The sequence below is a fragment of the Myotis daubentonii genome, chromosome 15 (assembly GCF_963259705.1).
Source record: "Myotis daubentonii chromosome 15, mMyoDau2.1, whole genome shotgun sequence".
Classification (NCBI taxonomy): domain Eukaryota; kingdom Metazoa; phylum Chordata; class Mammalia; order Chiroptera; family Vespertilionidae; genus Myotis; species Myotis daubentonii.
The window spans coordinates 35,056,737-35,117,684 of record NC_081854.1 but is presented as its reverse complement, the minus strand read 5'-3'; the positions used below and the strand labels follow the sequence as shown (position 1 = coordinate 35,117,684).

At 40.0% G+C, this 60,948-nt stretch overlaps 1 protein-coding gene across 1 annotated transcript; it reads right to left on the bottom strand.

The window, feature by feature from the left end:
• Nucleotides 1-3,708: 3,708 nt before the first annotated feature.
• Nucleotides 3,709-29,653, bottom strand: MPHOSPH6 (M-phase phosphoprotein 6). The gene is made up of 5 exons (XM_059667276.1): nucleotides 29,537-29,653; nucleotides 24,326-24,438; nucleotides 11,603-11,693; nucleotides 5,058-5,152; nucleotides 3,709-4,418 (listed from the first exon to the last, which is right to left on the bottom strand). The coding sequence occupies exons 1-5, from the start codon at nucleotides 29,585-29,587 to the stop codon at nucleotides 4,286-4,288; spliced, it is 483 nt and encodes a 160-aa protein (XP_059523259.1). The 5' UTR covers nucleotides 29,588-29,653; the 3' UTR covers nucleotides 3,709-4,285.
• Between the last annotated feature and the right edge of the window lie 31,295 nt (nucleotides 29,654-60,948).

Here is a 60,948-nt window from a genome sequence, read left to right as displayed (position 1 = left end):
AACAGGATACATTTATGGATTAATGATTTCATGATTATTAAAATTAAAATGAGAACTTACGTGTAGTGAGATGCTTATAGTTTACAAGCACTTACAGAACCACCAAATACTTTAGTAATAAAGTACTCATGTAAGGATATTCCTACAGGAAGAAGGCATGTCAGGCCAGACTCTTTTAGAAGCTCCAACATACCTTGGACTAAATGACATGGCACCTGTGTGTTCTCTGAGGCCGGGATTGGGAAAATGTGTTTCATTTGACAACACATTTCATTAGGCAACTGTTTCAGGGGAAATGGATATCTTCATAAAATACATATTACAAAGTGAAAGTTCTCTAGGGATTTTCTTGAGACTACTATTATAGCTACATCTTCTCTTTGATAAAGTTAATCAACTTATATGAATTCTAGCGAATCATTAAGTGAAATGATGATTATCTTTTGAATTGAATTCTATATCCATTAGTCAATGGTATTGGCTAAGTTTTCCTCCCCAAGGTCTGGAATAACAAAAAGTTTTCAGTTGCCTGATTTGGTGGCATTGTTCCTGGGGCACAAACTGCTGAAGTGTCTGCCTCCAGCATAGACAACTCTGCCAATGGCTAGAGCCACAAACATCCCTAATCCCACTGGTGGCACTTCTTAAATTGAGTGCTTATTTCCACAGAATCATGATCAAACAGTTGTATTTTATAGTATGATTAGAAATAAACTTAAGCACTGAGAGACTGAATATACAAATGGACAATGGCTAGGCTATCTATAAAAATAGAGCTTTGACCCATAACCTATAGCAACCTGCCCAAGAAACCAACCCCTTATCTAAACTCCAGCCTTGCAGAAAGCCAGATGGTGTATCTCTAGTGACAATCTACGATGCTAAACAATAACTTCTATAACAATCAGCTCCAAAAGATAAAGATTAATAACTGATAAGTTCCCTAATTTTTGTTCCCATTTCTAACTTAGGACCAGAAAGTCGAATATGCATATCTAACCAATCACTTAGCATATCCTGCTTCTATTAGCCACCTACAGCTTCGTCATGCCAACAGCTTCCAATCAAGGCAAACCTGAAGCCTTCCCTTTTCTTTCCCCCACAATAAGGCTTTCCCATTCCTCTGCCTGATTTTAAATCTGCCAATGATGGTGGCTGAGTCCCCTGCTCTGTAGCATGTACTGAATATTCTTTCTTTTTTTCATTTGGTTAGTCTTTATTTCCACAGTACTGTGTTTTTTATTTTTTTAATATATTTTTGATTTCAGAGAGGAAGGGAGAGGGAGAGATAGAAACATAAATGATAAGAATCATTGATTGCTGCCTCCTGCATGCCCTCTACCGGGAATTGAGCCCACAACCTGGACATGTGCCTTGACCAACTGTGACCTCCTGGTTCATAGATTGATGCTCAACAGCTGAGCCTCGCCTGTTGGGCAGCACTGTGGTTCAAATAGGCTTTGTAGGCTAGGTGATTTCCAAACCATCTATCATTCATTCATTCACTGAAGAAACATTTACTTAATCCCCAGTAGCACATTCCTTGCTAGGTACAGGAGCAAATAAAAAAGATACAGTCTCTACCTCAGAGAACAGTAGTAGCTTGACAACTAAGGAGATGAACATGAATGAAACAACAACCAAGTCAATGGATGTTATTGTGCTGGGGCAGTGTTTTCCAAATGTGGTAAACTAACTACAGGTCACATGAGAACACTTCCAGGCAGTTGTAAGTGGTTGAACATTTTTAATAGCTGTAAACTTGCATGCAGATTAAAAAAAGAAGTATTTCAAGACTATTAAAGCCATGATTTCACAGCTTTGGAAAAAATCTAGTCAGGAGATAAAAGCCACCCTTATTTCAACAAAGGAAATTCAATGTAAAGAATTGTTAAATGGGTATTAAAGATCTAAAAAAAAGGAAAAAGAGAACATTTAAGGTATCATGCAGGAAGCTGTCACTCTTAGGAAAGGAGCTGACATTGCTCAATTTTAGACACCCTAGAGACACCCTAGAGTTGAAGCTCAACACCACTGGTAAGATTAACACGTGTCTGAGTTGAATGGAGGTGTCCTATGGGCCAGAGTACTGGGCAGAAATCTAAGCGCTGAGTAGTTGGTATCAATGACTGTAACTGAAACACCAGCCTCCGCTGGAGGAAAGAGGTGTTTATGGGAAAGCAGAGGAAGAAGCAGACAGAAAGGATTATGCTCCTCCTTCCTCCTCTAGACTTGTCATCTCCCTCTGGGATTCCATTGGTCCATCCAATAAGAAGCCAGCCAGCTGGAAAAGGAGAAATGGGGTTTGCTGAGTCCCAAACCAGCACCAAAAGCTATATATGAGTCTGAGAAACAAGTTAATGTCTACTATAGTCTGTCTCCTTCGGCTTTTCTACATCCACATGCATGCACTTCTAAACATGATTAAACTTTCTACAAGAAAAACAACTCTTTATTAGCAAAGTTAACCCTCTAAATCCCATATATGATAAGTGAGAAAAAATTAGTACACACACAACAAGGAAGAAAATATGCATAACTGCTCAGTAACTTATAATTAATTCATCACAAGGCTGTAGTTAATAATCTTCATTCTCCCACTTCATATTCATTTTCCTCTCCCCTCAGCCAGGATCTGTTGGGTTTATACCTCATAAGGTAACCCAAGACTTCATTGTCTAAAGGGTCTACATCATTCCGGCCTCTGAGGTGGCTGTTTTCCATTCAAGTTTGTCAGTGAACATTGAAGTGCTACAAGATGCCGCTGGGTTCCACGTGTCATTCTCCGTCACCCACCATGTAGAAACATGTACCAGCCAGGAGAGGAAACGCCTTTGCCTACTGGTTTAGTGGCAAAATGACCAGATTGTTTCAATTTCTGTCTGAATACTCGTGTGCCCTGGTGGGAGTACTCCTCCCTTGCAAACTCAGACCTCCAGAACTCAACACTGAGGAGATAGGAAGCAAAACATTTGTGAATGTGTTCCTGGGAGGAACAGTGAGAGGCGCCTCTTTCTCTACCTCTGCTTAATTCCAGACCATTTATTCTAATGAGATCAACAGCCCCATTAAGTGGTCACTGATTCAAAGCATGGAATTTGTAACATGGAGTTTTGTGTCCCACTTTGGGCCATAACTGAGTCTTAAGTAGACCATTCCACCATTCTATTATACCTGCTTCTCCTGTATGTGGGGTATGGGCAAAGAGCAGTGAATTCCAGAGGCACAAACCCATTGCCCCGCTAATTTTTTATGAAATGGGTTCGGTTATCAAAAGTAATGCTGTGCAGAACAAGGGTGAATAAGACATTCCATAAATTAATGGATTGTGGTGCTGGCAAAGCAGCGAGAACTTCTGGCTTCTGCCCCAGGATGTAGAGAGCTGGAAGGTGTATTGCTAGGAACAAAATGAAATGAAGTCCTAGGTACATATCTCCAGGCAGACAGAGACACACACATACATACACTAAATTCCACGGGCTTTTCTACTTACTAGTGAGAATAAGGTTCAGACTAGGAGATAATCTGAGGGGTGGCAAATTCTACTGAGCTATACTATAAAAAATTGATGGTTTTGACTCATAGAAGTAAATTTCTATAGTTCAATCTAATTATACCACCATCTTCTAAATTAGTGGCTCTTTTTTTAAAGTTCCAGTACTTAATTTAATTACAATTATTATTTGAAAGTATAAGATAACAGAAAAATATATGAAAACAGATGTTTATTACAGAACATTATTTTTTCTTATTAATGAAAAGCTTTAAACAAAATCGCTTAATTCCACAAACTGACTGATTTGGTCGCATGCAAATATTTTAGGCTAGAGAGGCATGCTTGTTCTTGATGAATTTACGTAGAATAAATTCTCACAACATTTGATTCCAAAATGTATGAAATGACTTAACATTAATAATTGAAAGTAAAATGCAAACACAAGGACAATTTAAACACTATTATTAAGTTATGTGTCAATTTAAGGTCAGCAATTGAAAAGATGTATTTAAAAATAATCTGGGGTAAAAAAATTTTAGGAAGCAAACATTGCCTTTGTACATTTGAATATCAAGGGCTAAAAATCCACTCTTGATGAATACCATATTAAGCAAAGGATGTATAACATCCATCATACATCTGTTTCAAAAACAGCATGTTTCCAAAATTATACATTTCTTTACAAATAAACATTACAATATTAATAACTATAGAGAAACCAATGAAATCAGTTCCAAAATATGTTAACTGTCACAAGGCATCTCTGAGCCATACCTTAAGGCATACATTTTAATCTTGGGGCTTTAAGAACATCTTCTTTGCTTTAATTGGTTTTATGTCTCCATTTTCATCTTCTTCATAATTGGCACGGTCTCTTTTCTTGGCAAACTTTTTTCCAATTGTCCCCACCAAGGTCTCATATCTGTTAAGATGATAAATAGCACAAATTTAATTCCAAATAAAAAAGGCAGGAATCAAGTCTTATCAAGAATGCAACAAAGGCCTGGCAGGTGTGGCTCACAGTGGTTGAGTGTCGACCCTTGAACCAAGAGGCCATTGGATTGATTCCTGGTTAGGGCACAAGCATGGGCTGCAAGCTCTATCCCCAGTAGGGGGAGGGGTGTCGGAGGCAGCCAATCAGTGTTTTTCTGTCATTATTGATGTTTCTATTTCTCTATCTCTCTCCTTTCCTCTCTCTAAATATCAATAAAAAAAATAAAATAAAATGCAACAAAGAATAAGAAAAATCAAAACTATGATTAAAATAAGCCACCCGATTTAAAAACGTATAAACTTCTCTAAGAATGATTAAATTCTCCCCTATTTTTTCTTTTTGTATTATCCTAAGTAAATTGAGATGTATATTCAAATATGCATTGGAAACAGCACTGGAAATGAGCCCTCAACTGCCAGCCTGTGACAGTATGAATACACCTCAGGTCAGACAAAGTAGAAACAGTCATTTTCCTGCTGGGGTAGACCATGGGGTAAGAGAAGTACACATGTGAGAGCCAGTGCATGCTGGGCACAGGTCACAAAGTTGTCCCAAGGTAATGGTTACCTTCTAGCCATTTCTTCATCTGACACATCAAGCTCCACTGTTTCATCTTCAACTTCTTCTGCTTTGTTCTTAGCATTCATCTGAAGCATTAATTTCTGAAAAATACACCAACATGGCCAACAGGGCTGAAAAAGGCTTGTGAAAGGAACTGGTGTCCAATGTATTTGAAGGTAGAGAAGCAGAGGTCAGACTATACAGGACTAACAAAAATTCATAAGCAGTTTTCTGTACTACTTTATTCCACACAAGTCTGCTCTGAATTAAAAATAGTAAGAGAAAGCCCCACTAGATTAGACTTGTCAATTAAATTGTATTTTAGGTCATAAATCTTATTATTAGTTACTCATATCTATAGCAGACACACTGCTACACCAATGTGTGGTGGTTAAAAAAATTGGGAGAGATATCTCAGCTGCAGAGGTCCCACCTGATGAGCAAAGTGCCCCAGCCTCACACCAGTCCTGCCAGCCCCAGGGTTCCAGTGCTGGGAAAAGTAGTCCTCATAACTTCTGGCTGTAAAAACCAGGGGAAATTGTGGCTGATGACACAGAGGCCACTAGAGTTCCAGGTGTTCTTCTTAAAGGGCCCTCACATGGACTTACTCAGGCTCACTTGCCCTGAGCTCCAGCTCTGGGGCAGCAACTTGAAAAGTTCCAGGGACATACAGGGAGAAAATGAATGTCTGGCATCAGCGTAAGGGCTTTCTCCCAGACCGGAGTGCTGGCAGGGGCCACTGTTCCTTTGCTGAGCCCTCCCCTCAACAAAGCTGGCAAATGGGCACAGCATCTGAGTCTTCATCAACCTGGCTAAAACACTGTTCTCCTGGCCTCATCCAACTTGTGGGCTCACACAAGCCATTTCCAGCAGCTTTTCCATACAAATAGCCTATCTTGGCTCATGCTGTGGACTTTCCTAAAATCTCTCAAACAAGCAGCATCTGTATTTCTTGCTAAGCGGCCCCAGGCCCAGCACTAGTAGCAGCCAGCCTAGGTTCGAAGCTTGGCCCCTCCTGGGCTCCTCCAAGCCCACACATGTAGCAGCCATCTGCAAATTGTTCTGTAGTTCATGCTGTGGTCCAAGGCAAGGCACAGGCAGTTGCTAGCCTTGGTCTGTACTTCCTGAGAGACCCCAGAGCCAGCACACCCACCGGACAGCTTTCAGACCATGCCAGTTTACAACCCAACCACCTCCATGAGTAACACACTCAAGAGGCGAACTCAGTGGGCACCAGAGACCTGCTGAAGCAAGACCTGCTTTGTGGGGTCAATCCCTAAATAGTAGATCCTCCATGCTGGTCTCAGCCAGTCCTTGAAGATGACTGACCTGGGGGTAAATTCCTACCATTGACATGCCAATAGCAGTCAATGTTCAACTACAACAGGGTTCACATAGCCCACACAGGGGGCACAGTTGGAGTGCCCAGCTCAGGTGATTGGGGAGGCTACACCATTGGGCCCTAGAGGACACCCACTACATAAGGCTGTCAAGACTGGGAGATGTAGCAGATCTACCTAATACATAGAAACAAACACAGGGATACAGATACAATTAGGAGACAAAGAACCATGTCCCAAATAAAAGAACAGAACAAAACTCCAGAAACAGAACTACACAAAATGGAGTCAAGCAATTTACCAGATGCAGAGTTTAAAACACTGGTTATAAGGATAATCAATGAACTTTGGGGAAGAGTAGATGAACTTAGTGACAACTTCAACGAAGAGATAGGACACATAAAAATGGAGAAAGAAAACAAAAAATAACCATTCAGAAATGAAGAGTACAATAACTAAAATGAAGAATGCATTATAGGGAATCAACAGTAGAGTAGATAAAGTAGAGGATCAAATCAGCTATTTGGAAGGTAAGGAAGCAGAAAACAGACATCAGAACAGCAAAAAGAATACAAAAAAATGAGGATAGTATAAGGAGCCTTGGGGATAACTTGAAATGTACCAACATTCACATCATGGGGGTGCCAGAAGGAGAAGCAAGCAAGGAATTGAAAACCTATTTGAAAAAAATAATGACAGAAAACTTCCCTCACCTGGTGTCAGACATACAAGTCCAGGAAGCATGGGGAGTCCCAAAGAATATGAACCCAAAGAGGCCCAGACCAAGACACACCATAATTAAAATGTCAAAGGTTAAAGACAAAGAGAGAATCTTAAAAGCAGCAAGAGAAAAGCAGTTAGTTACCTACAAAAAAGCTCCCATAAGACTGTCAGCTGATTTCTCAACAGAAGCTGTGCAGGCCAGAAGGGACTGCCACAAACCATTCAAAGTGATGAAAACCAAGGACCTACAACCAAAACTACTCTACCCAGAAAAGCTATCATTTAGAATTAAAGGACAGGTAAAGAGCTTCCTAGACAAAAGCTAAAAAAGTTCATCACTACCAAAACAGTATTATAAGAAAAAGAAGACAAAAAGATAAAAATATAAATAAAATGGCAATAAATACTACGTATCTATCAATAATTACACTAAATGCAAATGGTTTAAATGCTCCAATCAAAAGATATAAGGTGGCTGAATGAATAAGAAAACAAGACTGTTACATATGCTGTCTATAAGAGATTAACTTCAGACCAAAAGACACACACAAACTAAAAGAGATAGAAAAAGATACTTTATGAAAATGGAAACAAACAAAAAATCTGGAGAAGCAATACTTATACCAGCAAAATAGACTTTAAAACAAAGGTTATAATAAGAGACAAAGGAAGACCCAACAATTCCACTTCTGGGTATTTATATGAAGAAACTGAAAACACTAAATTGAAAAGACATATATATCCATGTTCACTGCAGCATTATTTACGACTAGGGGCCCAGTGCAAAAATTTGTGCACCTTGAATGGAACTGTGGGCTGCGAGGCTGAGGTGGGCACAGGGGCGGGTCTCGGCCCATCCTTTGCGTCCCCACCCAGCCCCTTCCGTTGCAGCCCCCTGTCCCCTGGCAGTCCCGCTCCAGCTGCCACTGCTTTCACACACTGATGGTGCAAGCAGCGGTGCGAGTGGTGGCTGCCGGCCCTCGATTGCCCCTCAGGAGCAAGGGGAGATGGAGAAGCCCTGAAGGGTGATCAGGGCCGGCAGCTGCCACTCACACCCACTGATGGCGCCGAGCGATTGGGGCCAGCGCCAGCAGCGGTAGCAGGCGGTGGCTTCAGTGTCAGCAGTAGGTGTGAGAGGGGCCGGCACCGGCAGCAGGTGCAAGTGCTGGGAGGGACCGTGGCGTGTGGGAACAAAGAATTTTCAGTAACCAGCAGAGGCATGACCCAATGACAGCGACAGGAGTCCTGCCTTGGTCTGGCGCCCCTGCTCACCTGCTCTACCATCCCACCATAGCTGATGTCCACCATGTTCCACGCTCTGCTGCCTACTGCTGACACCCACCATGTTCCGCCCACACCCCCTGATGGTCAGCGCACATCATAATGACTGGCTGTTTGGTTGTTCTGCCATTTGGTCTATTTGCATATTAGGGTTTTATATATATAAAAAGCCAAGATATGGCAGCAACCTAAGTGTCCATCAATAGATGAATGGATAAAGAAGTGGTGCATATATATAATGGAATATGACTGAACCATAAAAAAAAGAATAAAACCTTGCCATCTATAAAAACATAGATGGACCTAGAGACAGAAAGACAAAAATAAAGTCAGATAGAAAAACAAATGTCAGATGACTTCACTTATATGTGGAATCTAAGACACAAAATAAACAAACAAGCATAACAGAAATAGATGCATAGATGTAGAAAACATTCTGACCACTGGCAGATGGGAGGGTGGTTGGGGAGATAGGTGAAAAAGGTGAAGAGATTAAGGACAAATTGGTAGTTACAGAATAATCATGGGGATGTAAAATACTGCATAGGGAATGTAGTCAATAATCCTATATAATAAAACCCTAATATGCAAATTGTCCCCTTGACCAGGAGTTCGACCGCTTGCTATGATGTGTGCTGACCATCATGTGGCAGCATGGAACATGGCAGACATCAGCGATGTGGCACTGGCAGCGGGTGGCAGTGGAGGCGCTGCTGGCCCCAATGGGCCCCAATGAGAGCGGGACCATGGCAGGATGGTAGAGCAGGTGAGTGGGTGATGCTAGGCCAAGGTGGGTGGGAGCAGGGCCCAATCGCCCCCCTGATCGTACTGCAAATGATGACCAGAGGTGGTGGCAGGGGTGGGGCCGCCACCTGGCTCCCAGGCACTGAGGAAGCTGGGTGGGGCCCGGGGGCAGGGGGTGGGGAAGCCAGGTGCTGCCCAGGGCCCAGAGGTCAGCTGGGATCTGCCCTTCCATGCCAGATGCTCACACTTTGATCACCAGCCAGGCCTAGGGAATCACACCTGTGCACAAATTTTGTGCACTGGGCCGCTAGCATTCTAATAACTATGTATGGTGTCAGATGGTTACTAGATTTATTGAGGTGATCACTTCATAGTTATATAAATATCTAATCATGGGGGTGGACACATGAAACTAATATAATATTGTATGTCAATTGTAATTAAAAAATTAAAATTAAAATTAAAACAGACACACTGCTAACACATTCTAGTGAGTAGGGGAAAGAAAAAGTAAACTTTCAGATTTCCTCCAAAATTCCCAAATGTAAGAAGTATTTATAGTCAAGAGTAATTTTAAATGCTTTTCTTTTAAAATGGTGGTGGTGGTTGTGGGGCAGCAAATCGCTGGATGGAAGAACTGGATAGTGGGCCTTGGTATAATGGGGAGGACCTGCCTCACCTCCAAATACGAGGATGGATAATGTATCCCCTATGATGTCCATGTGTCATGGGCCTCTCTCCATCTTTTTATCTCACATTAACCATTACTTGACAGTTACCCTCTGACAGATTTTATTTTTACTGTATAATACTTTCTTTATAGCAAAGGTAGAACAAGGAAGGGAAAGCAGACGAGAAACTAGTCTCAATTAGCTTTTCCAACATTTAAAGGACTAAACATAAAATAATTTTGGGAATACAAACTCTGTGAGGGCATACACTTGGGTTCCCTGCTGCATTTCCAGTGCTTCTAGAGGGCTGATGCACCACAGGCACAGAATAAATATGTACTGACAAAATAAACTCTATGCCAGGTGTTACTAGAAACACACACAATGTGTTAAACATGTGTCCTAAATACATCCTGCTTAAAATAAAGTGCTCTCAAGTTGGTATCATTCTTTTCATAAACAAGTATATCAAACTTTTCTCACATTTTATGACAGCTCAAATGTACAAACCAAACAGTTCAAAACTTTCCCCCAGAGAGAATGTACCCAATGGTACAGAGTCCCATTAAATTCTGAGGCCCGAATCAACTCCTTTTCCCACATACCAGACATACTTTGGAATGCCTGTCCACCCACAGCCCCAGTCTTTGAGTATAACACACACATTATCTGCTTTTCCCCCTCCTTTGTTCCACTGCCCATTTTCTTTTCCCAATCTAAAGCTGTAAGCAGGCCAAAGCAAGGAAAGCATAGAGTAAAAACAAATACTTTTAGTGTTGATTTTGTATAAAATAAATTTAACAGCTTAATTATCATACCCTTTAAAAAGGAAGAGGAGGGGGGAGAAAATGAAACTAGAATCTTTAAAAATAAACTTTGGCAATTAACTTGGTTAGCTGTGGTTGTCTACAGGCATCTTTAGGGAAGTGGTTTTCAACCAGGGAGACTCTGCTCACCAGGGGACCTCTAGCAATGTCTGGAGACATTTTTGGTTGTTACAACTGGTGTGTGTGTGTACACTACTGGCGTCTAGGGAGTAGAGAATACAGACGAGGGATGCTGTTAAACATCCTACAATGCACAGGACAGTCCCCACCACAAAGAACAATCTGGCTCAATACATCATACAGTGCCAGGGCTGAGAAACCCTGGCTTTAAGTGTCATAAAACTAAAGCTTTATATCACAGACCTCCATTTGGTTGGTCAAGTATCTGATAGGATGGCTTTTAATATACAACCAGAATTCTGATATTTGTTAAGTGAAGGCCTGTGCTTCTTTAAAAACCTGAGGCAGGAAAATTCAAATGAACAGAGCAGTTATAAGGCGACTATTTTACTTTTCAAACCAACTTACCAAAGGATTCTTTTAAAAATCTATTTATAAGTTTGGATCAAAACCTGTCCATTAAAAAGTCAATTTACTCAATTTTTAAGTAACACTTTTTTCCAGTAGCAAAGATTCATTTATAGATGCCAGAGAATAATTTTTAATAATAGCATCATATGAATAAAATCCTGATGTTACTATAAAAGACCCGAGCTGAAATTCTAGCACTTACAGTGGCACTGTTAAGAACTTATACTGCTATATTAAATTATCTACTCAATTCCACCATAAAACTAGACTGCAATGCTTGCAATTTCTTTAAATAGCTATGGCAGTATTTCAAGATTTGTTATTTTCCATATAATAAAGAGAAATGGTACCTGGTGGGGAAAAACCTAAACCCAATTACTAGCAGAAAGAATTCAATTGGAAAAATTTTAAATTTAAAGTAATTATATTAATACCTCAACCTCAGGATTAAATCCTCTGAATGACATTCTTCCATAGAGAAGATCTTCACATAACAAGAAACTCTGCTCTTCTATTATGAAACTCCTAAACGGGAAAATAAACCTGTATTAATAGCATGTCTACTTATAACAAAGCAAAGCAAATATAAGTCAAGATTTCAAGTGAAAAATCAGTCTTACAGTTCTCAGTAGAATCAAGTAAAAATACAATTAAGATTTCTAATCTAAGGTTAGAAATAAAAACTGATTAATGTGTCCGGCAAACACATTAGGAGGCAGGAACTGCTGGCTGGAGTCATAGCCTCTTTTGAACACTACATTTGATTTACATAAATGCACAAGGTAGAGACCTATTATAATAAACATGGATTTTCCATATTTAAAGCAAAATATCCTTGATGTTTACACCACTCACCTAGTTCTTATTAAATACTGTGAAATCAGAGTCCTGGGCAGTTTTAAAAGAGTTTATTAGTCAGAACTCTTAGCTACAAACATGACTAACGTTGGATGACTTAAGCATAGAAGGAATTTACTGTAACAATACTGGGTATCTCACAGAATCACTGGGAAAGCTGGATGAGAACTAGAAAATGGGCAGAAACAAGGGTAGATAGGTAGTCGATCTAAAACCAAAATCACGCTACAAAACTACCCTAATGAAAATGACGCTGTTGCTCAGAGGGCTAAATAGTACTGGACACTACAGAGGGCACCGGGCAGGCCACTGCCCTGGTAACAGGGTGCAGGTGTGGATGTTTCAGTCTCCAAAATGTATTCTCCTGAGTCACCAGTTCATGATCCCAATCCTAGGTGAGCATATCTGACTATAGTTCTGATGTCCACCATAAAGTATGCTAGTAAAACAAATACCTGGCCTTTATGGCTTCTTTGGTGGAAAGTCAGCCCTGCTTCTTGTCAACATTCATTCATTCATTCACTCAATCGGCAAACACTTATTACACCAAATTGTGTGTCAGGCAGTTCTAGAAGCTGGGGAGATAGCCATGAAGAAGAGAGCCTCTGCTCTCATGGATGTTACATTCTAGAGTGGTGCCAGATAATAAAGGATTAATATTATATACTGGATAAAAAGGGAGCAGGTTATTCCACTCCTGAACATAAGGGAGTAACTGGTACCTAACTAGCCCTCCTACTGCAGGCAACTTTAAAATGGGACAAAATAGGAAACAGTGAACAAGTCAAAGCACAGGGATGTGATGCATGAGAAAAGAAAACCAAATAAAATGAGCTCCACGAATGCCCATCTTCTGACTGGAGGAATCTCTAAGAGCACCCAGTCTCAATGCACTGAAGAGACAATTTAAAAGTTTGGGTTCCAGAGGTGGCTAAAATTCATGGGTCAAGACACCAAAGCAAGGGAGATACACAAAGGAATTCAGGACCTACATATTGGGTCACCTTGAATCTTTGGCTGAATACCAGGCTGCACATGTGCAGCGTGAGTCCACAGTGTCAAGGGAAAAATAACAATTTCCAGGAGAACAATTACCTGTGCATTAGTTTCCTAGGGCTGCTGTAACAAATTAATTGGTGGGTTAAAGCAACAGAATTTATGCTCTTATAATGCTGGAAGTCTGAAATCAATTTCATTGGACCAAAATCAAGGTGTCAGCAGGGCTGCCCTCCCCTCTAGAGCAGGGGTGGGGAACCTTTTTTCTGCCAAGGGCCATTTGGATATTTATAACATTACTAGAGGCCTGGTGCACAAATTCGTGCATGGGTGGCGTCTGGCCCGCCTGCCCCAATCAGGCTGGGCTGGGCCAGCTGCGGGGATGGACTGTGGGTGGTTGGTGGGCTGGCCCCAACCCCAATTGGGGTGGGGAGGGCGAGGCTGGCCAGGGGGAGGGGCTGCGGGCAGTAGGTCGGCTGGCCCTGCCCCCTGGTCAAACTTCCGGCCGAGGGGACAATTTGTATATTAGCCTTTTATTATATAGGATTCATGGGCCATACACAATTATCAACTTAAAAGTCAGCCTGCTACATTTGGTCAAACATTTAATTAACTCACTCCTAACGCCTTGGCAGGGCCAGACCAAATGATTTCGTGGGCCTTATACGGCCTTGGCTGGACATACCCCATCCCTGTTCTAAAGGGAGGGAGAAAAGAACTCATTCCTTGCCTCTCCAGCTTATGTTGGCATCCAGTATTCATTGACTTGTGATTACATCACTTCACTCTGTGCCTCCATGGTCACAATGTCTTCTCCTCTGTGTGTATGAAATCTCTCTGTCTCCCTTTTATAAGGATATAATTAATTGCATTTAGATCTCACCGAGATAATCCACAATAATCTCCCCATCTAAAGATCTTTAACTTAATCACATTAGTAAAGTCAATTTGGGGATATAAGGTAATACAGGTTCCAGGGATGAAGGCCTGGATATTATCTGAGGGACCATTTTTCAGTTTACCACACCTGGGAAAGAAAATTTACCCTGAAATTGTATGTTGAACAAATATGAGACTTTGCACAGAGGATGGAAATGTTTGACTTTTATACCAAAAATGAAGAGACCAAGTTGAATACCCTGTGACAATGAATAGAAAGGTCACACCTTAGAGTACTGCTAAGCTAGCCCTAGAGTAAAGGCTATAAAACCTACTCTAACAAAAACAGGGATCAAGCTGGTCAGTATGTAAATTAACTGCCTAATGTAACAAATTTCAACCCTTTATTAAGGATGGGTACTCAGCAATATAACATAATGTATTGCCCACAATTAAAAATTACTAGAGCCCTGGCTGGGTGGCTCATTTGGTTGGAGCATTGTCCCATACACCCAAATCAGCCCCAACTGGGAATCAGCTGTGGGTCTGATTCCCAGTTGGGGCTCATATGGGAGGCAACTTACTGATGTTTCTCTCTAACATCAATCAATCTCCCCTCCCCACCAGCCCTTCCTCTCTTTAAAAACGAATGAAAAAAAATATCGTCGAATGAGGATTTAAAAAAAAATGTAAGGAAGCAGAAAAATTTGACCCATTAACAGAAAACAAGTCAATAAAAAAAGAAAAATGATAGAATAGAAAATATTAAAATAGCTATTATAAATATGGTCAAGAATTTAAAGGGAAATATGAATGCAAGGAAGATACAAATAATGTGAATTAAAAAATGGAAATGAAAACTTACCAAATAGAAATTTTAGAGAAAAAAAACAAAACAACTAAAGTGAAAAATCAGGATAGTCCTATATCTACTAAAGAAAATGAATTCATATTAAAAAATATTCTCAAAGAGAAAACTCCAGGTCCAGATGGCTTCATTGGTGAATTTTATCAAACATTTAAGGGAGAAATAATACCAATTTTACACAAACTAAGAAATGAGAAGAGGAGGAACACTTCTGAAGTTATGCTACTGCCCAAGCTAGAGGCATTATAAGAAGTCTATATCCCAATACCCTCTATGAATATTGATACAAAAATCACTATTAAAATATTAGTAAATTAAAATAAATACTTATTATAAATAAATACCAAGTGGGATTTGTTTCATAAATATAAGGTTGCTTTGACATTCAAAAATCAATATAATCCCCACAGAAGAAAAATCATATAATTATCTCATCAAAAATGTTTTCATAAAATTTAACATTATTTATAAAAATCCTTAGTAAGCTAGGGAAGGAAAATATCTCACACTGATAAAGGGCATCTATGAGAACACACAGTACTTCATATTTAAAAGTAAACATATTAATGCTTTCCCCCTAGGAGCAGAAACAATGCAAGGATGTCCATTCTTGTAATTATTCTGGAGGTCCTAACCAATGTAATAAAGAAAATAAAAGGTATACTTTTCTTTTTCTTGGTCAGTGACAAAAATGCATATGCAAGTAATCTTAAGAAATCTTCAAAAAACACCTACTAGAGTTAGTGAGTCAATTTAGCATAGTTATAGAATACAAAGTCAACATATAACCATCAATTTCTACATACATAAAATAAATAATTTTTAGGAAAAGGCCATCATAGAATTTAAAAATTTGAAATATGCAGAGGTATACTTATACAGAATCCCTACACAAAAAAACTATAAGCCACTGTTGACAGAAATTAAATAATAGCTAAATATATGGATATATCATATTTATGGATTGGAAGACAATTCTGTTATGATATCAATTCTCCCCAAATTGATCTATAGGGTCAGTGCAATGCCATTCAATATCTTACTTTTTTGGGGTAAGGAGATGATGGGGGAAAAATTAATAAGGTGATTCTAATATTTATATAGGAAGGCAGAAGATGTAGGCTAGCAAAACAATCTTGAAAAAGAATAAAAGTGAAAATTTATACTATATGATATCAAGACTCACTGCGATCCATAGTAATCAAGCTAATATAATATATATCAACGCACAGGCTAAGGTCCAGAAATAGACCCATACTAACATAGCATATTGATTTTTGACTAGAGCATCAAAACAATGAAATGAGTAAAGTATTTTTAATAAATGGTACTGGGATCACTGGTTATCTAAAGAAAAAAAAAAAAAAAAGAACCTTGAATCCTACCTCACACCATATACATAAAATCAGAGACAGAGCATAGATAAAATTTACAAAAATTCTATGGGGAAAACACAGAGACTGAATATATTTGCAACCTTGGTACAGGCAAAGATTCACTACACAGGAGAAAGAATCCTATCTAATAAAAGAGAAACATGGTAATTGGCGTACGACCGCTACCCTTCCCATTGGCTGATCAGTGAGATATGCAAATTTACTGCCAGCCAAGATGGCGGCCGGCAGCCAGGCAGCTTGAAACTAACATGAGGCTTGCTTGCTTCAGTGACGGAGGAAACCAACGCTCCCCACCTGCTTTGCCGGCCTTTGAGCCTGCAGTTTAAGAAACATTGTAACGAATATAGAAGCTAAACAAAACCCCAGGAACCTGCTTTTAGCGAGGCCGGGATCTTAGAGCTGGAGTTATACAGTGTTTCGATTATAGAACCGAAACAAACCAGATACCTTCTTTCAGCAGCAGAAGCCTCAGAGCTGGAGCCAGAGCTAAAGCTGGCCCAGAATAAAAAAGAAAAAGAAAAAAAGGAGCAGTTGGGAGCTTCAGTCGGCCTGAAAACAGCCCTCAGCCCCTCACCCAGACTGGCCAGGCACCCCAGTGGGGACCCCCACCCTGAAGGGTGTGTGAGCAGCTGCAAACAGCCATCATCCCCTCATCCAGGCTGGCCAGACACCCCAGTGGGGACCCCCACCCTGAAGGGTGTGTGAGCAGCTGCAAACAGCCATCATCCCTTCACCCAGGCTGGCCAGGCACCCCAGTGGGGACCCCCACCCTGATCCAGGACACCCTTCAGGGCAAACCAGCCAGCCCCACCCATGCACCAGGCCTCTATCTTATACAGTAAAAGGGTACTATGTCTCCCAGCACCGGGATCAGCGGAGCCGAGAGGCCTCCCGGCACTGGGATCAGCATGACAGGGGGCAGCGCCCAAACCCCCTGATTGCCCTGAGGCTCTGTGTGTGACGGGGGCGGGGCCACAACCTCCCTATCCGCCCTGCTCTGTTCGTGACAGGGGAAGGCGCCCCAACCCCCTGATCAGCCCTGCTCTGTGCCTGATGGGGGGAGCTCCCCACCCCCCTGATCGCCCTGCGGCTCTGTGTGTGACAGGGTGCGGCGCCTCAACCCCCTGATCAGCCCTGCTCTGTGTGTGACAGGGTGCGGTACCCCAACCCCCCGCCCCCCATGGGCCCTGCTCTGTGTGTGACGGGGTAGAGCCATAACCTCCCATCGGCCCTGTCCTGAGTGTGAGAGTGGCGGCGCCCCAACCACCTGATCGGCCCTGCTCTGTGGGTGATAGAGGGCGGCTCCCCAACCCCCTGATCCACCCTGCCCTAAGTATGACAGGGGGCGGTGCCCCAACTCCCCTATCGGCCCTACTCTGTGAGTGACGGGGGGAGCTCCTCAACCCCCTGATCGGCCCTGCTCTGTGCATGACAGTGGGGAGCTCCCCAACCCCTTGATTGACCCTGCTCTGTGCATGACAGGGTATGGAGCCCCAACCCCCCTGATGGGCCCTGCTCTGTGCGTGACAGGGGGCAGCGCCCCAACCCCCTGATTGGCCCTGCTCTGTGCATGACAGGGTATGGAGCTCCAACCCCCCTGATGGGCCCTGCTCTGTGCGTGACAGGGGGCAGCGCCCCAACCCCGATTGGCCCTGCTCTGTGCATAACAGGGTACGGAGCTCCAACCCCCCTGATGGGCCCTGCTCTGTGCGTGACAGGGGGTGGCGCCACAACCTCCCCATCGGCCCTGCCTTGAGTGTGACAGGGGCCGGTGCCCCAACCCCCCAATCGGCACTACCCTGAGCGTGACTGAGGGTGGCATCGCAACCTCCCATTCTGCCCTGCTCTGTGCATGACAGGGGGCGGCGCCCCAACTCCCCAATCGGCTCTGCTCTGAGCCTGACCAGGGGCTGCACTTAAGGATTGGGCCTGCCCTCTGCCACCCGGGAGCAGGCCTAAGCCAGCAGGTCGTTATCTCCCGAGGGGTCCCAGACTGCGAAAGGGCACAGGCCAGGCTGAGGGACCCTCCCCCCCCGCCCCGAGTTCACAAATTTTTGTGCACTGGGCCTCTAGTTAACTATAAAAGGAAAAAAATTAATGAAACAAAATTAATAAAAACTGTTCATCAAAACACAATAATAAGAAAATAAATAGGCACACCACAGACTAGAAGAAAATATTCACAATACATATGTATATTTGGGAAAGAATTTGAATTTAGAATATAAAGAACTCCTATCTGTACAGCAGTATGTAAATTCTACCTTAAAAAGAAAAAGCCCTATGTAGACATCGAACTCTAGTTAAGGGATAAAATGTACTTATGCCTGCTACTTACTGTGAAATACATAAAAAATAAAATAGATTGACAGATATATAGAGGAGTAGAAAAATATGTAATATAGAATGTTAGAAAAAAATGACAAAAACCACTTTTTTAAAAAAAATGGATGAAAAATTTGAATAGGAACTTCACAAAGGTAGATATGGAAATAGCCAATAAGCATATAAGCATTCTTTAACATTATTCATCACCAGGAAAATGCAAATTAAAAACAATGAGATATCACTAGAATGCTAAAATAGATAAAATTAAAAAGATAATACAAAATATTGAAAGGGTGTGAACAACTAGAACTCCTATACTACCTTAGTGAAAGTGAAAAATGGTACAATCACTTTGGAGACTGATCTGAAAGCTTCTCTGCCGGGAGCCGGTCCATCCTTGCTGTTTCAAGGGACCTGGCATATATGGCATACGGTTCTTAATATGTTTGCTCACCTTCTTGGCGCTGTGTTTTAACCAAGGTCACCTCTCCGAGAAAGGTTGAATCCCCAGGTAGGGATTTTCCCCTGAAGTTAGGGAGGGAATAAAACCCCTCAACTAAGTGCCAGGCGGGTAATTAATCACTTTAACTATGAACAATCATGCTTAAGCTACATAATCTTTACTCCCTGGAATGGAGATAAGAAATGCCCTAACCTTTGTAATAGAGATTGATAGGATTGAATCAACTGGTATAAATACAGAAGTAACAAGACAGAGAGAGACAGAATTTAGAATAGAGCCAAGAAGACAGAACCTACACAGAACCTACAGACAGAAGAACTTCGCTGGAGAGAACATGGCAAAAGATCCTGGACTGAACCTGACTACAGAAATATGGCAAGAGAACCTGACTAGAACCTGGTGACCGAACCTGGCTGGAGATCTCAGACAGAACCTGGCTGGAGAACCTAGCGAGGGAACATGGCCACAGAACCTGGCTGGAGATCCAGACCAGAACTTGGCTGGAGATCCGGGCTAGAGATCCTGGCTAGGCTGCTGATCAACTGAACGCTGTCTCCGTGTCATTCCTTCTTCGCTGACTCCGTCTACACCTTTGGGGACCCCTGGACCTGCTGGGGTTGGACCCCGGCACTTCTCCTATGTTACATATATGCCAACCATATGATCCAGCATATCCACCTTTAAAACCAGGAGACACGAAAATAGAATTCTATCCAATTCATCCAAATTCTTTTTATCTAAAAATTTGTGTTTGGTTGGTTTATAAGGTGTGGTCTGGGTAGGCCTCTTGGAAGGGATGGTATTTGAACAAAGTTCAAAAGAGACTGAGAAACAAGATATGAGGATACCAGGGGGAAAATATGAGGACTAGTTAAAAGTAAAGGCCCTGAAAGGAGAATGTAAGTGGCCTTCCTGAGAAACAATAAGGAAGCCTCTATGACCTGGGAAGAGTGAGAGAAGGTAAAAAATGGTAGGAGGTCAAAATGTCTTGGTTGAAATACATAAAGAAAGTCCACCCTCATAACACTAGGATGTTCCCTGATAATACTAAGACGTTATTTGCCCTTTTTACTAGGTTGATATTTGCACAGTGTGTGCAAAAGCTATTAGGGGTAAAATCACATCTTATTATGAGTTAAAGTAGTGATACCAGACTGTACTAAATTAGCAGCATTACACTGTCTACCACTAACTTTCACATTAAAAAAAAAAAAAAAAAAAGCCAATAATTATGTCCTAGATCAGTGACCAGCAAAACGCGGCTCGCGAGCCACATGCGGCTCTTTGGCCCTTGAGCGTGGCTCTTCCACAAAATACCACGTGTGGGCGCGAATGTACAGTGCAACTGAAACTTCGTGACCCATGCACAGAAGTCGGTTTTCGGCCTGGGCGAGTCTATTTTGAAGACGTGGCGTTAGAAGAAGGGGGGGGGTTTCGGTCTGTTGGGCGATGGGAGACGCGGCACAGGGTTTGCGGGCTGCGGGATACGCAGCGCGGGGAGGTGCGTGCCCAATTCATGCAGGAGTTGAGTGAGCCAGTCAGTCAGCAGTCTCACGTGCAGTGGTTAGTGCTAGTTGTGTCCACAAATCGCCCGCGGGTGACAAAAGTACCTACTCGAAGCATAAAGTTACCTGTATTTTTCCAATCAGCTGCAAATCCTACATGTATTTTTGTCATCTATTTAAGAATTGTAATTCTTTTGTGTTGATGGCTTTATTATTATAAAATGAAACATTTTTTTAGGTGCCCTGTTTGAGATGGCTACAAAGCAGAAGCAAAGAAAAACGGTAGATGAAAACCGTGAATTTAACGTTGAATTTAAAGTTGAATGTACCTACCTATATAGTTTAAGTTTAAAATATTTGGCTCTCAAAAGAAATTTCAGTCGTTGTACTGTTGATATTTGGCTCTGTTGACTGAGTTTGCCGACCACTGTCCAAATGAAGCACTAAAAATTTATTAATTTTTATTGATCTCAGTCCTTGATTACACTTTTTACAAATATTCTCTACACAAAATGGGAAGCATTTATAAGATACTTCTGATTAGTGAAGCATGACTGTCTTGAGAAAATACACTTGTGTGACTGAGTTGTGAGTTAACTAGCTACTTTTTTCTAGATTCACCATAACTGTAGTTATTCAAACTTGGGTACTTAGCAGATATTTTCTTGAACATAAAATAAAGTAAATCTGTCACTTCAAGGGAAACAACTGATAATACTTATTGCCAATAATAAAATTCAAGCTTTAAAGCAAAAATTAGAATTTTGAATAGCTTGTATATGTCATTTTGGGCTTGACAGGTTCCCAATAATTAAAGCCTTTTCCGATGAAACCCACAGTAATATTAATGATGTAATTTTTGATACTGTACAATGAAATGAGTTATTTGGAAAATCTATATAACTCATTAAGCTAATATATTCCAAATGAGAAATGCATGATGTTATGAAATTATGCACTGACAAAAGATCTATTAAAATTGTAAGATAGACCAATGATTATGATAAAGATGTTTTCAGGTTCCTCACTGCAGTTAACATCTAAGAAACTACTACTTATTGAGTTTTGGAGTAGTATCAAAGAATTATCTGAAAAAGATATCATAAGCACAAGCAACACCCCTCTATCCTCAACTACATCATCAAGTGTGGGGGTGGACCTTCTTTATGTACTTCAATCAAAACAGCATCCAATAACAAGCTGAATGCAGGAGTTAGAAGAATCCAGCTGTCTTCTATAATGATGGACATTAAAGAGATTTGCAAAAATGTAAAACAATGCCATTTTTCTCCCTAATATTTTTTTTGTCTTGGAAAAGTTCTTTTGCATGCAAAAATGTGTTATTTACATGTGTTAACATGTAATGCATTTGTTTCTGAAATAAATATTTTTAAAATGTTTTAATTTCTTATATAAATATCAACATGAAGAGTATCAGTGCTCTTCACTAATGATTTTCTTTTCTTTCTCTTCTAGTTGTCTTGACCTGTCTTTAAGAAGCTTTTTATGGGTTCTAAATTATTTTTTAAAAATGTAAATAATTCTTGAGTCCAAAACACTGAGAACCCACTGTTCTTTAGGTTCCTTCCCTATAGTCCAGTTAGCACCTCACTTCCAGCAGGACCGCCTCTCCCTGAGGGAATCTAAATTCAGGCACACATTCTTCTGATCTTGGATCTCTAGCCTCTAAAACTGTAAGAAATAAATTTCTGTTGTGTATAAGCTACCCAGTCTGTAGTATTTTGTTATAGTAGCTCAAATGAACTGAGACATTTACCTCCTAGGAAAGAAATCTAAAGGTCATTTTTCTGGGAATAATATACTGTGTTGGGGCAGGGGATACTGAAAACAAGATGGAAATCCTCCTGGGTTATCTGGGATACTTTGTGCAAGTATAGTCAAGGCATAAAATGAAATTATAGCTCCTTACTAGTCAGTAAAGGTCCTTTTCTACACTCAACTGCTTCTAAATCAGGGGTGGGCAAACTTTTTGACTCGAGGGCCACAATGGGTTCTTAAACTGGACTGGAGGGCCGGAACAAAAGCATGGATGGAGTGTTTGTGTGAACTAATATAAATTCAAAGTAAACATCATTACATAAAAGGGTATGGTCTTTTTTTTTTTAGTTTTATTCATTTCAAACGGGCCGGATCTGGCCTGCGGGCCGTAGTTTGCCCACGGCTGTTCTAAATCCATATCATCACTGGCATTACCTTCCCCTACCTCCTTAACATCTTCCTTCCTCTGATAAGCAATAATAAAGAAAGAAGCAAGTACACAGAAAAGCAAGCAGAGAAAACAAAGTAGCTTTCTCCAATCCCTCCCGGTGGGACATACTTTTTTTTATCTTTGGAGAGGAGTATCTAACCTTCTAAAAGATCCAGAGACAATCAGCCAAATGAACAAGGGAATGTAACATGTTAAAAACAAAGAATTATAAGGTACAAAAAGGAAAAACATAAATATGCCTGAAGATAATAAGCAGTATCTTTAGTTCTTTCAAAGTTTAAGTAAAACCATCTTAGTACAGAGCTTATTAAGGTAAGACAAGCATCAAGAAGAAATGCTAAGTAGCTTCCAGAAAAATTTACATAAATTAATGGATAATGTGGATCCATCACTCCTTCATTCAAAATTATTTATCAATCACCAAACAAGCTAACAGTGGAAGAACAATGGTCTACTAGTGTGTTATCTCAGCTTTAGCAATGACTAGCTGGGTGACACTGAGAAAGTTATTTTCTCTTAAGCTTCAGTTTCCTCAACTATAAAATGGATAAAATATAATAGCCAGCTCTCAAGTTTGCTATAAGGATTAAATAATTAAAAGATGTGTATGGCTCAATGGTTACAGCACCACTGAGCGAATACTGAAGGGTCTCAGGCTTGATTCTCGATCAAGGGCATGTACTTGGGTTGCAGGTTCAATACCCAGCCCAGGGTCTCTCTCACATCGGGGTTTTTATCTTTCTCTCTCTCACCCTCCCTCCCTCCCTCTCTTTCTAAAAATAAATGGGAAAAATAGCCTCCAGTGAGGATTAAAAAAACCCCCCCACAAATCCACAAAAATACAAAACAAAACAGAAAAAAGAGATGTAAGTGCTGTTCCTAGCACACATTACAGACTCAATGAATGTTAGCTAAGATAATTGGTATTAAAAGCAAAATATTTTTTAAAAGCCCAGACAGTGTGGTTCAGTGGTTGAGCACTGATCTATGAACCAGGAGGTCACAGTTCAATTCCTGGTCAGGACTCATACCCAAGTTGCAGGCTCATCAAACTTCAGTAAGGGGTGTGCAGGAGGCAGGTGATTCATGATTCTCTCTCATCATTGATGTTTCTATCTTTCTCTCTCCCTTCCTCTCTCTGAAATACATAAAAACGTATTTTCTTAAAAAAGAGAAAAGAAACAAAAATGTCTTGACCTATGTTTCAGAAGCTCATTCTAATGAAAAATTCTGTTAAAATGAAATAAAACTAGAGAGCCCAGGAGTACACACCTAATCTTTGGAACTTAATATGTAGCAAGTACATTACAGAATTTCATAAAAGGTCCCCAGTTACTACCAGAGATATGGGCTAGAATCCTTCATGCAATGCAAAAAAAAAAAAAAAAAAAAAAAAAAAAAAAAAAAAGGATAATATTATAAGTGATAGCCAAGGGTCAGTCAAAATGTATAAAAATTCAAGTAGACCTCTTATAGGTTTAACAATTTTAGAAAAGTACTTGTAAGGCTATTTCAAGAAACTGAATTGATGCTATTTCATGGGCTTTGTGTCACTGGAATGATGAGTTACATTTATAGAGATTTCACTCTGATTGCACAAAGTGCCATTAATGTAATTTCTAATAAAACTTACTCTTTCTCTTTAAGCTCTGGTAAATCCAAGTACCAATGCTCTTCACTAATGATTTTCTTTTCTTCCTCTTCTAGTTGTTTCTTAGTTTCTGAGTCCAGTCCCCTTTGCATGAACTGTCAAATCAAAACAAAATCAGTGCCAGCAACTAATGTTCCAAATTTAGAGTTAAAAAAACCTCAAATAACTTTATTCTTTCACTTGCTCTTCCCCATTTCTCCAGAAATCCCACCTCATGATAGAGGACTCCATAAAGCCTGCTCTTCACTTGGATCTATCCTTTGAAATGCTGATCAACTATATGGCTGCTCTTTATTTTACAACTAGAGGCCCAGTGCATGGATTCATGCACCGGTGGGGTCCCTTGGTATGGCCTGTGGGGATCAAGCTGAAACTGGCAGTCCAACGCTGCTAGTTGCTCCTGCTCATCCTGGACCCACTGTGCCTGCTGCCGCTGCCACTTGGTAGGCTCACTGCCGCTCCACTGCAGTCTCCAGGCTGTGGTGGCCAGCCGTGAGACCTGTGAATAGCACCCCTTGGTCAGCTGACGGCGCTCCTGTTGTGGGAGCGCACTGACCACCAGGGAGCAGCTCCTGCCTTGAGCGTCTGCCACTTGGTGGTCAGTGCGCACCATAGCGACCAGTCGACCAGTTGCTTAGGCTTTTATATATATAGACAGAAGATAGATCTGTATAAGCTCAACTCAAAATAGGCCAGTAGAGAAAACAGCAGTCCTGCTCTAGTCTCTCCCTAGCACAAACAATAGCGCTATTTCCAGGGGATAGGCAAACCAAGAAGTTAATCACTGCAAAATGATGAAATATTAATAACAGGAAAAATAAATTTAGAAATCATCTAGCAGTTAGGTCTAGGATTACACTGGTTTCCATTTACCCCTATTTCTATCCTTTATCCAGGCTCTATTTCCTTCCTTTATCCTATATTGTGCTTCCCTCAACTCCAGCTCTTTCAAAATCATAAACATTTTTAGGCATAAGGGCTTTACCAATGACTACTAAATGAAATGACTTGAAAAACATTCACAAATAAATATAAGGATAACAGCAAATTCTGATGAGGATATGAGGAAATTACCTCCTCTGTGAAAAATAGCTACATAGTTCCTTATCCAACTAAACATGAATTTACCATATTACCCAGCAATTGTCTTCTTGGACATTTATCCCAGAGAAATGAAAACTTAGTTTACTCAAAAAACTTACACATAAATAATCACAGCAGCTCTATTTGTACTAGCCAAGAACTGTAAACAATTAAAATACTCTTCAATAGGTGAATGGCTAAAATGAACCATAGAACATCCACAGCATGGAATTCTACTTAGCAATAAAAAGGAAGGAACTATTCATAACACTCAACAACTTAACTGGGTCTCAAGTGAATTATGCTGAGTGAAAAAGGCCAATCTCAAAGATTATGATTCCATTTATATAACATCCTTGAAATAACAAAATTATAATAATGAATAATAGATTAATGATGGCCAGGGATTAGGGATGACACAAAGGTGATGATGGAAAAGCTTTGTATTTTGAATGTGATGGCAGTTAGATAAATCTACATACAATAAATTGTATGGAAAGTTCACACACACACACACACACACACACACTCAAGTGCAAGTAAAATGGTGAAATCTGGGTAAACTGTGTGGATTGTAACACCATTAATGTCCTGGTTTTGCACTGTTCATTCATCTGTCCTCATCCTTTTACTTGTGCTTATACCATCATTCCAAGAAAGAACCGGCAGTTTCAGGAAAGCAAACCCTGTACTTCCCAGTTCTTCTGCCTTTGCTATTCAACATTATGCTTCTATCTTCTGCCTGGCAAAATACTTACTCGTGAAGGTCCAGAGCACGTGTCCTTTGATAAACATTTCTTGCTTCTAATACAGCTTTATAAACACTGGCTTATTGTTCATGAGAGGCCCGGTGTGGTCCCTGGGCCTGGCCTGCACCCTCTCGCAATCTGGGACCCTTTGGGGGATGTTGGACTGCTGGCTTTGGCCCGATCCCCATAGGCCAGGCCGAGGGACCCCACTGGTGCACAAATCCATGCACCGGGCCTCTCGTATGCATATAAGATCTTGGTTAATCTCTTCCTGCCCTGCCCCTCCCTTCCCTCGGAGATTCATCAGTCTGTTTCATGTTTCCATGCTTGTGTGTTGAGCATCTGCCCCCTGGTGGTCAATGGGCATCATAGCTACCAGTCAAATGGTTGCTTAGACTTTTATATACAGTGGGGCCTTCACTTACCAGTGTCCTGACTAACGAGTTTTTCGAGATACAAGCCGTCTCTCGGCCGATTTTTTGCTTTGAGTTGCAAGCTAAAATTCGGGTTATGAGCCAGCTTCAGATACCCCGCCGCTAGTTGGCGCAGCGAACGTCACAGTGAACGCCACAACATCAGCCCAGCATCACGTGTCTCACTCGTTCACTTTTTGATTTGACATATGAGTAATTTGAGTTATGAGCTCCATCACGGAACGAATTAAACTCGTAAGTCAAGGCCCCACTGTATATAGATAGATGTCTCCCAAAAGACTAAGATTGTGAATGCAGACCACATCTCTTGTTCATTTTGCATTATTGGTACGTAGGCTGCAACTGGTACACAGAAAAGAGTTCAATAAAGGTTTTCTGAATGGAACTGATTCTAGACTTGTCTAATTTTTCCAGATTTCCTTTCTTGGCTGGAAAGGAAACATAGATGCCTTATCCCATTACTCATATTCTTCATGGTAAAACTCACAAATCCAGTCCAACTTCCCTTTTACCTCCTATTTTTAAGTAGATATTCTTTATGGTATAGAAATAGCCATATTCATATGTACCAAAATACACACACACACACACACACACACACACACACACACACATTTTTCTATACATATGGAAAGGATAAAAAACCCTGTGACTATGAATGAAGCAACTCCAGACTTAGGCAGCAGTTCAATTCTTCTTTTTCCACAGCACCTAAGAACATACTCTAAAGCTACTGATTTAGTTTTACTCATAACAAGGGCTTGGAACAGGTATCACAAAATATAGTCCTTAGGCTAAACTTCTGTTTTTGTAAAGTTTTACTGGAGCAAAGCCATACTCATTTGGTTCTGAGGTACAAGGGCCAAGTTGGTTAGACAGACTGGCCCACAAATTTCAAGTATTTACCTATTCCTTTACAGAAAAAGTTCACTAACTCCTGTCTTGAGTCCAAAAGAGTTATCACAAATAAGTACCTTCTCTATATTTCCATCATACTCACAGACCTTCCACCTACATCCTTCACTTTCTACTTCCCATCAGGATCGACCTCCAGCCCCCAATAGATGACCCAAGTCAGACTTCAAGTACACTGGAAAATAAATGAGTCTATATTAAATCCTCTACCCTGTCATTCTTGCTCTATATTTAGCTCTTGATGAACAGGTACATTGAATACAATAACCTCAGGCAGCTGCTTCAGTCCTTCTCATAAGACATTCCACTCTATCTGTATATATAGTGTCTTCTGCTATCCTGCCAGTGAGTTCTTTCTTAACAATGACAGAAGTTGTGAACCCAAATAGAGAACCTCTTCTTTGCTTCCAATGTCTAGTTGAGTCTCTCTCAACCACTCAGGTAAGGGGTAAATGATTTTTTAGAGTTAATTTCTTCATTCCTAACTTCCAAGTCAGATCTTTGGTCTGGTCCTTAATTACCCAGCACATCTTCATTTGACTTATTCCGAGAGTTAAACAACTTCTAAAATCTTTTCAGTGCTTGCTTTGTCAATCCACTCCACTTCCTTGAAATCTACATGATTTCAAATCATAAACCAAGAGAAAACTCTGTTCAGTAAAGATTCAAATTTTGCTAATATGCATGGAAGAAATGCTTTAGAAACTATAAATTATGCTGACTTACCCTTCACTTTCAATCACCCTATTCATCCCTAGTTACACCCTAGCTCAACTCAATTCACATTTTGCACATGCAATATTTACTCTTCAATCTTTCAGAATGTTATTTACACCTTGCTTCCTCTTCCTGAAAATTGTGCACCCCTCTAAACATAACATTTAACAGTTTACATCTGTAAGTGTTCAGCAACCAGTAGTAATTGATAGCAAATGGGGTCTAGGGACAGAATTCTGAGTTTGAGTCTTGTCTACACTGTTTATTAGCAGTAAGTAACTCTGGGCAAGTTACTTACTTCTCCGTTTCAGTTGTCTCCACTGTTAGAGAGGGATACTAACCCACCTCAAGGGATTATGTGGAATTACTGGGTTCCTATATACAAAGCACTTAGAACAGTGTCTGGCACACAGCAAGAACTAAAATGTTTGCTATTATTTAAGTTTTAAGGATTGGTTGTTTCCCGTTTTAATTCCTGTATTCATTTTAACTACCCTTGTTTTTGTCCATTTTGATCTTATTTGGTTAAATCTGAAATATAAAAGTAAATTTTGCTTGACATAACTCACTTTCACCTCAACTGTTATAATTCCATAGCACCACAACTGCAACACTCACCCAGATGACCAGAACTTCTGGGTGGTCTTTCTGACTGCAATTTTGGACCCCGTTGGGCCTTTCTTTCACTAAATATTACCCACAGGACAGAGTAAGAGGCACAGCTAATGATACTGTTCCCCGAACTCAACAGCTTCCCAATGCTCACAAGATAAATAAATATCCTTAACCTGGTCTAACATTCCCTGCTGTGACCTGACTACTTTTTCAGGCCCATTTCTTGCTACTTGCCTTCCAGACATACAGAATTACCTTCAATTCTTCACACTCAGCATAGAATTTTTAGGTTTTGCCTCTCAGCCTTCTGAACGCTCTCTTGCCTCAGTTTGTGTTGCTATGCCCCTACCCTCCCACCTACCCTTCGGTCTCTACTAAAGCACCGCTTCCCGCAGAAGCCCGAAGTTCCTGGCCGGCGCTCCGGGCATCACTGCTCTTACTACGCTGTGTCCACTTTTACGTCTCTGTCTCTCCTATTCGACAGCTGGCTTCAGGAGAGGACCAGCCGGATTTCTAATCCAGTTCCCAGAGTCTAACACACAGCAGGCGCTAAGTGAATGAATGAACGCGAGAGCTGGAGGCCCTCTGGGGCCCCTGTACGCCCTTTGTCCCGGCCTCGGCCAGGCCAGGAGGCCCCGGTGGCCCTGCCCTCCCATCCTGGCTCCCCTCACGCCCCGTACCTTCATGCGCAGCAAATTCTTGGACAACTTAGTTTTACGCTCAGACGCCATGCTGGCTCCCGCCGGGGTCCGGATCTCCGCTACGCAGCCCACCGCGCATGCGCACTGCGACGCACACCGCGGTGGCGTCTTACGTAGCGTGCGCCGCCCCGCCCCGTGGCCCCGCCCCTGTTTCTCGCGCCAGAACACTCCCGGGCTCTTCGCGTCCGCCTCGGGGGAGAGCTTACCTGTGGAGGAAACTCAGGGTAAGGGCGCGACCGCCCACGCAGGGACGAGTCTCTCAACAACGGGAGGGAGACCCAAAGAGGCCGAAGCCGGAGGAGGCCCGAGCTCTGGTCCCTCGGGAGCTTCGGCCGGCCCCTCAGACCCCGCGCCCGGCCGAGCCGCAGGTCTGGCGGTGGCGAGTGTCGCCCTGCCTCACAGGCCCGGTCCTGCCGCGTGTCGCTGACTCAGTTGTCCTGGTGAGACCTTTGAGACTGTTGCCAAACCATCCCGCACGGGCCGTTTCTTTCACATGTTTCTAACATGGATGGCGGGCTTCCTATGTCCTGCATCGCTTTACGCGTAATAGTTCATTTTATATTCACGACACCCCGTGGAGGTGGTACTGTCCTTGTCCCAGCGTTGCATTTGAGTAAGTTGAGGAATAGAGAGGTTCCTTAACTGGACCGAAGTCAGACTGAGGGAGGTGGGTGTAAACCCGGGCAGCCTGGCTTCAGAAGTGCAATAGAAAACAGTGTTAAATTCACGTATTAACTGTTGTGTGTCCTTGAACCTAAATGCTATTTCCGTTAAAAAGAAAAGCAGGAGATAGTAAAGACATATGAGGAAAGAAGGCCTTATTTTAATCCAAAGAATTGAAATGATAATAGCTTCAACGGTCTGTACTCACTAAAGACAGTGTGCGATAGGCCAAAGTCTTGTGCTGCGTAGCATACGTGCCTTATGTTATTTAATCTTCAGAAGAACTCTGAAGAAGGAATTGTTGGCATACAGTTGGGGAACTTGAGGCCCACAGAGGTTAAGTGACTTGCCAGAGATCTCCCCGTTAGTGTTAGAGTTGAGATTCAGAAAGCTTCATAAAAATGTGACCCCTCCTGGGCAGGTTTTCTCTGGATTAAATAAAGTTATTATACTGTGGTAAGTGGTTATAAAATTCATTGGCCCATGAGTTTATTAGTCCAGCGTCACAAGACACTGGGCTGATATCTGGGCTACAATAGTTTGAGAAAAACACGTAATCTCCTTTTCCTGGTGCGTGCCATGGAAGAAAAAAAAGTGAGGCGATAGAGGGACTTTTAGGGTTAATTTAAATAAGGTGGTCAGGGATGGTTTTTGCCAGATGATAGTGCTCAGGCTTGAAAGTTGAGTAAAACCTGTTGCATGAAAAATTGGAAGTAGAATATTCTAGGAAGAGGGAATAGCAACTCTAAAGACCCTGAAATGAGAACAAGAGTTGTCAGTTTATCAAGTGGGAACAACAGAGGTAAGAGGGTTAAAATGTGTTCCTCCAAAGTTCATTAGAATTCCGTCTCAGAATATGACTGTATTTGGAAATAGGGCCTTTAAAGTGGTGATAAGTTAAAATGAGACCTTTACGGTAGGTCCTAATTCAATCTGACTGGTGTCTTTACATGAAGAGGAAATTTGGACACACAGGGTGACACCAGGAATGCCCATACGTGGAGGGATGGCCGTGTGAGGACACAGGAAGAAGGCAGCCTTCTGAAAGCCAAGGAGAGGCCGCAGGAGAAACTAAACCTGCCTATACCTTGATCTTGAACTTCCAGCCTCCAGAACTGTGAAAAAAATAAAGTTTTGTTGTTTAAGCTACCCAGTCTGTACCATTTTGTTATGGAAGCCCTAGCAAACTAATATACCACATTATTTGCTATAGATTGTAATTGGAATGAAAGCCCTATCAGAAAAGTATGGAGTTCATAAGAGGGTATAGCAAATGTACCTAAACCCTTTTGGCCTGGAAAAGGGAAGGACATCTAAGTTGTGACCTGAAAGGGAAGGAGTTAGGCTGGGAAAGGCCTTTTAATCATTTAGTTCTGTGCTACCATCACTCCATGCATCCACGGAACTCTTCATCTTGTAAAATGGGAACTGCACCAATTAAACAATAATTCTCCATCCCCTCCTCCGCTACAACCACTACTCTAGTTTCTCTATGATTTGACTTCTGTTTAGGATTTGAAAAGAAGTTCAGTGGGATCAGAGGTGAAGTGACTCAGTCTGACAACTGCTTCCAGGAAACAGCTGACTTTGAACTAGATTTTGAAGGATAAGCTCCTGTCTTGTCAATGTAAGAGGAAAATAATTCCTGACAGAAATAAGAGTAGGTACCAGCTAAGGATGCTAGAAGCTCCACATTTTCTCTACGGGCCTCTGTTGTTACCAGTCTACTTACACAATGGATTCTGACTTGCTTTCTGGAAGCATAGACTTCATTATGTACTCTTCTACTCCAAAATGTACAATAACTTATTATCTGAGGTATGAAGGTCAAATTCTTCAACCTGCCACTCAAAATTCTACATTTTTATTTGACAGTGGAACTATTTATAATTAAAGCTAATCTTCAAAATCTCTTCCCACCCATCTAAATATAATAAATGAGAAGTTATTTTTAACTGTAAATTAAACTCCTTGACAGAGAAGATAACTCTGATCGCTATATCACTAAATTTTAGGATACAGAGGATAGATCTCAAACTCAATAATGTGTTAACCTGTTTTAGTTACACAGGCAAGGAAACATTATTTTTGGGGAGAGATATTTCTATAGGTCTTCATATAATTCTGAATCTTTTCATAATGAAATTTGTTAGAAGTGTGAAAACCTCTAATTCCTTCCAAAGACTAGATCTATCAAGAAAAGGACTCCCGAGTCTCTTCACTCTTATTAGTATAGCCAATTATACGGGGTAGAGCAAAAGTAGATTTATAATTGTGAGTTGCAAAATTATTGCAACTTGTATTATTATTAGTTAATTATATTTTCCCCACCATATGCACCTGATTACAGTAGTCATGTTGCTACCAAGCACTTGAAATGTGGCCAACGTAACCGAGGAACTGAATGTTTAATTTTAGTTAAATTTAAAACCTTAGCAATGTAAAGTATTTTCCTCTTATATACATTTTATTATTTTGGAAGGACTACATTTTACTTAAAACTGAAAATTTAGCGTTTGAGTTGAGAAGGGCTATAAGTGTAAAATACATATCACATTTCAAAGATTTGGAACAAAAATAAAATTTAAAAATATATATTTTTAAAATATATTTTTATTGATTTCAGAGAGGAAGGGAGGAAGGGAGTGAGGGAGGGGGAGAGAGAGAGAGAGAAACATTAATGATGAGAGAGAATCATTGATTGGCTGCCTCCTGCACACCCCCTATTAGGGATTGGGCCCACAACCCAGGGCATGTGCCCTTGATCGGAGTTAAACGCTGGGCCCTTCAGTCCCTAGGCTGACACTGTATCCACTGAGCCAAAATGGCTAGGGCGAAGTAAAATATCTTAATTTTTTTATATTGAGTACATGTTATAGTTTGTGTGTATTGGCTTAAATAAAACCTAGAATTAAAATTAATTCCACTAGCATGGCCAGCATGGCTCAGTGGTTGAGCATTGACCTATGGAACTGGAGGTCACAGTTTCATTCCTGGTCTGGATATGCCCTGGTTGCAGGCTCTATCCCCAGTGTGAGGTGTGTAGGAGGCAGCCAGTCAATGATTCTCTTTCATCATTGATGTTTTATTTCTCTCTCCCTCCCTGAAATCAATAAAAATATATTTAAAAAATTAATTCTATCAGTTTGTTTTTTTAATGAGGCTGCTAGAAAATTTAAAATTACATATCTGTCTTGCATTTCCCTCCCTTCGTCCCTCCTTCTGCTACCATTTGTATAAGTTTCTGTTATTTTGTTTGTCAAATACCAGAAATTGATGAAGAGTTATTAAACATAATGGAGATTTGTTAGAAGGATGCTGGGTAGTTTATGGAAGTAATGCTGGTCTGAGAATAAAGCCAAGTTAATAGGACAGAAACTAGAGTAGCCCAAGAATCTAGGAAGCAGGAATTTAGTGCCACTGCAAGAATGAAGAACACCAACTGATTTCTCTGCTTTTGGAACATTCTACTGAAGTTTTCAAAATCTAGATCAGAGTCTCATAGAGCGTTAGTTAAGAGAGGACAAGGTCTGATTTATAGTCTCTGTAGGAGTATGCAAAATAAGAGAAGGTAATTTTTTAAAGAGAAATTGGCTATAAGAGGTAATCCTTATAGCCAAAACAACAATGCCATGGACAAATATCTAAGGCAGGAAAGTAGAACATTATGTTGACATAGCCCTGAAGGACAAATGGTAGAATGTCAGTTGAAAGACTCATATCCAACATCCAGTCTACCCTTTCTCATAAAAATGTTCTCCCTCCCCCTGATCCCTATTTCATTTTCTTTTTAAAAAATATATTTTTATTGATTTCAAAGAGAGAAATAGAAACATCAGTGATGAGAGGGAATCATTGATTAGCTGCCTCCTGCACGCCCCACACTGAGGATTGAACCCACAACCTGGGCATGAGCCCTGACTAGCTCAACCACTGAGCCATGCTGGTCAGGCTCCCCTATTTTCATTTAATAAACAAGTATTTATTGGTTGCCTGTTATGTGTAAATTGGGACTCTAGGTCAATTAGCTTAAAAATCTAGTGTAATACATCCCTTCTGCTCGTACCTTTAGTTACTCATCAACTATTTGTTTGTAGTTATCTTGTAGCTATCTCAAATTGAGCATTAGTGCTGGGAAGTGGCCTTTATAGAACATCCAGGTAATTCCTGAACATCAGTCAGTGGCTATGACCAGAGGAAATTACAACACTTAAAAAAAATTTCTGATTTCTGGATGATTTTGAGGGTCAGCCACAATTAGAAAACTACTGAGCTAGATGACTCTCCTAATTATATAGTATACCAAATTACATCAACTCAGAATTCATATTTATTGTGTCCCATTCATCCATTCTTTTCCATTGTCATGAGCCTATTCCTGAATTTAATGGCTAAATCTTACTATTTTATGACTGTCTGACTTCCATAGACTCCTATTTTTTATGTCTCTTGCCTTTTTCATTCTTTAACACATATTTTTGATAATCTCATGTTCCCAATCCTTAATAGGTATTGGGGAAACTACTCCTCCCCACCCTCCCTGTATGTCACAGACAAGGATATAGCTCTAATCTGATTTGAGAAGATTGGAGAGCCTTCCTTGGGGAAGTGACATCTAAACAGAGTTGGCAGGATACTTAAGAGTATTCCAGACCAAAAAGGGAAAGGGGCAGGAGGAATGAAAGAGTGTTTCAGTCAGATGGAAAGGAGTTTGAATAATGCCTATTGTGTAAGTGAAAAATTTGGAGAGGCAAGGTAGGGCCAGATCTTAAAGTTGGTAAGATTTTGAAAATTTCTGTGAAACTATTGAACTACGTTGAGTAGAAAATGACATCATTTAACAATTGTACAATTAGAATTGTATCTTCTTTGAGATCACTTTGGCTGAAAGTGAAATAGGGAAATGGAGGAAGGAAAAACAAAACAAAGCAGGGAGAAAGTCATAAATCAGAGGGCTGGAAGAGACTAAACAGTCTTCTCTTTCCTACCACAAGTTCTTACTCATAAAAAAGAAGAGGTCAGGTTATAGAAGTCAAAGCTAGTAGTAAAAAGGGGGTCTGTGGGACTTTGAACCAAGCCAAATTAGTGGCTCTTCCTGTTGTATATTCTTCTACTACTCTAAGAATATGAGTCACACCAGTATAAAAAGAAAAAGCCAATTATTTAAAAAAAAATTTTATTGACTTTTTTTTTAGAGAAAGAGGAAGGATGAGGGAGTGAGAGAGAAACATCAGTGTGAGAGTAGAACATCTATCAGTTGCTGCCTCCTGCATGCCCCCTACCAGAGATCTACCCGAAACCTTGTGGTGCACTGGACTATGCCTAACCAACTGAGCCACTCTGGCCAGGTCCCATTATTTTCTTAATAAGACAGTTAATTGTTACTCTTCTGTTATTTATAATTTGTAGTAAGTTTTGCAGACATCAAAATGCTTTTGCCTTTTGGAGAAATTTTTCCGTTATAACTTTAAAATAGTAACAAAAACCTGCTCTAAATAACTACTTGTTTGCTGTGAATATACTGAAAAATCAATGGATGCAATCAGCCCTCTTGCCAGGGGGTATAGGTTGATTGAGAGTGAATTCTTAATTCTGATGCTGGTTCTGAGTCCTTGTCTGGTGTTCTTGCCATACTTGGAAATTTCTGGTCTAGAGAGCATGGACAATCCAGGACAGGGATTTTTATGACAAAAGTGAACAACTATAGGAAAGAAATGAAGTTCTCTTTTTGAATCCCTGTAAGGTATAAAACAAGGCAACTAGTAATGATGTTTTGTGATAAGAAGGAAAAGAATCTAATTAGATTCCTTTGATTAAAAATGATTAACTTTTCCAATCATTGCAACCAATACAAAAATATAGAAATGTACGAAGTAGAAAATGAAAGTCTCACCTACTTCATTCCAACTCCCATTCCTCAGAGGACAACCTCTGAAATCCTTTGGCTTTAAAAGTGCTAAAAGAATACTCTTTGAATAAACTTTATATCTGTTGTTGTTTTAAGAAAGGTAACTTTCTAACAGTAAAAAGACATTGCAAAGCGTGATAATTTCTTTTCTTAAACATTCCTACGGGTGTTTTTTGTTTTATTGTTTTTCTGTATTTCATGATATTTGTCCATGACTTACTACCAAGATTGGGTGGCAGCCTAAATTGCAGTCCCTTAAGAAGTTAACTTATTGTTGGCATTGGGTTCTGTGAAATTAATCTTAAAAATTACAACTTTGCATAGAAGTTTTTAAATGAAGTGTTGAATAAATTTTTCCTCTTGTTTCTAACAAGAATGAGAGAGAGAGAGAGAGAGAGAGAGAAAGAGAGAGAGCGAGAGAGAGAGAGAGAGAGAGAGAGAGAGAGAAAAGAGAGCCACAGAACCCTTTTAACACTGTAAGGATCAAATGAAATAATGTATGTAAAAATACTTTACCAAATGTATAAAACTGTGTAGATATGAAAGAATGGTTATTATTACAGCATGGTTGCAGGTTGCTTTTATAGCCACTTTTATCAGCATGGTGGCTTTTTAAAATGGAGTAGTCTATGTGAATTAATGTACCCCCAGATCTGCAAAAACAATTGCACATCTGTATTTTCTTTAAACCCACTTAAATCCAAATCTAAGATCTCATCATACTTCTGGGATGGCAGGAATTAAATCTAAATATTTATTAGTGTTCTCTTGTCCCAAATGTTGTGCCAAGATTCAGGATTCTAAATGGTACAAAGCATAAGTGAAGGTCCCTCTAGTCATTGATCATTGGATCTCACTGGATAATATGGAGATGGCCTTTGTAGAGCCAGGTTGATCCTTTTATATTCTGCTCCTCCAAACTTCTAGTCCATGCTTGCTCTTCAGGAATCTTTGAAAGGATTAGGGCCAAGTGTCTAACCTCTTCAGGTGCACCGCACAGACTGTCCCTTGTCTTGCTAGATTCTGTGTCTCATAAGATTTTCTGAATTCTGACCTCTTCCCAATATTGAGAAAATGTTTCTTCTTCCCTTGTGCTGCCCTAAAAGGTACTCTAGCTTTCCCATTTGCCTCCAGTCCACATGGACATTGCTCTTTAGTAAGTATAGATTTTAACAAGAGTCAGGAAGACCTGTAGAATCCAAGCAGCTTCTGCTCAATGTCCTATAGAATATTAGAATATTGGCTGCCTTATTGGAACTATTGAGGAGTGCATAGAGCAAAACAAAGACTAAAGACAAAATATTATTCTGCTCCAGTAGCATAACAAAAGCCTTTTTTATTATATTTTATTGATTTTTTACAGAGAGGAAGGGAGGGAGATCGAGAGTTAGAAACATCGATGAGAGAGAAACATCGATCAGCTGCCTCCTGCACATCTCCCACTGGGGATATGCCCGCAACCCAGGTACATGCCCTTGACCGGAATCGAACCTGGGACCTTTCAGTCCGCAGGCCGACGCTCTATCCACTGAGCCAAACCGGTTTCGGCATAACAAAAGCCTTTTCTTAGCTCCAGCAAGGCAGAGTTTTGGTGAGTGTACCCAGTTTGTGTGTGTCCTTTTTTTCTGGTTGAACAGAGCACATACTCTTGATTTCTTGACAGTACATAGGCTAAAAACTTTTTCTTTTATCATCCAGCTGCAATAATTCTAATATAAGAAAACAAGGAAAACACTTCTTCATTAACTCTAAAAAGCAACAATTATAATAGTTTATGATTTATAGTGGCTGATGAATACCTCCTATAATATTAGTGAACATTGCTTCTCCAGGCTGGTTATTTTATTTGGACTTTTATGACAACGTTCAAACTGCAAGGGAGCCAAGGTTTTTGTTTGTTTGTGCTGCTTAGGGGATAGGTGTTAGGAATGATAGTGTCGTTGATTAAATTATCTAATCAGAAATTAATTGCTGTAATTTAAATGTATAGCTGTTTGATATTTAGTAGATAAATTTTAAGACTAGAAAACTTAAATTTTTTTATTACAGAAAATTTCAAAAATAGAGGATATTTTAAGTATCACCCATATATTCATCAACCAGCTTAATTATCAACTTATGGTGAATCTTATTTTATTTATGTCCCCTCTCTCCCTACATTTTTCTTCTCTCCATCCCTCTTCCAATATTTTGAAGCCAGTCATAGTCATCATATAATTTATTTGTATTTCAGTAGATAACTCTAAATGGTAAGGAGTTAAAAAAAACACCATAATCACAATACTTTCATCACATTTAAAAGTGAAACAATGAGCCCTGACCAGTTTGGCTCAGTGGATAGAGTGTCAGTCTGCAGACTGAAGGGTCCTGGGTTTGATTCGATCAAGGGCATGTACCTCTGTTGAAGATCGATCCCAGCGCTGCTTGGGGGCATGTGAGGGGCAACCAGTTGATGTGTCTCTCTCACATTGATGTTTTTCTCTCTCTCTTCTCCTCCCTTCCATTCTCTCTAAAAATCAAAATATCCTCAGGTGAGGATTAACAACAACAAGAGTTAAACAATGAAAGAACACTTTATGTCCTTATTTTTATTCTTTAACTTATTTGTCTTTTTATTTAAAGTTTAACAATAAATGTATGCCAATTGTATAAATCTACATATACTAACACAAACTGAAAGATATCCGGGATATGTTGTTAAGTGAAAGAGCAAGTTACATAATAATTTTTATAACATTTTTATAACATGGCTCAATTTCTATTTTAAAAATAGAAATTGTAGTATTATAAATAACTACGTCTATATTTGTTTAAACATGCAAAAGGATTAGAAACATATATCCCAAAACAAGAATAGTTGTTACTTTTAAAGTAAGAATAATCATACAGTGGGGCCTTGACTTACGAGTTTAATTCGTTCCATGACGGAGCTCGTAACTCAAATTACTTGTATGTCAAATCTTAAAGTGAACGAGTGAGACACGTGATGCTGGGCTGATGTTATGGTGTTCACTGTGACTTTGCTGTGCTAACTAGCAGTGGGGTATCTGAAGCTGGCTCGTAACCCGAATTTTAGCTCGCAACTCAAAGTAAAAAATCGTCCAAGAGACGGCTCCTTTCTCGAAAAACTCGTTAGTCGGGACACTCGTAAGTCAAGGCCCCACTGTAGTTGGTAATGGGGATGGGGAAGGACTATGACTTTTGATCTATTACTCAGTATTTTTTATTTAAAAATATATACATATTTGGAATTAAATTTTCAAAAAAGAATTCATGAAAGGAAGAACTTAAATAAATTATGTCAATATGTGACATTCTCAGTTGGATAATATTCCTCTGTTAGAGTAGCGACTAGCATGCATAGAGTGCTGGCTATGTATGTGCCAGGCACTTTGACAAGTGCTCTCAATCAGATTACTTATTTCTTACCATAATCCTTTGAGGTAGGTATTCACCTTTTACAGGAGAAGAAGCATGATCTAGAGTAGATAGATTGCCAGAGGTTTGGAAGAAGCTGACCAGGCTTGGAACAGGTGCTAAGACTCCTGTGCCCAGGCTTTAATCACTTCACTGATGATTTCACTTCCCTTGGTTCTGAAGATCTCACTGTTACAGAATGAATTTTGTTATTTCAGTTCATATTTGCTTGACTCTGCTGTTGATTAATTCCATATTACACTTAACTATTTTACTTTACTATAAACTCAATGGGGTAGGCAAGATAGAGTAGTAATTTTTCTCATTTTCCCCTAGAAATCTGACTGTAGTAAAAAACTAAGGGGAGAAATAACTTCTGAAGAACTTCATGTTTTTCTGATTTGAGAAATATTTAAAAATAGGTAGATGGTTCTTGTTATTAGGGGCTTTCTTTATAGTTCTCCAATTATCTAACCATTCTTTCTTGGTGCAAAATGTCATGAAGTTCTTAATTTATCCCATAAATATAGGACAGCAAAATTTCAAGTATATGGAATACATTTGAAATTGTAGATATAAACAAACTATAACTAACTTTTAAAAAAAGTTGTTATGGATTAGTTCTTGTATACTGTAGCAAATTTATATGTACTTTTTAAGTTCATTTTTTAGTTCAGGAGTAACAAATTTAATTTATTATTTAACATTAAAAAGAATGCAATGGGAAAGCAAATTAGTCTATAAAACAGCATACCTACATATATAATATCTATAAATACTATAATTTGATGCATAAATTTATTTATTCAATTTATTGTGTTGACATTGGTTAATAAAAATATATAGGTTTCAGTTGCACAATTCTCCAATACATTATCTAGACATTGTATCGTGTGCTCACCACCCCAAGTCAAGTTTCCTTCCATTACTGTTTATCCCCCCTATATTCTCTTCTACCTCCCCCTCAGCCTCTTTTCCCCTTTCCCTCTGATAGTCACCATACTGTTGTCTGTGTGTATGAGCTTGTGTGTGTGTGTTAACCCTTTCATCCAGCCCCACATAAATTATTTTTTATTTAAAACATTATTATATTTGTTAACTACTGGAGATAATTGAGATATTACTGTGTACCTAAAGGAAAACTGTGTCTAAGCCAAAGAAAAATCAATCCTTACAAAAATTTGCTGAAATTATTCAAGTGATTATTGAAGAAGATGAGTGGTTTGAAGTTTTCTATCCTTTGTACTCCTTTGTTCTAGCTATCCCATCAGGGGGTCATAGGAGATTTACAGATTGGCCTGAGAAAATACTGCTGATGAGACAGTCTTCCAGAACTTAGACCACTTATGCACAGTGGAAAAGTACAGCGAGTTACAAACTACTTTATAGACCACAGGAAGATACTGTCCAATTCTTATATTATTAAAATAAGACTTGAAACTTAAATGATTTAGATTTAAAATTTTGCCCTTCAGACAAGCTGAATGGTAGGTCACTCTAATGGGTAGTTCACAGAGTTGGAGAAATACATTTAATATTAATTCTTATGCAAATGTATAGCTCTTGCCTTTCTACATGCATCCAGGGCCAGCAGAGGGAGCCACAAGCTGTGGATCACTGATAGCTCCAAATAGGTTGCCCAGGGTCAGTCACAGGCAGTGTATGACATTGGCCTACATCAGAGACCCTTAGAAGAGGCCTCAAACCAAACACAGTGGCCAGCTTCAGACAACAGAACAAGATCCAATAATCTTCACAAGCAATATATCCACAGGGAAATATCGCAGGCACCAAACCCTGGTGAGGTGAATTCCGCTTCGTGTGAACAGCACCTGCATAGCATCTTGCATCCTGAGGGTTGATCCCATGCATGAATGAGCTAATAGCAATCAAGATTTAATTACAATAGGAGGGCCCTCATAATGTGTACAAGGGATAATTCTAGAGCACCCAGCTCAGATGATCAGAGAGACTACACCTCTGTGTTCCACTGGTCCCCTAGTACATAAGGTCACCCTATCAAGACTGGGATCATTGCAGATCTATTAAATACTTAGAAACAAACACAAAGAAACAGCCCAAAATGAGGAGACAAAGAAACAGGCCTAAAATGAAAGAACAAGAGAATTATCCAGAAGAATAGCGAAATGGAATGGAGGTAAGCAAGTTATCAGATATAGAGTTCAGATTAATGATTATAAGGATGCTCAACAACATGAAAAAAAGACATAGAATTCATAAAAAGGAACAGGCAGAAATGAAGAATGCCATATCTAAAATAAGGAATACATTGGAAGGAATAAACAGTCGGCTCAATGAAGCAGGTTTGGAAGACACAATAGAAAAAACACTCCTAATCAGAGCAGCAAAAAGAAAAAAGATATTTAAAAAATTATGATGGTTTAAGAGACCTTTGGGACAACATGACATAACAACATCTGCTGTATCTGGTCAACATGACATAACAACATCTGGTATCATAGGGGTACCAGATGAGAATAGAGCAAGGGATAGAAAACCTATTTAAAGACATAATGACCCGCCGAAACCGGTTTGGCTCAGTGGATAGAGCATTGGCCTGCGGACTGAAAGGTCCCAGGTTCGATTCCGGTCAAGGGCATGTACCTGGGTTGCGAGCATATCCCCAGTGGGAGATGTGCAGGAGGCGGCTGATCGATGTTTCTCTCTCATCGATGTTTCTAACTCTCTATCTCTCTCCCTTCCTCTCTGTAAAAAATCAATAAAATATATTTAAAAAAAAAAAAAAAAAAAAAAAAAAAAAAAAAAAAAGACATAATGACCCAAAACTTCCCTAACCTGGTGAAGAAAAAGGAGATACAAGTTCAGGAAGCTCAGAGAGTCCCAAACAAGATGGGCCCAAAGAGACACATCCTAATTAAAATGTTAAAAGTTAAAGACAAAGAGAGAATCTTAAAAGCCACAAGAGAAAGGTAGTCAGTTACAATCAAGGGAGTTCCCATAAGATTGTGAGTTGATTTCTCAACAGGAACATTTCAGACCAGAAGGGATTGAAATATTCAAAGTGATGGAAAGCAAGGACCTACAACCAAGGCTACTTTGCCTAGCAAGGCTATCATTTAAAATTGAAGGAGAAATAAAGAGCTTTCAGGCAAAAAAGGCTAAAGGAGTTTGTTACCACAAAACCAGTATTACAAGGAATGTTAAAGGGCTTGCTAGAAGGAGGAGGAGAGGAGCAGAAGAAGAAAAAGAAATCAGAGGAGAGAAACCAAATAATTCCATTTACCATTGCAACAAAAAAATTAAGATACTTAGAAATAAACTTAACCAAGGAGGTAAAAGACTTGTTCTCAGAAAACCACAGGACATTGAAAAAGTAGATAAAAGAAGATACAAACAAGTAGAAGAATATACAGTGTTCATGGATTGGTAGAATTAACATCATTATTATGTCCATATTACCCAAAGCAATATACAGATTCAATACAATTCATATTACTATTAAAATGTCAACAGCATATTTCACAGATCTAGAACAAATACTCTAAAAATTTATATGGAACCAAAAAAGACCACAAATGGCCGCAATAATGTTGAGAAAGAAGAACAAAGTTGGAGGGATCACAATGCCAGATATTAAGCTATACTATAAGGCTGCTGTATCAGAATAGTCTGTTACTGGCACAAGAACAATCATAGATCAGTGGAACAGAACAGAGACCCCAGAAATTAACCCAAGCCATTGTGCTCAATTAATATTTGACAAAGGAGGCAAGAACATACAATAGTGTCAAGACAGTGTCTTCAATAAATGGTGTTGGAAAAATTGGACAAATACATGAAAAAAAAAATGAAACTAGACCACCAACTTACACCATACACAAGAATAAACTCAAAATGGATAAAAGACTTAAATATAAGATGTGAAACCATAAAAATCCTAGAAGAAATCATAGGCAGCAAAATCTCAGACCTCTCTGAGAAAGATGAACGAAAGAACTTGTATACATATATGCATAACTCATGCACACAGACAATAGGGTGGTGAAGGCCTGGGGCAGGGATCGTGGGAGGGCTAGAAAGGAGTCAGTGAGGGGAAAAAGAGGACATATGTTATACTTTCAACAATAAAGATCTAAAAAAAATCATAGGAACATAAAGAAATGGGACATAATTAAAAAATAAAATGGCAATAAGCATGTACCTATCCATAACCAATTTAAATATAAATGGCTTAAATGCTCTAATCAAAAGACATAATATAGCTATATAGGATAAGACCCATGTATATGCTATCTTTAAGTGACCAACCTCACAACAAAAGATATACACAGATTAAAAGTAAAGGGGTGGAGAAAGATATTTCATGCAAATGGAAAGAAAAAGGAAGCTTGGGTAGCAATACTTATATCTGACACAATAGACTTTAAAACCAAGGCAAGAGACAAAGAAGGACACTACATAGTGATAAGGGGAGCAATCCAACAAGAGGATAATTACCCTGTATGCACCCAACATAAGAGCACTAACATATGTAAAGTGAATCTTGATGGACATAAAGTGAGAAATTGACAGAAATATGTCATAGTAGAGGATTTTAACACCCCATTGACATTAATGGATAGATCTTCCAGACAGAAAATCAATAAGTAGATGGTGGCCTTAAATGGTACACTAGATCAAATGGTTTTAATTGATATATTTAGACCAGTGATGGCGAACCTATGACACACGAACTCATTTTTTTGGTTGATTTTTCTTTGTTAAATGGCATTTAAATATATAAAATAAATATCAAAAATATAAGTCTTTGTTTTACTATGGTTGCAAATATCAAAAAATTTCTATATGTGACACGGCACCAGAGTTAAGTTAGGGTTTTTTAAAATGCTGACACGCCGAGCTCAAAAGGTTCGCCATCACTGATTTAGACCATTTCACCCCAAAGATTCAAAGGCCATGGAATGTTTATAGCAGAATTCTTCAAACTTTTTAAACAGGGGGCCAGTTCACTGTCCCTCAGACATTCCACACATGCGCACTGCGGGCTCGGGACGAGTTGGCTGCTAAGCAGGACAGGCAGCGGTGGCAAAAACACCCGGCGGGCCAGATAAATGTTTTCGGCGGGCCGCATGTGGCCCGTGGGCTGTAGTTTGAGGACCCCTGGATAGGATAGAACATAAAACAAGTTTCAACAACTTTAAGAAGATTGTTATGTCAAGCATCTTCTACCATAATGCTATGAATCTTGAAATCAATCACAAGTGGAAAACTGGAAAACACACAAAGAAATGGAGGCTAAATAACATTGCTAAGCAATGAATAGGCTAACAATGAGATCAGGGAAGAGATAAAAAAAGATACCTTGAAACAAATGAAAAAACACAGCAACCCAAAATCTGTGGGACACAGGGAAAGCAGTCCTAAGAAGGAGATTCATAGCATTACAGGCCTATCTCAAGAAAGAAGAAAAAGCTCAAATAAATAATCTAACTTTACACTTAAAGGAAATTGAAAAAGAATAACAAAGCCCAGAGTGAGTAGAAGTAAGGAAATAATAAAGATCAGAGCAGAAATAAATGAGAGTCTAAAAAAACCCACAATATAAAAGGTCATTGAAACCAAGAGCTGATTCTTTGAAAAGATAAACAAGGTTGACAAGCCTTTAATCAGACTCATCAAAAAAACAAACAAAAAAAAAACAGAGGACCCAAATAAATAAAATCAGAAATGAAAGAGAAGAAGTAGCAATGTGACACCAAAGAAATACAAAGGATTGTAAGAAAATATTATGAACAACTATATGCCAACATATTGAACAATCTGCATGAAATGGACAAATTCTTAGAAACATAGAATGCTCCAAAACCAAATCAGGAAGAATCAGAGAATGTGAATAGACAGATTATAAGTGAAATTGAAGCAATAATAATAATAAAACTCCCAACAAACAAAAGTCCTGGACTGGATGACTTTACAGGTGAATTTTACCAAGCATTCAAAGAAGAAATAACACCTATCCTTCTCAAAATATTCTAAAAATTTCAAGAAGAGGGAAGACTCCCAAGCTCATTTTTTAAGGCTAGCTTTATCCTCATTCCAAAATCAGATAAGACACGACAAAGAAAATTATAGACCAATATCCCTGATGAGCATAGATGCTAAAATACTCAGCAAAATATTAGTATACCCATTCCAGCAATATATTAAAAAGATCATACACCATGATCAAGTGGGATTTATTCTGGAAATGCAAGGTTGGTACAATCTCTGCAAAACAATAATCATGATATACCTACTTCATAAACAAAATGAATAAAAACTACATGATTGTATCGATAGATGCAGAAAAAGCATATGATAAAACCCAGCACCCATTTATGATACTTTCAGCAGAGTGGGAATAGAGGGAACATACTTCAATGTAGTAAAGGCCATATATGACAAAACACAGCCAACATCATACTCAGTGGGCAAACTACAAGCATTCCCCCTAAGATCGGAAAAAACAAGGATGTCCACTTTTACCACTCTTATTCAACATGGTACTGGAAGTCCTAGCTACAGCAGTCAGACAAGATGAAATAAAAGGCATCCTAACTGGAAAGGAAGAAGTAAACTCATTATTTGCAGATGACATGATACTGTATATAGAGAACCCTAAAGACTCCACCAAAAAAACTATTAGAACTGATAAATGAATTCAGTAAAGTAACAGGATACAAAATAAATATCCAGGAATCAGTTGCATGTTTATATACCAATAATGAACTATTAGAAAGGGAAACTAAAAAACAATCCTATTCACAATTGCTTCAAAAAGAATAAAATACCTAGGAATAAATTTAACCAAGGATGTAAAAGAACTATACACAGATAATCATAAGACACTGGAGAAATAAATTAAAGAAGATACAAATAAGTGGAAGCATATACCGTGTTCATAAATAGGAAGAATTAATAACATTAAAATGTCCATACTACCCAAAGCAATCTATAGATTCAATGCAATTCATATCGATACCAATGGTGTATTTTACAGAACTAGAACAAATATTAAAAAAATTTATATGGAACCACAAAAGATCCAAAATAGCTACAGTGATCTTGAGAAAGAAAAACATGGAGGAATCATGCTACCTGACATGAAACTATACTACAAAGCCACAGTAATAAAAACAGCATGGTACTGGCATAAAAACAGAACATATAAATCAACGAAACAGACTACAGAGCCCAGAAATAAACCCACACCTTTATAGTCAATGTTTGACAAAGGAGCAAAAATATACAATGGGATACAGATAGTTTATTTAATAATACTGTTGAGGAAATTTGACACATATATATGCAAAACAATGAAATTGGACCACCTTCTTACACTGCACACAAGAATAAACTCAAAATGGATTAAAGACATAAATGTTAGACTTGAAACCATAAAAATCCTATAAGAAAAACAGTAAAATATCAGATATTTCTCATAGCAATATTTTTTCTGGTATAACTCCTTGGGCAAAGGAAACAAAAGAAAAATAAACACATGGGACTTTTATCAAACTAAAACATTTCTGCACAGCAAAGAAAACCGTCAAAAAAAACGAAAAGACAACACACTGAATGGGAGAACATATTCACCAATGATACATCTGGTAAGCGGTCAATATCCAACATTTATAAAGACTTATAATACTCAATACTAAAACCCTAAACAATCTAATTAAAAAATAGGCAAAGGACCTGAATAGACGCACAGATGGCTAATAGACCTATAAAAAGATGCTCAAAATCATTAATCATCAGAGAAATGAAATTAAAACCACAATGAGATATCATCTCATCCCTTTCAGAATGGCTATCATCAGTAAATCCACAAACAACAAGTGTTGGCAAGGATGTAGAGAAAATCCTCATGCACTGTTGGCAAGGCAGCCATTGTGGCAAGCAGTATGACTTTCCTCAAAAAAATAAAAAATGGGACTGCCTATGACCCAGTGATTCCACTTCTGGGAATTTATCCAAAGAAACTGGAGACACTAATTCAAAAGAATATATGCACCCCAATGTTCATTGCAGTGTTATTTAAAATTACCAAGATTTGGAAATTTGGAAGCAGCCCAAGTGTCCATCCATAGATGAGTGGATAAAACAGCTATGGTACATTTACACAATGGAATACTACTGGACCACAAAATGAAAGAAAGTTTTACATTTTGGGACAGCATGATGGACCTGGAGAACATTATTCTAAGTAAAATAAGCCAGTCAGAGAATGACAAGTACCATATGATTTCATACATATGTGGAATTTAATGAACAAACTGAACTAACAGCAAAATAGAGACAGACTCATAGATAGAGAGCAGGTAGACAGCTCTGGTGGGTGGGCATTGGGAAGGGGTGGAGGGATTGAGCAAAAAAGGAAAAAAAAAAGAGAAAGAACTCATGGACATAGACAACTGTTCGATGATTAATGTGGGTGGGAAACCTGGTGGGTAGAAATGGAGGAAGGTTTATGGGGGGATAAAAAATGTATAGGTCTACTCTGTATCTCTGAGTCTGGATACCCCAAAGAGGATATTATGTTTGGTGAGATTAAAATAATTCAATTCTAACTTCTTTAGAAGGCCCAGACAAAGAAGCTCCTTTTTGCTCGGAAGAGGGAAGAATTTTTCACTTCCTAATATCAGGAAATGTTGTAGCTTGCTTTGGAAGGTCTTGTGTTAATTCAGAAGCCATACTGTAGGAAACTCCGTTCTGTAGCTTCCCCTTTAGGTAGGTCTCACACCAGTATACAGGACAATTAATGAATTAAACAGGTCTGATAAATTGCAACCTTATTCCACCAAGATGTATTTTTCCTGTGACTTGTACATCATGGTTGACTTTAGTTATTTCTTTCTCTAGATCAGTGATTTTTAACTCTTTTAAATCTTATGGCTCACATAAACCAATTACTAAAATTCTGCAGCACACACAAAAATATATTTTTTGCCAATCTGACCAAAAAAAGGTATGCTATTAGAATTAGAATGCATATCTCCTACCTTTCAATTGATTGCTTTATAGTTGCACCACATTGTCTATCCTGATATCCCTTAAACACAGTAAAATATTTCAATAGCATTACTTCTCATTAGAATTGATTAAATACTTTAGAAAAGAACACATTTAACAAGTATTATCTTAATCATTTTTGCAAGTGAGAGATGGTCGTGTAATAAATGCTTAATTTGGAATGAAATAAAAAAATTAAATGTATGTGTGAGTTTATTCAGGTAGTACATTATATAATAAATTACTTTTTAATACAGCCACAATTCCTAATTTGCATAAACAATTGATCACTTTAGTGGCTCATTAGATAAATTAAGCCCAACTAACCAATACAAACTTATTATAAATGCACATCTGGAATGTGATAATGTTACTGGAACTCATTGGAACTGAAGTTTCCAGTAAAGGGAACCCTTGATTTTTCAATAAAGAAGGAAATACCTATTATGGGTTCATGTAGATGATATGGATTTAGCAATGATTTGTTCTTCAATTATAATCACTTATTGCCTCTTAAAGAGAGATTTATGTCTTTGTAGCTCTCTATGAAGACATGTTGCTATAGCAACAATGGCTAATCTTAGATATATGATACTGTCCACCAGTTAAATTGCTAATGTCAGCTCTATGCATTGAGCCATGTGAGTGAGTTAAGCTCTATTTCTTTTCTTATTAGGTATATGTGGCAGACACTTAGGTTTCCTATTCCATTGTCATTATCACTAGCCTTTTCTCTTGCTAGTAGAACCCTAATTTTTCTCAAATATTGGGTGGCCATCCATGTGCTTTACAGGAAGTTGGGGGTTCCCCTCAGCCTTGAGTGGAGGCAAATCTTGAATAGTCTAAACCAGTGGTCGGCAAACTCATTAGTCAACAGAGCCAAATATCAACAGTACAATGATTGAAATTTCTTTTGAGAGCCAAATTTTATTTTTTTAAATTTTATTTTATTGCTTACAGTCTTACAAAGGGTATTACATATGTGTCCCTTTTTTTCCCCCCACCCTTGACAATCCCCTGGCCTCCCCTACCCCCCAGTGTCTTATGTCCATTGGTTATGGAGAGCCAAATTTTTTAAACTTAAACTATATAGGTAGGTACATTGTTATTAACTTAATTAGGGTACTCCTAAGGCTTAGGAAGAGCCACACTCAAGGGGCCAAAGAGCTGCATGTGGCTCGCGAGTCACAGTTTGCCGACCACTGGTCTAAACCAGACATTGTGATTATGTTTGATTTAGCGTTGGGTATGTTACACTATTTTGGCCAATGGGAAGTGAGAGAGTCTTTGGGAGTAAGGTGCTTCTGGGAAACATTTTTGTCTTGATTTTTGTCATCTTTGTATGGTGCCTGAAATTGCAGAAGCCATCTTAGGGCCTTAAGGAGGACCAGCCTCAGAGGACAAGCCAACATGTTTACATTGCTAGAGTGCACAGATAGAAAGGACTGAGTCCTTCTTGATGTCAGTGAATTACCAAGTGAACTTACCCTAGACCTCTTGTTTTGTGATATAATAAAAACATTATTTAAGCCAATTTTACTTGGCCTTCCCCTATTTTCAGTATGTTGATACAATATAAAAGCATGCAATTACAATTCAGGTTTCTTTTTTTTATTGTAGTTGCCAGAATGAGCTCAAGTCTGAAAATTGCTCAGTAGGACCAGGCATGGGCCTCTTCTCTTGTGGTTCCACTTGCCAATGGCCACTATCTTCGTAATTGTAAGTATTTAAACTTATATTAAGCAGTGATATTTATACCTTCAATTAGTACTTTAGATATAATCATGTAACTTAAATTATAAAATTATTAATCATTTAGGGTCTGTTTTTGTTGCAGTTTCTTTTTCCTCTCATAAGCTCCTTGGGTACCATCACTCTGGGGCACAGTACACTTAAGGAGGCCAACCTGAATGGGGAATTACCTCAGCCAGTACAAAGAATGCTGTAGACCAAGCATATCAAACTCAAAGGCTAACACGGGCCAAATAAACAAGGTTCAAGTTTATGTGGGCTGCAAAAAAAACAAAATCTTCAATTTTTATAGAAACGTAAGTTTATTTCAATAGAGACATGCTGAATACAAAGGGCTGAAATAAATGAGTAATCATTAACATAAAATAATAGGACATTTGAATAAAAATTATTTTTTTCTTGAACATTAACTTACCAGGCACTGAATAACTGCACAAATTAATAAACATAACACAAAAAAACCTATTTTTCTTGTTCTCCAAAAGCAAAATATTTCCTGTTGTGCCCACCAAACAAGTGAGTCCAAGACTAATGACGTAGCAGTTGGCTGCTCAAATATTCACTGCTAGTATTAGTGGAGAGAAATGGTGTGCTTTCGCGTAAGGCATGTAAGGAAAATGAATGCAACATGATTATAGTAATCAGTCATTATTGAAGGTTGTACTTCGTTATTAATAATTATGTATAGCAGGATATTGTAAAAATTAAGTTACGAAATTTTTATTAAAACTTTTCTTACATACCGTTATATTGGCTGGGCCACAAAAATATTTGTTGTGGGCTGCATGTGGCCCGTGGGCCGCCAGTTTGACATGCTTGCTGTGGACCAGTGATGGCGAACCTATGACACATGTGTCAGACGTGACACGCGAACTCATTTTTTTGGTTGATTTTTCTTTGTTAAATGGCATTTAAATATATAAAATAAATATCAAAAATATAAATCTTTGTTTTACTATGGTTGCCAATATCAAAAAATTTCTATATGTGACACGGCACCAGAGTTAAGTTAGGGTTTTTCAAAATGCTGACACGCCGAGCTCAAAAGGTTAGCCATCACTGCTGTAGACCATTTGTTACATTAGCACAGCCATCTCCTTTGAGCTGACGTACTGTTTTCCTAACAAAAATGCTTAATTTTGGTATCTTAAAATTAACTTTTCTCCTTTTTTTAAAGTCATGAGCATAGAATCATGCAATAACAGTTGTAGATTAGGAAGACTGAACATATGTGAATTGGAATTAGTGTTGTGATAAATGAAACAAAAAATTAAATTGACATATTTAAGAGATATTTAATCTTTCTGCTGGATGATCACTAGACATAGATATTGATTGATTCATGTAAATCACCAAGGTTACAGTTTATAAGAGCCTTATAAAATAAATGATATTGGATAATGATCAAGTCTATAGGGTTGTTTTACAACCTTTAGAAAATCTTCATTAATTATTTTCACTCCCAAATAATTTGCTCCATTTTGGCTGCCAATCCTTTACACATCCTTACCATGCATAATTACTGACTGAATAGTATTCCCCATTACTATGTGAATAACTCTTGTGGTTTCATCAAGAGATTTGTCATCAGACCAATTACGGTCCAAACCATCAGATCTTAGTTAAGGGTGACACTGTGCCGTCAGGTATTTCTGTCAGTCATTTGGCAAAACAAACTGTCAGTGAACTGAACAGATAGGGCTTCTTCAAAGAGACCCTTAGAAAAGTCCCTATGCGAGGCCTGAGCAGTTGGGCATTGCTGTATAGTGATTTCTTCTTCTCTTGGTAATAGAGAGGCTAATAGATTGTGATCATTGTTTTTAGCCAAAGCACAAAACCCTATTTTCTTTTTTTGGTAGACAGGCTACTATATATTTACATTGGGAAAGAAGACAAGAAATATATGTACATAAAGCTTAAGAAATGCTTATTTAATGCCTGTTAATTTAGAACGCCTGCCTGCCAGCACATTTTAGTAGGTATTTCTATAGAGAGATATTGGGAAGAAACTTGTTGTTTACTGTTCCATATAAGGCAAAACAGGTGTCGCTGACTATTACTATGGGCTTTTAATTTTTGCCCATAGACAAGTAATACCGTTTTCTGAACTCTGCCTGCTTGCTGGGAAACCTTCCTCCAACTCAGTCCCTGCAGAAACTCTCACCTTTCTGTAGGGATGGCACTCCTTTCCACTCTCCATTTCACTTCCTAATTGAGCAATAACAGTTTTGAATGATAAACATTCTTCCCCTTAGGCATAATGCTGGAAACAGTATGAATAATACTGAGCTACTGTTTGGCATTGCATTTGATAGGAAATAAAAAGTGTGTGAGGTTCTTTTATGAATCTCTATCTTCTGGCACCCTGTAATTTTCTCCACATTATGATACAAAGAATTGAAGTATAGTTTATGCAGGAGATCAGAAGCATCCCAGATTTTTGAGAATCCTGTGACAGGACATAAAAGTTGCATCCATGAGGTCCACAGTCTCAGATTAGTGCCGGATCACTAGCTCCTTTGGAGAGTAAGAATGTGGATATTTGTGGGGGCCAAGAGTTTTATGTCGCTATAGGAGGGAGGCTGGATTCTATAAACTTGACTGCTTTGATGCATTTACACAATAGTCTTTTGAAAATTTTAGTATGACTCATGTGTATTAAAGAGTGCTAACAAAACTGGTGGTGTGTGTTTGTGTGTGTGTGTGTGTGTGTGTGTGTGTGAGAGAGAGAGAGAGAGAGAGAGAGAGAGAGAGAGAGAGAGAGAGAGAGAGAATGTCCCAGGGCAAAGCTGTCAAATTCTGTATTTAACTTGAGTAAGGTAGGTGAAATTCCAATGTAGTGACACATACAGCCCCATCTAATTATATAATCTAATTAGATAACCTAATTATATAATAGATTATATTTGTTTTCACATTTCAGAGTATTCTTACACATTTTACAAGTGTTTTTATTCAGTGTCTGCCATATATTGTAATCTGTTTGCATGAATGAATCTTCTGTAGTCATATTCTTTTGTATTCTTGCACATGACACACACTGTGAACTGTAGGGATTCAGCAAATCCTGATAACGTAGAGTTTTAACTAGTAGATAAGATAGTTCTTTAAAGGTTACAAAAAACTTTAGCAACTAACAGCAGGAGCAGTTTTAAAGCTCTTTTCTTAAGGAATACATTTAGGGAAGGATGTAAACATTTCAGTTGTCTTGGTATTTTTTATATGATTTCCATTTCTTCCTTTTTTTAAAATCCTCACCTGAGGAGAGGATATATTTATTGACTTTAGAGGGAGAGGAAGGAAGGGAAAAAGAGAAGGTGGGAAGGGAGGGATGGAGGAATGGAGGGAGAGAGAGAGAGAGAGAAGGAGAGAGAGAGAGACAAACAGAGAGAGAGAGAGAGAGAGAGAGAGAGAGAGAGAGAGAGAGAGAGAGACAGAGAGAGACAGAGAGATACATCGATGTGAGAGAGAAACATTGATTGGTTGCCTCCAATATGCACCCCGACTGGGGAGTGAACCTGCAACCTAGGTATGTGCCCTGATCAGTAATTGAACCAGAAACCTTTTGGTGTAAGAAATGATGCTCCAACTAACTGAGCCACCTGGCTAGGGTGATTTCCACTTAAAGAAGTAATGATAGATATAATTTAAGCACTTTCACTACTGTCATCATCTGATCTATTAAACATATAATTTGTTCATAATAATTTGTTCAGTATGCACTTTTTCAAGGTACATTCCTGTTGACCATACTTATTTCCTAATTATTATTTATTTTTTAGCATATTTTCATTGTTAATTCAAATACCAGTTTTCCTGCCCAGTCAAGTTAGATATAAAGTACTGGAGGGAGGATGAGTCTTTGGGGGTGTCAAGACTTCTCTTTCCCTTTGGCTCATTTGATCCTCTATCTCTAGAGTGCACACACTTGACTTAAAATTACCATTTAATGACAACCATGAGGCCCATAGTCTCAGAGATAATGCAGGGATAAGGCTGCAGCTGAAGGAAGAAGCAAAAATGGATAGGTCTGCTGTGGTTAATGAAGATCACAGATGGAAATACTTTTTTCCCTGTGGATTTACTGGGGTTTTAGAATTGGTGCTATTAATCAATCTATCCTAAAACAGAAACGTTGCTAATATGTAATATAGAGTATCAGTGGAATAGAAAACAAACCTTTAACTAAGTCTGATTATTTTTGAAGTTGGAAATGTTGCCAGCCTGTTTTTGATGTAATTGAAAAATGTTTAGAAGCTTTCCTGAAGACTTGATTAATATATCAAAATCAAAAAAGGCAATTTTGAGTCTAATTTTGTTTGTTTACTGTGTAATACAGGATTGTTGGCTTTGAAATTCTGCCATGCAGGGTGAAAAATGACTGTCAGTGTGAAACAAAGTGGTCTATTGAAAAGAACATTGTGTCTATTAGGGGACAGCTGATATCAGCCCAATGAATGATATCTGGAATTACACTATTTTAATTAGTCTCATTGGTTCCTATGGGCAAAGGAAATAGTCCAGATTTGGCCAAGAATGGTGGTGGTAGTGTCTTGTGACCCACCCATCGCTTGGTGTAAGAACCATAAGGTGAGGAGTTGATGGGGAGGCACTCTGGTTTAGGCTGGAAGAACCAGGATAGTTTGTAACCTTGATAAGTTGCATAAACTGGAACATCCTGACAGGGGTGGAGGTGAGGTCATGAGGGAAATTTTGGTATAGCTTCTGTCAGAGGGTCTGGAATTTTATTATGCTTTAAGAAGCTTTTCTAAGAGCTTCCTAATTTTCTAAATTCCAATGAGCTGAAATAGGTAGGTATAGTTTGGTACTCAGCCTTTGGAGGAAGAGGCCATAGTTCAAGAAAACCTACTGTGCTAGAAAAAAATAAACGAGTGAAATTTAAACAAGTTTCTATTTATTTTGTTAAAACATGATTACTCAAAGAGAGAAAAATGCCTGTCCTACAGTAATTTTACATTTTCCTTTTCCCAGGAGAGTCCCAATTTCAAAAAATTTTCCCATTATTTTAATCATTGACATCTTCCAGAAACTCAGTATTTTAATAGCTAGCTAGACTGTCTTTAAACCCAGTAGCAATACACAAATCTGTAATAGGACCACAGATTTGAGTTAGAGTTTGGAAAATAAGGTCACTGTATATAGAAGGAGGTTGATTGAAAAACAACACAAAATCAATCTAATTTCCCACTCCTTTAGGTAGTGTTGGGGAGTACTCACTCCTTTATCCTGCTCCACTATGCCAGTGGTAGGGCCTCAGTTCCCCTGCCAGGAACTGGAACTCCTTGGATATCAGGCATTAGAAGATGGAGAAGACATGAGAAGTCGTGGGTATATAAGAGGGTCTTTATTGTAGTCCAAGTAGCCATTGCTAATAAGGCAATCCACAAAACAGTACTTGCTAACACAGTAGAAACACAAAGCAGCCCTTGCTAATACAGTAGCAAACACAGGAGCCTTTACTAACAAGCAGCCTTGCATAACATCAGCCTCTCACTGGCTGGTAAGTAACACTCTTTATACTAACTTAGACAAAAGAGGTTTCGTGCCAAATAGTGACCTCAGTCTTTTGGGTTATAGAAGAGCACGCCTGCACAGTGTATAGCTTGCTATGTCCTTGCTTTTGCACCTGCGTGTAGCAAATTAGCTTTGAACACCCTGATTAGGATTCCCATGCTCAGAGTGGCCTTGAACATCTGGTGTCCACTGACTGATTAGGGCTCCTGCAGGTAGATATTAAAGTGTCTGTGCAGGTTGCCATGCAGCCTCTACTTGAGTATCTCCCCTGATAGACTGGGAGGTCCTAGCTCAAAAGGATCTTAATTAGTAAACTTTGTATCTTTAGCTGTGCCTATTTCCTATAGCAGTGATGGTGAACCTATGACACATGTGTCAGAGGTGACACGCGAACTCATTTTTTTGGTTGATTTTTCTTTGTTAAATGGCATTTAAATATATAAAATAAATATCAAAAATATAAGTCTTTGTTTTACTATGGTTGCAAATATCAAAAATTTTCTATCTGTGACATGGCACCAGAGTTAAGTTAGGGTTTTTCAAAATGCTGACACGCTGAGCTCAAAAGGTTCACCATCACTGTCCTATAGTCTCACTCATGAGGAGCAACACAGAATGTCCTCTTGTTTTGTTGTGATGGTCCTTCAGATATGCAAATGGTTATTTTACCCCCCTGAGTCTCTTTTCTCTCAGGCCAACCTTCACCAGGCCCTTTAATCATCCTATCTAATAAAAGAGAAACATGGTAATTAGCGTATGACCGCTTCCCTTCCCATTGGCTAATCAGGGCAATATGCAAATTAACTGCCAGCCAAGATGGCGGCCGGCAGCCAGGCAGCTTAAAGCGAACATGAGGCTTGCTTGCTTCAGTGACGGAGGAAACCAACGTTCCCCGCCTGCCTTGCAGGCCTCTGAGCTGCAACTCTAAGCAACTATGTTACAAATATAGAAGCTAAACAAAACCTCAGAAACCTGCTTTAGTCGTGGGGCTTCAGCCAGCAGGATTGCAACATTGTTTCAAATACAGAAGGTAAACAAAGGCCAGAAACCTGCTTTCAGCAGCGGAGGCCTAAGAGCTGGAGCCAAGCCTCAAAGCTAAAGCTGACCCAGAATAAAAAAAAAAAGAAAAAAAGGAGCGGTTGGGAGCTTCAGTCACCCGCCAGCCTGAAAACAGCCCTCAGCCCCTCACCCAGACTGGCCAGGCACCCCAGTGGGGACCCCCACCCTGATCCAGGACACCCTTCAGGGCAAACCAGCCGGCTCCCACCCGTGCACCAGGCCTCTATCCTATATAGTAAAAGGGTAATATGCCTCCCAGCACCGGGATCAGCGAAACCGTGAGGCCTCCTGGCACCGGGATCAGTGTGACAGGGGGCAGTGCCCAAACCCCCTGATCGCCCTTCGGCTCCGTGTGTGACAGGAGGCGGGGCCACAACCTCCCTATCCACCCTGCTCTGTTCGTGACAGGGGAAGGCGCCCCAACCCCCTGATCAGCCCTGCTCTGTGCCTGATGCGGGGAGCTCCCCAACCCCATGATCGCCCTGCGGCTCTGTGTGTGACAGGGTGCGGCGCCCCAACCCCCTGATCGGCCCTGCTCTGTGTGTGACAGGAGGCAGCACCCCAACCCCCTGATCGGCCCTGCTCTGTGTGTGATGGGGTAGAACCATAACCTCCCCATCGGCCGTGCCCTGAGTGTGAGAGTGGCGGCGCCCCAACCCCCTGATCGGCCCTGCTCTGTGGATGATAGAGGGTGGCACCCCAACCCCCACCCCACGGACCCTGCTCTGTGTGTGATGGGGTAGAGCCATAACCTCCCCATCGGCCCTGCCCTGAGTGTGAGAGTGGTGGCGCCCCAACCCCCTGATCGGCCCTGCTCTGTGGGTGATAGAGGGCGGCGCCCCAACCCCCTGATCCACCCTGCTCTGTGTGTGACAGGGGCGGTGCCCCAACTCCCCTATCGGCCCTACTCTGTGAGTGACAGGGGGGAGCTCCTCAACCCCTTGATGGGCCCTGCTCTGTGTGTGACATGGTACGGAGCCCCAACCCCCCTGTTGGGCCGTGCTCTGTGCGTGACAGGGTATGGAGCCCCAACCACCCTGATGGGCCCTGCTCTGTGCATGACAGGGGGCAGCGCCCCAACCCCCTGATTGGCCCTTCTCTGTGCGTGACGGGGTACGGAGCCCCAACCACCCTGATGGGCCCTGCTCTGTGCGTGACGGGGTGGCGCCGCAGCCTCCCCATCGACCCTACCTTGAATGTGACAGGGGGTGGTGCCCCAACCCCCCAATCGGCCCTACCCTGAGCATGACTGAGGGTGGCATCACAACCTCCCAGTCCGCCCTGCTCTCTGCATGACAGGGGGCGGTGCCCCAACTCCCCAATCAGCCCTGCTCTGAGCCCGACCAGGGGCTGCACCTAGGGATTGGGCCTGCCTTCTGCCACCCGGGAGCAGGCCTAAGCCAGCAGGTCATTATCTCCCGAGGGGTCCCAGACTGTGAGAGGGCACAGGCCGGGCTGAGGGACCCCCCCTCCCCCGAGTGCACAAATTTTTGTGCACCGGGCCTCTAGTCTATATATATAAAACCCTAATATGCTAGGTGTCCAGCCATTGACTGGTCTCTATGACATGCACTGACCACCAGGGGGAAGACGCTCAATGCAGGAGCTGCCGAGCTGCAGTGACATGGCAGCAGCGGTTCTCAAGTGACGCACCCTGAAAGCAGAGAGGAATGAGCCCGATTCCTTGCTGGCTGCATAGTTCCACCTTCGGCTGTGGGTTATGTTGTTGCTGGGGCATTGTTGGCCCTGAATCTGGTTTACTGCACACTTGCATTTGCATTCCACACCTTATATGACAAAAACTTTGCAGAATACCCTCTCACACTCAGGGACTCCTCGGGAGATGTCGGAGAGCTGGTTTTGGCCTGGTCCCTGCAGGTCAGGCCCAGGGACCCCAACTGTCAAAGGGACCCTGCTCATTCTGAAGAAGCCCTTTGAGCTATGGCACCACCCCAGGTGCGGCCGGCCGCGGAGGGTCCGCGGGAGGTTGGCTCCAGGGCTTGTTCGTCCTGTCTGGCCCAGTCCCCCCACCACCACAGGCCACCTTCTAATTAATTTCCTTTTAATGTGCATGGATCCATGCACTGGGACACTAGTTTTGTTCATAACAAGATTTTCACCATTCTAGAGTTCTTGACACTCTATTTTGGTTGTGGTTTTCCTGGTCTAGCTTCTTCAGAATAGGGTTGGATCCCCCCTTCTTTTCAGAGTCTCTCATAATATAATTCAATATTGTTTTAGTTAATTTAACAGCACATCTTAATGTTGGGTCATACTGAACTTGGTCAATTGGTGCCATGTGGCCTATTTAAATAAATGACTGTTTCCCCCCTCTACCTGCCATATACTTGTGAATTTAATTCTTAAGATTGGCATATGGCACTTTACTTTTATACTTACTATATATGTTTTTGAATTCTGACCTGCCATTCAAATCTGTCAAACTCTTATATATAAAATCTTGATTTTTTCATCTAATGTACTGGCTTTTCTGTCAGAAGGAACTTTAAGTAGGTTTTCCATAAGTGCTATAAGTGTTATCACAGTTTTGTAAAAAACCCCCAAAAACCAAAAATCAAAACCCAAAACACCTGCATTTTGCAGTGAGACAGACCTTATTTGTGTGTGTGTGTGTTTTTAAAAGAAATTTTGTATGCAATCTTCAGTTTTCTTTTAAATATAATTTTATTGATTTTAGAGAGGGAAGAGAAAGATAGAACCATCAATGATATGAGGGGGTCAAGTCCATAACCGGAGCATTTGCCCTTGACTGAAATTAAACCTGGGACCCTTCAGTCCATAGGCCGATGCTCTATCCACTGAGCCTAACCAGCTAGGGCCAGATCTTGTTTTTTCATTCCAGCTTCATGTACCCACTATCTGATGTTGGCATGTTATTTAAACTCCCAAGCCCAGCTTGCTCATAATGAAAATGAAATTGATAATAATTTCTTCCTTTTAGGTTTGTTCTGAGCATTAACAATAATATAAGTGCCTATTGCATAGTAGGGGATGGTGGTGGTAATAATAATAATTATAGTAATAATAATAATAATAATAATAATAATAAATGTTTTATTGACATGGGCTCAGAATAAATTCTCTTATTTTATTTCTCCTTATCTGGGTCAGAGTTAATACTTTGGATAGGGCCAAGGACAGAGTCATGTAGTCTTTAGTGACCATTCTCCAGGTTGACATACATTAATTAGACAAATATTATTGAGCAATAAATATTTATTGAGCACAACTATGTTTTAGTACTAGTCTAGTGATTAGGGTCATAGTGGTAAAAGAGATAGCAAAGTCTCTGCCCTCATGCAGTAGACATTCAAATGTGCAGGGTTACTGTATTGTATAGCATAGGGATATCATTCACATAAAATTTGTTGGCTCTGAAAGAGGAGACATACATACAGACAGGCAGAGAGACAGAGAGGTAGACATATACATCTCATAGTGCATATAATGCAAAATCAGATAGTGGAAAGGGCTAGAATATATAATATCAGATATTATATGATACTAGAGTCCTGGTGCACGAAATTTGTGAACTCAGGGTGGGTGGGTCCCTCATCCCAGCCTGTACCCTCTCGCAGTCTGGGATCCCTCAAAGGATGTCTGACTGCCCCGGTGGTGGTGGCAAGAGAGGCTCCTGCCACCGCTGCTGTGCTTGCCAGCCATGAGCCCAGCCTCTGGCCGAGTGCACTGACCACCAGGGGGCAGCGTCTTCAGCGTGATCAGGGCCATCTTCCCAGCTGCTGTCCCTGGCCCTGCCACCACCTATCCCCTGTTTCTCGTTTGCCATCAGGCGATAGGAGCCTGCCAGCCATGGGGAGGGACCAAGAGGTTGGTTGTTCCTGCCTGCTCACCAGTCCTACCCCCTGCCACAACCCACCTCTGGTAACCCGTTTGCCATTGGGTGATCGGAGCCTGCCAGCTGGGGGAAAGGACTGAGAAGTTGGCTGTTCTTGCCTGCTCGCCAGCCTCACCCCCCGCTGCGGGTTGCCCTCTGTGTGTG

Bases quoted from the DNA above. Each gene is read 5' to 3' on its own strand.
- MPHOSPH6 (XM_059667276.1), bottom strand. From the start codon at position 29,587: ATGGCGTCTGAGCGTAAAACTAAGTTGTCCAAGAATTTGCTGCGCATG. The intron at 5,153-11,602 runs GTATTAATATAA...TGTATTTTTCAG, and splicing joins GATTTAATCCTGAGGTTGAG to AAATTAATGCTTCAGATGAA. The intron at 4,419-5,057 runs GTAACCATTACC...TCATCTTAACAG, and splicing joins GATGAAGAAATGGCTAGAAG to ATATGAGACCTTGGTGGGGA.